The sequence below is a fragment of the Equus przewalskii genome, chromosome 8 (assembly GCF_037783145.1).
Source record: "Equus przewalskii isolate Varuska chromosome 8, EquPr2, whole genome shotgun sequence".
NCBI lineage: Eukaryota > Metazoa > Chordata > Mammalia > Perissodactyla > Equidae > Equus > Equus przewalskii.
Genome location: NC_091838.1, coordinates 7,708,644 through 7,780,732, shown reverse-complemented (window position 1 = coordinate 7,780,732; position 72,089 = coordinate 7,708,644). Strand labels below are relative to the sequence as shown.

The following is a 72,089-nucleotide window of genomic DNA, read 5'->3' as shown; positions in this document are numbered from 1 at the left end:
GGCCTGGGGTAGCCGGGTGCTACGTGAAGTCCCACGAAACCCCAAGAAAAGAGTTTTTAAAAAAAAAAAAAAAAAGCCAAGTGTATATCTCGCACTGATTCGTGATTCGAGGATTCGTGGATGCAGCCGGACTGGTGGTTTTGCATTTGGAAGTGCAGCTTTTGCTGTCCCTTCCGGAGGAGCAGAGCAATTCGTGCTCCTCCGAGGCCCCCCTCGTGGCTGCCCATCTTGCCGCCCTGTGAGAGAGGGAACGCTTGATAAGTCGATCTGGTTGAGGATAACACAGATTTTCTCGCCTTTGCAAATAGCTTCGCCGTTTATATCCCTCCCTCATTATTGATCTCAGTGCCATCTTAACACCTTTTGGACGTCACACACTCTGAGTGGCCTCGGCCTAATATGTACGTTCTTTCTCAGCCCATCATACCGTCCCCCGTCCTCCCCCCCAACGTGTTATGCCACGTCCTGGCTCCTGGAGACCTCTTACTCCACTTCACCATCACCTCCTGCCCCTTGCTCTTCCTTCAGCTCTCCTCTGCATCTTGTCTAGGCTGGGCACTTCCATCAACCAACTCGGATTTGTCCTTGCGGGGACACCAGGCGCCCTTGCTCCCTGATCTGCCACCGCGTACCACTTTTCAGTGTCCATCCAAGATCAGTCCCGCTGTTTTCTCTGCTCCTGCTCGCCGGTAGCAGAGCTCTCTGGGGGTTCCTATAATCGGAGAACTACAAGTTCAGCGTCCCGTGCTCCTTGCCACCCACCACAGTCTTCAGTCAAGCCCGTCATTGCCACCTGCCTCTTCCGTCCCAGCACCTGACGTCCAGGCATAGGAAACCACCCACCCGCTCCCCTCTGCCTTCCAGAAGTCCCTCTGACCTTCAGTTTCTTCCCCCAAAGTGACAGGCCACCCTGCCCCAAAAATCAGTGTGTCCACTATCCCACTGTGGTTCTGTAAATTTTCCCAGCCTCTGGAATCATCGGCCCATTTCTGCTGCCTTGCCGAGGCGTGGACAAGCTGCAGACAGGTGGGTGCAGGAAAAGACAAAGCGGGGTTGAGGATTCCTGCCCCCACATGCTACCTAAACAAAATATTTCTCTCACGTTCCATATTACTTTTCTGTCAAAAATGGGGGTCTACATTAAAATTTTACATTTCCTGTGTTGCTTGACTTTGACTGTCTCACGTTCGCCCATCCAACAAATACGTACGACTGTCTGCTGTGTGCCTGGCCCTGTGCCACAGCCTGAGGATGCAATGGTGACCCAAGGTTGTGGGGCCCCTGCCCTCTTAGAACTCACATTCAAGGGGGGAGCTGGACAATACACAAGTGAAACAGTAGAGGCGCGTCCTTGTTTGAAAGCACCTTTCGATCAGGAAATACAAGCAGGTGAGGAGACCTTACGAGGACAGGTCAGGCCTTTGCTGAGTTTGCAGGGGACTTGAGAACCAGGTGGTCAGTTAGGGCCAGGGGAGACGTGGTCGAGGGCCCTCCCTTGGGTGGTGGAATCAGAGGAGGGGGTGGGAGTGAGCGCGAGGCCCTGTGTCCCCCACTGGCTGTGTAGGGGGATCCATCCCTGGGGGCTCAGAGGAAAGAACTGCTGTCAACTTCTTAGCTATCCCCTGAGCAAGGCACAGCCTGCCCACTGGACTCCCCTGCAGCCTGAACAGGGCTGCCCAGGCCCAGCCCCTCACGAATGGGCCTTTTTCCAGCAGAGGGGCTGGGGGAGTGTTGTTTTTCATAACTCATCTGTCCTGAGGTACTAGCCTTTTCAAATTCCACGCAGGCCCATTTCCTTGCCTGGTCTGTGGAGTCTGGATTTAATAATTTAAGTCCAGCAGGTTTCCTTTCTGCGTGTCCTCATGCAGAAGAGATGCTCCAGTCGCCCCGGAAGAGACAGATGCTCCAGATGCAGGAAATCACTCACAGGGCCAGCCCAGGCAAGGCCTCCCCGGAGCAAGAGAGCTCCTCTTCAAGCCTCGGCTCCAGCACTTCTCTGCGGAAGAGGCTTACGGGTGGCACACTGGCTGGAAGGGACACCAGCAGGACCGGGTAGGGGACCGCCCAGGAAACAGCCCTGAATCTCCAGTCGTCCACTCAGCAGAGCCTTCTTGGCCTCTGTGCAGCGCCCTACTTTGGTGTCTGGACGCAGCCCCTTCCCTGTCGGATTGCTAGTGAGTGCCGGCATTGCAAATGGTGTGCAGAGGCGGCCAGGGATGACACCAGCAGCCCCCAAAAGGAGAGGGGCTGCCTCACTCTGGACTTTTAGACTAGTTGCTTTATCCATTCTGAGGCAAAACGCCTTTGTTAAAACAACTTTTAGGTGAAGCCAGGCAGTGTTTGAACGTGCAGGTCTTGCTTGTTTATATATTCACTCAACAAACTAGTATAAAGGCCCTAATATGTGCTGGGCGCTAAGCCAGGCCTGGAGCAATGAGTTGAGAAGCCACAATCTCTTCAGCTGCTCTCAAGTGTGTGGTAAAAACACGGTCAGATCAGCTGCTTAACTGCACCACAGGCCAGTTACAGCCTAAGTTCTGCTCTCTGTAAAATGGGGATATTAATAATAATTATTCTCCAGTCACAGATTAAATAAGATTATGTAAAGCATCTTATATGTCACTTGGACCTTAGTAAACACTAAACAGCAGCTGTTATTAGCTATTCATGTACCTGATTTACCAGTGAGTAAACCCACTGAGCACTGGGCTACCCCTCCATTTTCTGCTGATGCTCTGTTACACATCTGATGAGGCTGAAAGGAGGAATAGAAAATTATCTAGTAATTGGATATGTTAACAACAGTGTCTCTAGAAAGTAATATCCTTTTAAGTTGATGAGAAAGAACCAGTGCGCCTTATTCAGAGCACTAGATTATTTCAAGGAGAGCTAAAAAAGAAGCATCTGCTGTTCATTATTAGTGAAAGTTGTGCTTTTTGAGTCTCGCACTAAGGCACATCCCCTGAGCACGCAGGGCTATAAATATGTGTATCAATAAGTTGTGTGCTTACAGAGTTCCGAGAGGGCTTCCTTATGAGAATATTCCAAATCAGAAACCACAAGATAGCGTCACCCCAAACTGTCAACCAGAATTTTGCTTAAGTGCCAGTCGTCCTGGGTTCCTCGTGCCTGCTGCTTTCCCTAGACGCTGTTTCAAGCGCCGGATTGCCTCGTGGCACGTTGTGCCATGCCAAAGTGCGCTTGCACTATCAGCTCCCCTAATTCAGGTCAGATGTCAGACTCCTTCGCGTCCGCCCTGGGGGAACCGCTTCACTGGAAACCCAGCAGGCGCAGTGTGGGATGGTGGGAGAAGGCGAGGGCTCCCGGTTGCCTGCTGGGGTTCGAGTCAGCCTTTCCTAGCTGTGTGACCTTGAGCCCATGACCAGACCTCTCTCCTCTGAGCCTCAGTTTCCTCATCTGTAAAATAAGAATAATCCTTCAGGGTTCGTTTTGTTTTGTTGAAAGGTAAGAGGAGACAAAGGGTTTTATAAAATACCATACAGATGTTGTGCCTTGTGCTTATGAGCTACGATGATGATGACGATGGTAACGGGGGCTGCTTCATCCTTGGCTTTGCTGGGCTGCCTGTGAGGGTGCTCCTGTAGGTTTCCAGGCTCCTGCCAGTGAAGTCCTTCAGAATGGGCCACTCTGTCTTTTCAGAAAAAAGATATTTAAAATGCCAAAGTGCATTTCACAGAACATTAATCTCTCCAGATTCTCTGTAAATAAAAGAATCTGTTTTCAAATGTGTTTGGGAAACTCTTGGAGACCTCGGGACACGTGGGAGCGTGAAGGGCTCTGAGAAGTCCCTCCTAAAGAATTCTCCTTTATGTGTGTCTGCCTCAGCACGTTCCAAACTCAGCAACCATAGAACCCTTTTTTCCAATAACGTCTGCTAATATTCCACGGAAACAGCATCCCCAAGGAACAGATTTAGGAAAAGCCTGTCCCACCATAAAGGTGGATGCATTTTGCTTTTGATGGAAGACCCCTGACCCACAAGAAAAATTAAATGAAGCATAAGTGAAAAGAAACAATATAAAATATTATTGCATCCTGGATGTATCATTTGCTTTGAAAGTTCTTTGCAGACTAATCTGAGATCAATTCCTTCAAAAACTGTTAAATAGTTTTTGATAGCAAACATTTCTATGGCACTTACCAGATGTCAGGCACCGTTTCAAGAACTTTACATATAATTACTTAAATCCTCACAGTAATGCAGAAAGGAAGAATTTTAGAATTTCCTGGTTTTAGAAGAGGAAGCCAGGCACAGAGAAGTAGATTTGCCCAAAGTCGTATCCGAAACCCTGCTACTGGCTTGATTCCGTGACATCCTCTTTTCCTTGAAGAGTGGTGTACAGTGTATTCTTTTCTCAATTAAAATGATGTGAATAGTAATTTACAACATATTATTTTCTCAATTAAAATAGTTCAGATACTAATTTTCAGTGTATTCTTTTCTCAATTTAAATAATTCAACTTTTTTTTATTTTAAGACACTGACTTCACTTTCAAGACAACTCTGGATATAAATGAGATAAATCTCGGAGTGTCACAAAAGGAAGTTTGTGAATCATTAGTCCTTGGAATTTGTGCCAAGCTGTATTCAGCGGAAGTGAAGGCCTATTTTCTCAGGTTGCCTGATGCCCGTAAAATACTGTGACAGCTGTGTCTTACAACTTCCTTAGATCCCGTTTCTAAGATTTCATAATTTAGTACTTTTGTGTTCACAGATATTTATTATAGAACTTTAAATGATTAAAATTGGAAGTATAGCGGGAGGTTCCAGGTGAGCCCCACACTGGAACTCACAGAGTGTGTCCTTGGAACCAGTGGGCTGTCACCTCTAAGCTGTCTGTTTGCATGAATTGACACACCCTGAAGCTTTGGTTTCAGGTTGAAAGGAACGTTGTTGTTGTTGTTTCATTTTGTTTTTTTACCTTTTCATTCAGGGGCCCAGGACAGAGATGAGGAAGAGGGAATTGAGGGGACAGGTTTTGAGTCTCAGTAGAGAGAAAAGTTTGGAAGACACCAGAAGCTGAAGGAGCCGTTGGTATGATAGGTTATGCTGGTGCAAAAAACAACACTGATGGGCACCCAGGGGACAACATGCTACAGAGGTGGGCCAGGGTCATAATGCAGCCCCCACCTCACCCATACATGCATACTTACCACCCAGTGGTGCCCTGAGGGTGCAGGGTAATGCTCTGGTGGAAGACAGGCATGGGGGGGGGGGGGGGGCCTGGTGAATTGGATCCTGTGCATCAATGAGGCACTGTCCAGGTGGGGCTGAGAACTTAGACAGAGGCCTAAGTCCAACAGTCAGGCAGGAAGGGTTCAGAGTCACTGTAATTTGGGCGTTAACATGAACTCATTTGTACTCAAAGGCTAGTGGGGCCAGCCAACATTCCAATTACAAGAGGAAAAGAAAACAAAGGTGTTTGCATATTCCTGCTATGGACTGAATTGTGTCCCCCCAAAATTCATATGTTGAAGCCCTAACCCCCAGGGTTATGGGATTTGGAGAGGTTTAGGAAGTAATTAGGTTTAGATGAGGTCATGAGGTCATGATGGTGGGGCCTCATGATGGGGTTAGTGCCCTTATAGGAAGAGACGCCAGAGGGCTTTCTCTCTCCTTCTCTCTCCTCTGCCATGTGAGGACACAATGAGAAGGCAGCAGTCTACAAGCCAGGAAGAGAGCTCTCACCAGAACCTGACCATGCTGCCACTCTGATCTCTGACTTCACCCTCCAGAACTATGAAGAAATAAATTTGTGTTGTTTAAGCCACCCAGTGTATGGCATTTTGTTATGGCCGCCCAAGCTAAGACAATGCCTATTTCAAAACTTATAGAATGTTAATGGATCTTTGTAACTAGGCATTTCTGTTATAGATGTGTTCTATTTCACAGCTTTTAAAATATATTTTACGTGTTAGTAATTGAAAGAGCTAATCAAAAGATTTTTACAAATTTTTCCCACTTAAGAGGCCTCATTTTTACAGCATCAAAGATATTTTCCTATTTTTCAATGACTTTTCTTTTTCAAATCCCTTACAATTATAAATTAATGAAACAGGGTAAGCTTCTTTTCAAATAAACAGCAAAGGGCTTGGTATTTCTGGTTAGTATCACCATTTAACAGGAGTTTGGGTTTTCCATCTGGAATCTTCCTGTCCCTTTCCTTTTTGAGCTACTCGTCAGATGACAATGAAATGAAGAGATGATTTCTCTCTCCTGAAAATCCGCATTGTAGAGAACGGGCCCTGTTGACCTCTTTCTGGCAGATGAGACAAATGAACCCAGGGCCCCTCTCTTTAGGCCTTCTGCCCATCTACTTGTCACCATACCAAATCTCCAGAATTCACTGTTACTAAGGTTTCCTTTTGCCAGTCTTGCAACTGTGGCCACCCCTCTGTGAACAACCTTCCCAGCACAGCGGGCAGATGGCTCCCCCTCCCTAAAAGTGGGCGCTGGAGAACACAACGGGCTTCCTCAGATCTCAATAGAATATTTAATTGAATAAACTTTTCTCTGACCATCGAAAAATGCTATAAAATATTTAGCTAGTTTGACTGTTTGGCTTTTATGTTTGTTATATTGTATTCAGTAATTATAATCCATGTTATATAGAATAAAATTAGTGTATTTTTCCACTGGAAAAAAAAGTAAGAGAAACAGAAATTTGGGTTGGCAGAATTTTTCATAGAGTTTAAACCCAGACCATAATTTTTGAACAGCAGAATGTATTCAGCTTTGAAGACACTTGATTCGTCCTGGCTTGTGTGTGCCGTCACATGTCATTGCTTCAGTCCTTATGCAATCATCATACTAAATATCTGAAGCACTTTTTAAAACTTTTTATCAAAAGTGCCTGACCTCCAAGTGTCATTTTCTGAGAATCCACAGCTCTGAGTTCAAAGTTTTTATTCTCTGTAAAATATGCCTCTTAGTGAATTCCCACACCCAGTTTTAAGAGTTCGTTTAATATTTTGTTAGTGTTAAGCAAGCCTAAAATGTTAAGGAATTTAAGTTCTCCTCAAACTGGTGACCCTAATCAAAATTTCACTCTGCTGTTGGCCCATGTTAAAACTTTTTAGTACTTAATTCCAACCGCCTTTGTTTCTAAAATTTCCCTTCAAAACACAGACTTCTGTTACTCTGCTAGTACCATTTATTGCCAGTTTGCAACATTTATTGATTTTTTCCTTGAAATTTGACTAGAAGAATCAATTTTTAAATAAATGTTATCTAATTTATAAAGCTTACCTTCTTTTATTCTTTCCCAAAAACTCAAGCCTTTCTGACAAGCTCCAAAGCACTTTTCTGGTCCAGCACATCTCTGCTAGATTTCACAGTGTGCCTGCTGAGAATTACTGCTGGTCAGTGCATAGTAGACATACATGCTTATTAAGCTGAGGTATAGAGAAAGGGAATAGAGTATCTTGAAAGAGAAGTTTCATTAAGAATTCTTTGGATTTTATCATTGTGAACTTAGATCCCCTTAAAATACACACACACACAAGATCTTGCTTTAAAATTGTTAAGTGTTAAGAGTTTTCGACACAAGACACCATATTACAGACTATAAACAGTCTTCCTTCTTGAATTGGACACTCTTAGGCCCATGACAGTAAACTGTGTGGATGCACCGAAAACCTTAGAGAAGACTGAACAAGAGCACATCATAGTGGCATCTTTGTCAGCATTTTCTCTCTGCTTTGCTTTTGTAACAAGACCCATGGGTAGGAACCCACGAGGCCATCCATATTGATTTCTAGCAGGAATTTTCATACTGCTTCATATTGCTTCTGGTCTCTAGGATGCACGTTTTTAAGTGCAAGCCAGAGAGTAAGAATATATCCAAGGATGGTGAGTAAAGAAAGAATTGGGCAGGATTAGACACGTCAATGCAATGGGTCAAGAGCAATTTGCTGCCCCTGTTCCCTCTACCTGCATTTGTGGCATTCATAGAGTTAGAGAAAACAGGAGAGGGTGTGGTGATCTGCACCATAGTGGGGAGAAGAGTACGTCAAGTGTAAGGAAACAGCAGGAGAGGAAGGCACCAGTGAAAAGAGATTACCATGCCCAGGAGGACAGAGAAAGCAAAACAGGATAAGATAGTCTAGATAGGTTCAGAAACAGAAGCGGGAGATTTTGAATCCCCATCAGAGAAAGTTGAGGTGGTACAAAAAGAATACACATATAGAAGAAGGAAGTCCTGGAGCTGGAATCTTCTAGGAATGAACCTGGATTAAGGCTATGGTTTCAGGGCTGGAAATAAAAAGGGAAAGGAATTCTGAAAGAACATTGAGCAATATTTGCCACGTCATTGGATGGAGGTGATACTGCCCTGCCAGGTGGTGAGTCAAGAATCACTCCCAGATTTCTTGATCTAAAATGGTGGTTGTCAACTTTTAGCATGCATCTGAGTTACCTGGAGGGCAAGGTGATGCTGCTGCTGATGATCCAAGGACTACAGTTTGGGAACCACTCTTCTAGAAGACCATTTGTCCTTGCTAACAGAGAAACTTGGCTCTCATCGAGGATAGTTGAGGAGAAAACAAGTTGCTTGGCTTCAAGTCTATCAAAAGATCATGATTCGAACCAGCCGTCCCACTACTGGGTATCTATCCAAAGAACCTAAAATCAGCAATTCCAAAAGTCCCATGCACTCCTATGTTCATTGCAGCATTATTTACAATAGCCAAGATGTGGAAGCAACCTAAGTGCCCATCAACTGATGATTGGATAAAGAAGATATGGTGTATATACACAATGGAATAGTACTCAGCCATAAAAAAGGATAAAATCATCCCATTCACAACAACATGGATGGACCTTGAGGGTATTATGTTAAGTGAAATAAGCCAGATAGAGAAAGACAATCTCTGTATGACTCCACTCATTAGAGGAATTTAAAAATGTGGACAAAGAGAACAGATTAGTGGCTACCAGGGGAAGGGTGGGGTGGGGGGTGGGCACAAAGGGTGAAGTGGTTCCCCTACAACACGACTGGCAAACAATAATGTACCACTGAAATTTTACAAGGTTGTAAGCTATCATAATCTCAATAAAAAGTTAAAAAAAAAAGATCATGACTCCATACACAGTAGTCAGCTGTGTATCTGTGAAGTCAGCCAGGCTCTTTCAAATGATAAGAACTTTGTACTTTTCTAATTAACTCAGAATATATGTTAAATTCCTAAATTGAGCTATTTGAATTTGGGGATGGCTTTTTTGTTGGTAATAATGGTTTGATGTTTGTTTTAAGGAAATCACTACCTACTTGAGAAACCATGGGCTCTCCGAGTGAGTTTCCCATGGGAAGGGCTCCATAGAGAAGAAAGGAAGTGTTTGTTTCCCCTCTGTCAAATGAAGTGTTCAGGCCTCTGACACCCAAATAAATGAGCAAATAAAAGATAAAAGAAGAAAGGAGACCATCTTCGAATCTACAAAGGCAAAATAATTAAAAACTAGGAGAACATTGCAATGATAATAATAGAACTTAATATTACGTGTTAATTATATAAACAGAGAAACCGTGTTCCTCCAGGGCCTACTCCATCAGTTTGTATTGAACTATGATTCACTCAAAATATATACATATTCCAACTTCAGACCCTAGAACTGTGCTGTTTAGACCGGTGGTTCTCAAACGTTAGCAAGCATCAGAATCACATGGAGGGCCTCAGCAAATACAGATTCTTGGGTCCCACCCACAGTGTCTTATTCAGTAGATGTAGAGTGAGGTCAGGAATTTGTATTTCTAACAAATTCCCGAGAGATGCTGATGCCTCTCATTCAAGACCATACTTTAGGAACTGCTGGTTTAGATCTATAGTTCACAATTTAGCTAAATACTAGAATCATCTGTGGAGCCTTTTTTTAATGCAATTCTTATACCACGCCTCAAAACAATTAAACTCGGAATCGCTGGGGCTGGAACCCAGGCATCAGTATTTTTCTGAAATTCTCAGGTGATTCCAGGGTGTAGTGAAGTGGAGAATTTCTAGTTAGAGCAGTCGTTCTCCAACTTTAGTGCATATCAGAATCACCTGGAGGACTCGTTCAAACACAGATTGCCGGCCCCTCTTCTGGAGTTTCAGATTCTGTAAGTCTGCGTTGGGCCCGAGAATAAGCATTTCAATCAAGTTCCCAGGTGATGATGCTGTCGGTCCCGGAACCACACTTTGAGAACCATGGGTTAGACCAGCTTCAGTCCTGGCTGCACTTGGAATCTACTGGGGGATCTGGTATAAAATGCTGAAGTTAGCTGCTCCCACCCAAAAAAAAACCAATAAAAACTGAGCATTGGGATTTAATTGGTCTGGGATGGTGTCTGGCATAAGTGTGCTTGTCAAGCTCCCCAGGTGATGCTAATGTGCAGCCCGGACTGAGAATCGCGGCCAGGCCAAGCAAAGGTGGGCATGCAACGGACCCTCACCTGCACGGTTTGCTGCTGCTCGGGTTAAATACGACCTCTTCCAACTAAAACATCTTCCTGTTTTAATTATGATATGCAATCTATATCTTTGCTTAAGAAAAATACCACATTGAAATAAATGGAAGATTATGACAGTCATTTCTGAATTTGAGAAATAACTAGGTTAAGCCGGGAGGGGATTCTCCCCCCCTTTCCTTGCTATAAATACAACTTACAGACTGAATTTTTTTTTATTGTGACATGGTAACCCACCCCTTTGGTGATCTGCAGCTAGGCATGTAAACAGAAACATTATAACTGTTATTATAAAAGCAGTTTCCTATAAATGAGAATTTATGCTTATATCTAAATAAACTTGAAACCTGATCAAACACCGTGGCTCCAGGAAAATAACTTTGGGTTTGGACAATACAAACCAGGGTAACGTTTTACTGCCAGTTCAAGTTTTTGAATATACAGGGTCATTTTAATCACATAGCATGAGAATAACTTGTCCGCTACAGACAGTAGAAGCTGAGATTTGGGAATGGGCTGGGGTTGTGGATGGGGGAAGCAGCAGATAGACGTGCCACTTAACTGGAGCTCTCCTGGCCAGCTCTCATTATCAGACAGATACTGTTTGTAAATAATTACAAACAGCATTTCAGTTTTCACTGGAAACAGTGATACTATTGTGTTTTAGCAGCTGATTTAATAAGTTACCATTCATGACTCTTCTAAAATATACTATGCAAGGTCCAGTTCCTACACCCAGAAAGGCTTTAGAAATTTAGCATTGGCAAAGCTGAGGAACCAGTCACGCCCACCAGAGCGGCTGTAACAAAAAAGACAAACAATAGCAAATATTGGTGAGGATGTGCGGAACCTGAAACCCTCCTGCTTTGCTGGTTGGGAACTTATCACCCTTATGGAGACAGTTTGTCAATTTCCCCAAAAGTTAAACATAAATTGACCACACAACCGAGCAATTCTGCTCCTAGGTGCTTACCCAAGAGAAGTGAAAACATGTCCACACAAAACCTTGTGTGTGAATGTATATAGCAGCATCATTCACAATGGCCAAACAGCGGAAACAACTCGAATGTCCATCAACTGAGGAACGGATATACAAAACGTGTCTATTGCCCACGCAATGGAATATTATTCAGCAAGGAAAAGGAAGTACTGACGTACGCTACAAACTGCATGAACCTTGAAAACGTGCTAAAAGAAAGAAACCAGCCACAAACGCTGACATAATAATATGATTCCATTAGATGAAACGTCTAGAATAGGCAAACCTAAGACATAAAGTACATTAGCGGTTGCCTAGAGCTGGGGAGTGGGAGAGGAAGGTAGGGATACAGAGGAAGTGAAAGCTAAAGGGTACAGGGGTATTTGTTTTGAGAAATTGACTGGCGATGCTTTCATTTACCTGTGAATATATTAGAAACCACTGAATCGTCCGCTTGTAAGGAGTGAATTGTACGGTATGTGAATTATATCTCAATAAGGTTATTATATATGAAATGCAACGCCCTGGAAAACGTCAGAAGCAAATTTCCATCAGCCTGTGTCAGAAGTCACCTTGGACGAGACCTCTCGGCGCCTGCGCCCGGAGCAGCTGCCGGCCGGGGAAGGGGAGCCGGCTCGGAGGCGCCGGTCCCGGCGGCCTCGCCTGCTGTCGCTGCGCTCAGGCCCCGCAGCATCCTCTCGCAGCAGCACGCGGAAGGGGCGGGGACTGCTTCTCCCACGCGGAATAAAACCGGAGAGCGGTCCCGGCGCCCCGGCAGCTCGTTGCAGATGGCGGGCGGGTCCTTAAGCTGTCGCAAGGAGGCTATCTGATGACCGTCTTTCTTCCTTCTCTCTTCCCCAACAAAGGGTCACTGACCTCCCGCGTGACCTGGCAAGAGCTGCGGTTCCCTAAACACGTTTTCCCCCTATTGTGTGCTGAGGCTCACCGAGCGCAGCGGGGCGGCCGGACCCACCGGGGGGACGCGGGACAAGGCGGCCCCCGGCGCCCCGGACCCGCTGGCCCCCTCCCCGGGCGGGTGGCGCGTCGCCCGCCGCCGATGTGGGTGGGGGGGGCCGGCGGGGAGGGGGGGCCGGTGGGGGAGGGGCGCTGTAATTGCCGCGCAACCCTGGTTCCCACGCTCCTATTGTTGGCGACTTTGTTTCCAATTCCCATCACGTGTGCTAATTAGTTAGAGCCGCTGGCTGGCTGGGAGGCGTGTGGCTGGCCTAAAAGCAGAAAGATCACTTCCTGTAGGGAGCCGGGCAGGCTGAATATTACTCGGGGCTTCTTTCTCTTTCCTTCTCCCCTTCTGCCTCCTTCTCTGCCTCCCAGGAGGGTGGGAGTGGGAAGGGAAGGCAAGAAACTCTGATTATGGAGCAAATGCTACAGGATTGCAATGGCAACCAAGCCGGGGGGGGCGGGGGGCTGGGGGGAGTGGGATGGGGAGAGTAAGGGCCGCAATAGTGGAAGGGGAAAAAAAGGAGGAACTCTCATTAGACTTCGAACCTAAGAATGCTTTACAGAATTCCTTTCACAATTTTGTTCAATGAGTCTTTTGCAGAATGGGATAATGGAGGAAAGGTGTTGTAGTATGTTCATTTAAAAAGAAAATCTGCTTTGACACTGAATAAAACTGGCACATGCGTCAGTGTGCAACAGGAAAGGAGGAGAGTGAAATGTAGGGAGTGTGACTCGTGAGTCACTGACTTGTCCGTGGACTCAAGCTTCCGAGTTTTGTGCATTTTAATGCTAAGCTTTTAGAAGGGAGAGAGGGAGGTGCTGGGGACCACTGACAAAGGACAGTAGTAAGCCTAACAAAATACATGGGCCCAATTGAGAGAAAACCAGCTTTCTATGTTTCTTGGCTTTTCATTGGGTTACAAGATTTAGGAACGCTTCAGTTCTCACAATGGAAGTCCCCACTTTGAAGATACAGTATTACCCATACTTCCTCCCTATAAAGAGGAAAAACTTGCTTCCGTTAGGACTCATAACCCTACATGCTGGAGCAGCTAGGAAGAGGTTCTGCCCTTTCCTTGGGAAGCGGCAGAGCGGTGGAGGAATAATATCAAAGGTAACTTCATTCACTGTGCATCCAGCAACGATGTTTTAAGCATCTTCTATGTGCCAGGCGCTTGGCTAGGGCTGGAGATGGAGAGATGAAACATCCACAGCCTGTCTTTAAGTAGCTATAAATCTAGTTGAGGAGACAGACAAGTATGTAAACCAATAATTAAGGATGCCTCAGCAGTGGAGGTCTGTATTGGGGACTCTGCAGGCCAGAGGAGGGGCACCAGATCCAGGCAGGGGAATTTGGGAAGGCTTCCTGGAGAAAGGATGATTCATCTGACACTTAAATGACAAATAACAATCGGCCAATAGAAGGAGAGAAAAGGACATTCTGAAAAGAGGTAACCGGACATGCGAAGGGCCTGCAGGTCTTGACTGAGAATGAGCTGCTCTGCAAACAGAGTGCACAGCTGCAGCCGAGGGCTGGAGGGGTAGGCAGGGAAACGCTGGAGGGACGGGGATCGTGAAAAGTCTTGTTGAAGACTTTTAACTTTATATTAAGCGCCATGAAAGATTTTAAGAAAAGCAGTAAGAGCATCAGATTTTTCCTTTAGAAAGAAAACTTGGATGGTAGTTCAGAGGATTGAAGGGACTCAGGCTAGAGGCAGGGAGAAGAGACCGGGGACTAACCCACTAAGACTGAACTGAGGAGTGGGATGGAGAAGGTGGGCCAGGTTCAGGAGATATTTAGAAGGTGGAGCTGACAGAACATGGGGACCAAACTTACTTCGGCAATAAGCAACTAGGAGCGTCTGGGACAACTTCAAGTGTCTGTCTTGTACACCTGGATGAATGGTGGTGGGATTCACCAGGATAGGCAACTTGGAGGACAAAGAACAGACCTGAAATGGAGTGAGATGATGAGTTTAGTTTGGGCCATGTTGTGTTAGAAATGATTGTGGGGCGTCCAAGTAGGGACATCCAAGTGGCAGATGGATGTATGAAGAGGGAGCTTAAACTGGGTGGAGTGAGGCTGGGATGGGAGAGGTAGCCATAAGGGACAGGAAAACAGCTCTCTCACTCACAGAGGTCACTCTTTGTGCAAGGAGTTTCTAGATATTCTGCTCCAGAAGGGCCTCAGGGGGACTGTATGATCCCATTTATATGAGATATCTCAAGTAGTCACATTCATAGACACAGGAAGTAGATGATGGTTGCCAGAACTTGACGGGGTCAGGGGGAGAAAAGGGGAGTTGTGTTTTAAGGGGTATAGAGTTTCAGATTTTCAAGATGAAAAAGTTCTAGAGATCCACTGTACAACAATGTGAATATACTTACCACTACTGCACTACACTTAAAATTTACCATCTTAACCATTTTTATGTTTTTATCTCAATAATAAAAAGGGGGATCGAGGCGGGAAGAAGATAACTCTACCACCTTCCTCTGGACAGCACTGGGATGACATCTTTTTACCTTCTGTTAATGCACACTCGCCCATTCTTGGTGGGAAGGTTAAATTGGAACAGATATTTTAGAATAGTCAGTATGAATCAAGAGCCTTCAAAATGTTTATACTCTTTGACATGCATATTCCACTGCCTGAAATCAATCCTAAATAAGAAACCAAAAACAACGGGGGAAAAAATGATTGAAAATACTAGATGTCATTTTAAAACTGTGTTCAGTAATAGAAAAGCAAATAATTAACTATAGTAAAATACCAGACGACTATTATAAATTTTACAAAGAGTTAAAACAACATGGGAAATACTTATCAACTTAAGTGAAACAAAATTCAGGACACAAAATTGTATTTATACTTTAGTCACAACTATGTGAAACACAATCTATACACAATAAAAGTATAGAAGAAAATCTACTAAAATGTTTATAGTAGATATTTCTGGTTGGGGCCGTATGTGAGTTTTTCCCATTTACTTTTCTATATTTTCCAACTTTCTATATCAAGCATATATTATTCTATAATGAGAAAAGCAGCCTATATAAATTCTTCCTCCTCAGTTTTTCTACAGAATTTTCTGATTCCTTTGACTTCAAGCCAGGTGATTTGCATTTAGTTCAAAGCTGCAACAGATTAGTACATGTGATTTGTAAATGTGTCAAAAGCCAAAGGAAAGGAGAGACCATCTTCCAGTAAAAATTCAGGAAGACTTTGCAAATCCCTCCGTTTGAATATCCGTTTCTTTTTGCTGTTCTTGTGTGGGAAAGAGGAAGCAGGAGATCTTTGCATCAGGAAGTGATGTCAAACATTTTAGCTGTTATGAATGCTGGAAAGGCAAATTGAGACCTTCCCTTTAATTGGACGTAATGGGTTAAACAAGGTAACAGACCACCTGTGGCTGAGATGGAGCTCCTGAGACAGCAGCTTCGGGGTTGAGTGGCCCCGAGGTCAGCTGGGGTGGGCTTTTGATTCCATATCAAGTTACACAGGCTGTGTCACAGAGAAACATTCCATCAAAACCTGAGTGTACAATTGGGCTTCGAATGTTTGGATAAAAGGCAGAAAGGTATAGGGTTTTAAAATAATTTATTTCTTTAAAAATACTCAACAACCAAGTAAGTAAAGAGCACTTCCTATGTGCCAGGTACTTTTCTAAGCATCTCGTCTATAACTGACTTGCTAGCGAGCCTGAGGGAGATTCTGTTAGTAGGCTCATAATCATGCCCACTTTGCAGATGAGGAAACTGAGGCACCGAGTAAGATTGACTCAAGGTCACACAGCTTGTAGTGGCAGACCCAGACAGTTTGACTCCATCATCAGTGTTCCTTCTATGCTACTTCTCAAGATCTGGCTCAAGTTATGCTTTACTAGTTAACTGTGAATTCCAAACGCACCATAGGCTAGACCTTGCATTTGGAGCAAATGTCTGCGGTGTCCTCCTACCTCCTCGTGATAGCATAATTATTGCAAAAGCAGCATTTGTAAGGTGGAAAAGCCCACTAAAGATGGAATCAACAAACCTAAAATTAGCAAGTGAAAACAAATGTCACAAATGCTCTACTCATAGCCCATCTCATTTGAGCTTAGAGCAAACCGCTGAGATGATTGAGTCAGGAGCAATTAGTTGAGCACTCCATTGGAAGCAGAAAAATGTTCACACATGGTTTTGCCAGTGTGGTGGGACCGTCATTATCACAGCTAGGATAGAATCTGGGTTGGCAATGGAGGAAGGCTCCTCAAAGAGTGTCTAGCTTCTTGAGCCCATACTCTTCTTAGCTATGGATGTGTTCCCAGAAATTCTCCAGGGATCTAAGTATCCTTTTGGACTCTTCTACAAAATGAAAACAAACATCAGGATGCAAGTCTGAAAATAAACTCATCGTTCTCTCCCAAACCAACTCTTCCTCACAGATTCCTTAATCAGTAAATGGCGCTACTATTACCCAGTTGCCTAAGCTAGTGGGCCCTGTGGTTGGCTCCGCAATATCCATTCCACCTGACCTTCCCACCGCACCCGCCATGCTTGTAAGTCCACCGTGGTGATCTCCTCTCCCGGGCTAGGGAGTGACTGGTTCAGGGGTGGACAGGTCTAACTCAATCAAGGGCAAAGACACAGGAGAAGAGGCTTGTTTCAGACTTCTCAAAAAGAGAAGCCAATTTCTCCCTCCCATCCCATGTGAACAAAAACACATCACTGGCGGTGGCCGTCTATAGATGTGATGGGAAACCAGCCTCAGGATGAAGCCCATGCCGTGGATGGCAGAGTGGAGAGACAAGAAATGTTGGGCTGCTGAACTCACAAACCCTAAAGCAGGTCCTGGCCTAAAGTCTTCTGTTATTTGAGAGAATATGTTTCTCTGTTTTTGCCAGCATGAGGAAGGGTGTCAATTACTTGCAATGGAATCATCCTCACTGGATATATTCTGCACATCCGAAGAATCATCAAGTCCAGTCTGTTCTCCTTCTTAAATATTTCAAAACCCATACACCTTTCTCCATCCCCACGACCAATAATGATCCCATTCAGGCCACCATTGAGGTTTTATCTGAATTACTGCAAAGCATCCTATTTCCAAAATCCCTTGGTTCATTTGAATAGGCCGGAAGACAAAGGAATAGAATGTGGGAGGATGAGGCTATGGCAGCAGGGCAGGAATTTCCTTGTCTAGTCACAGGGCAAACTTCAGCGCTGCCGCATCTCAGCCCATCCCAAAAAGCATAAAGGAAGCAACCCTCCGTTCTGAGCTTCTGTGACCTTGTGGGTCTCCCAGTGAGCGGGCTGTGGAGCCACCTCACTGTGGTCCTATCTCTTCACTCACATCCGTATCTGTGGTCTGTCCTTCCCATGGTTTATTTGCTGCCTCTGCAGCAACCCCAAATGATGGGACCTCAGCTAATGTAAATCATGGTTCCTGCCAGCCTTGGGACCTAGACCAGCCTTTATGGTCAGGCTTCGCTTGGGTACATCAGGGCCACCTAGCCAGGAAATGCAGTTATTTCTGTCAGTCCTGATTTCAGTCCAAATCTACAAACCCTTGTTGAGCGCCTTCTCTGTGCCGGGCACATGCCAGACCTTAAAAGGGCAAACAGTAGGGCATGTTCTCCTCCCTATACCCCAGTGTCTGACACACAGCGGTGCTCGAAAATATTTGTTAAGTGAATTGAAGAAAGATACCATGGTGAATGTGTTTTAGTCCGTAGCAGCTCACAATCTATTGAAAGTCAGTCTACCACAAGGCTCACAGGGATATAAATTCAAAAATAAAAATAACATATACTGATGCTTACTGGGCTCAAGGCAGTGTTTTAAGAGCTTTACATGCATGCATGCATTCATTTGTTTAATCTTCACCACGACTCTTCACCTATGCACTAGTGTTATCCACATTTTACAGAGGAGGAAACTGAAGCTCAGAGAGGTCAAGTAAGCTGCCCAGAATCACACAGCTGGTAATGCTGAGAAGAAGAAGAGTTGGAGAAAGGAGAAGGGAAATATTTATTTAGCTGGCGATCTGAAAAAGCATCATGGAAAAATGGGTTTTAAGCTAGATCTTCAAGGATGAGTAGGTATTCAACGTGCCGGTGGTAGTGTATGGGGGGGGCGGTGTATTCTAGATTAGAGAAGAGCATGAATAAAGACTTCGAGGTGGAGATTGCAGGTGCATGCAGAGAGCAACAAATAGTCCCACCTGGCTGAGAATAGGGGATGCAAAGGAGGGAGCTACGGAGGAAATTGAGGCTGGATTCGTGGTTGGTAGCTCAATTGTGGAGGGTCTCTAGTGGCCTACCCAGTTTTCAGTCCCTTCTGTATCCTCACATTTGTTCTGGACTCTCCCATCTCTATTCAGCCCAAGTACTTCAGCTAAAGTTGACCCTACACCCAGGTGCAGGGTAGTTCCTGGTCTACTCAAGCCAATTAACCCTTTCCCTTGGCCACAAAGATGGCTTCCGAATTGGGCCTGTGACGTAAGCCTCTCCAATCAAGTGAACCTCAGGATCCTTGCCAGCACTCTGCGACAGCACGCTCTCCATGTGAAAGTAGTCAGGGAAGGACGCAGTCCCACAAGCTGTTGGCATCTTCTTGCAAGCCCAGGACCAGCCAGCCTCAGTGCAGAAGGAAGCCAGCACCAAAGGAGGTGCAGCTGCGAGACACGAAGAATCTCCATCCTCGGTCATACCATTGAGCCATGGGATCAAACCATCCCAAGCCAGTCCTCCAACCTCTGGACCTTCCCGTTACATGGATCTAGAAAGTGAATTTTTTATTTAAGCAGCTTGAGTCAGGTTTTGTGCAGCCTGCAACGTAAAGACGGCTAACTGATGAAGCCTTCAATATTAGGTCACTTCATTTTGAAGTGTTATTCTGGGAAGCGGTTTAAAAAGATCACTTCGTGGCCATGTGGAAGATAAATTGGTTAGTGAATCTTGAGAAAGGAAGATAGTTCAAGGCCACTGTGACAGGCCCTTTGAGACTTCATGGGGCAAGAATTAAAGCATTGACAGCAGACACAAGGGGAGATTTGAAAGAAGAAGCATTAATGCAAAGTTTATATAAATGTGCTGGTAAATTCCTCTGGGATTGAAATTTTCATTTGTCCTATTTCATCCCACTGCAATGCGATGATTGTTTTGAAAGAATAACTTCTAAGATTATGTCTGATCCCTGAAGTCTATTTATTCTTCTGGTCCCTACAGAAACAAGAGAAAGGAAAAGCAAGTTATTTCATTAATTATTTTTCATTATCCAATTTATGTTTTGATTTCATATTGTTCACTCATCATATCCCATGCTAAAGAGTTCATCATTCCAGATGTTTCTATCCTACAAATATTTGTAGCCTGATATCATATCCCTCATCATCGTCAAGTAGCCCAGTTTCGTCTGTTTAGCTCCTTTAAAGCTTTCTTCACGTATCAGTTCCTTGAGCTCCTCTGCACATAAGCAGCTACCCTCGCCGTTCCCTCCGTTGCGTTTCGCAGCTCTTGAGTGGCAGCGGCCCAGTGTGTGCAGTCTGCTCAATGCGTGCGGTCTCCACAGGAAGCGGGAGCCGGGGAGTATGCAGTGCAATTCTGCCGGCCAAACAGAAGGCTTGCACGGATGCAGTTGTTGTCTTGGGTCTAGTTCTGCCCAGCTGTGTGATGCAGGACAAGCCACTTTACCTTCTGAGCCTCCGTATCTTCAACTATAATGTAGGAATGATTATTGTCCCTTGAGACGCTGGTCTACCTTATTCTCTTCCTTTATCCCCTCCCATCTATTCCCCAAGGAGGATGAGGGCTGATATGGATGAATCAAGGACTTGTTCCTGGGCCAAGTGATGAGTGATGTGGTCTCACTCTAAAGAATAGTGATCTGTTTGAGTTGCAAACCCCTCGGGGCCAGAGACTCAGAACAAGTCCCCGGCTCCTCCAGCCTGGGAGCTCTGCTGCGGTGAAATAAGCCAGGCCTGCTCGAGGCTCAAAAGGAATCTCCTTTTCCTTTCCTTTGCTTTTATCTCGGGTTTTCTCAGACCAGGCCCTCCTTGGACTTAGAGTAGGAAAACAGAGGGCTGAGAATTAAGTGTAGCTTGGTGGCAAGTGCCAAGAAAGGCATTTGGCCTACTTTTCATGTGACTGCCTTTGCCTGGTCACAAGGAGCCCTCCGGGCCATCCAGCCTGGCTCCCTGGGGAACACACTGGTGTTTAGGGGCAAAAGCCTTGTGCTAAAAAAAGCTTTGAATTAGCCTTGCCTTGGCCTCAGCACAGATAACTTGGAACAGAAGCAGAGAAATCCTGAGCTACTAGCTTCTCTCAACCCTTTTCTACCTCAGCAGAACTGATAACAATAGCATCATCTTATAGGATTGTCATTATGATTGAAGAAGATCGTGCAAGAGACAATGTTTTGAAGACGATCCAAAAATGTAAAGTAATCATCTTGAATTCTAAACTCTTCCTATTTTAGTTTCCTCATTCATTAAATGCAGTGAAAATACTAATCTCCTCGTGAAGCTATGAGGGGTGGCTAGATGAAAATGTTGGGTGAAAAAACGGCAGTCCATTGTCATGTGAAAACTTCATTTTAACTTTATTATTAACAGTTTGGCATTGAAATCCCCTATAAAGTTAATCCGCTGTTAAAACTCTTATAGGGCTGCTGCCTTATTACTGATTTCCTAAATCTGCAGCAAACAGGAATACTCATTTACTCTGTTCTCCCATTAAGATGATATAGTTGGTTTTGCCTAATATTGTACAACTGTTTCACTTTAGATTCCTTGTAATTTCATAATTTCTTGCAGTAAACGAGCTGCTTCTGATTCATAGCGACTCTACCCCATTAGCCTAATCTGTGAGTCTGTTCTTCTCTTCACATCTGTGTTGTTGAGCGCAGTTGCTAACCCTCGTGTGGTGCACAAGTAGAAAGCACGGCCCTGACCCCCAGGACCTTATACTTCAAGCTACTGTCATCGATCTGATAGACACAAGCATGCATAAATTTCAGCCAATCTCCTACATGTGTTCCAGACATCATGTCTTCATCAACATAAAGAGCTAGACATGTTGAGATTTTAAATAAAGTCTAATTTACTGAAAGCAAAGTCAGCATTTCGGGAAAAACAAAAACCCCTCAGGAATGGAGTTGTCCTACCTCTAGAGCAGTGGATGAATGGGTGCCTACAGACACTTACAGACCGGAAGGAAAAGTCAGCCAAATAACCACACAACTGTGAGCAGATCGCTTTGGGATTTCTCCAAAGCCTCATCATTCCTTCTGTCTCCCTCTTTGCTTCTGCAAGGGGTGAGCTCTGTGCTATCAGAGGGCTGAGTCCCTCCAGTCGGTTTTCTGTTGGAAGTCCCCGGGAGATTCCATACCAGAATCCATACCACAGTCTGGAAGAAAGGGATAGAGCACACAGTTGCCCTTTTCCCAGCCACCAGTCCCGGCAGCCCCCTGACCACCACATGGCACAGCAGTGCGTGCACAAAGCTGGTCACTGAGGAGCTGGTGCCATCCCCGCAAGAACCACACTGTAGGAGGACAGAGCAGACTTTGAGCTCTTGTCAACTGCCCTTGAACTATATAAAGGAGAACCTTCAAGGCATAAGCAGCCCAGGAAGGAGTCCACGCCAGCATGTCTCTTGTCCTTTGTGCCGCAACTACTTTTTAAAGTACCACAATAGGCCAGACCCTCGTAGGCACTAGATACACACGGGTGAACGAAAGGAGCTGGTGCCCGCCCCGGCCCCAGAGCCCAGGGGAGAAAAATGCCTCCACTCACATTTCAGCTTCCTCACCAGCGAGGGACCCAGACCTCCTGGCACCTCACTCGTGGACCTTACGCGCATCTCTTACTTCGTAACGCTAACGTCCAACACTAGAAGTGTTCATTTTTCTCGGCATAATACTGTCTAATAACATACTGACAGAGGAATATTTTTCTGATTAGCAGGACTCCTGGCCTGCCCTTCCTTGTGTGGAGGTGCAATGGGCTCCTTCCTGCTATCCTGAGGTCAAGAGTTCCCTTCCCAAATAACCAAGGCAATGGCCACGCCAATGAAATTCTTTCGGTTCAGATAATCTGCCTGCCAAAGGCGGCTGAGAGTAAGGTTCGGAGAGGCAGGACTCCATTTTCCCAATGCCCCAGCTCTATCAGCATCTTAAAGTACACGGAAGGATACCCACATTTTCTGGGGAGGACTCCAAAACATCACTTGACTGAATTCGCATTTCTCAAGACAAGCATTTGTAATAACCCCTAACTGAATGACAATAAATTCCATTCTGTCAGAGTCTGAATCAATGCACTTTGGCTGAATTTCTGTTTTGCGGGTGGAGATGCCAGGGGCTGGTTGAGCCTGACAGACTTGCAGGAGGCCTGCTCACCCAGTCGTGACTCCTTACACAGTGTGGTCCTGGAGCACTGGGTTGACGGGTGAACCTGCCTGGACCAGCACCAGCACAGGGCAGCAGCAGACTCCAGGCTGGAGGTGTTCCCGCACCCCCCGGTGCAGGAAACAGTCTGCACCCCAGCTGAACATACAAACCCATCAGTCTAAAACCACCCAGGGGCAGAGGTTTCAAAACTGATGGTCGCAGCCCACTCCACTTCATGGGTTATGACCACTATTGCAAAAGAGTGTAGTAGAAAATATCATCATGAATTGCACGTGGTGAAGTATTGTTTTCTGAACTTCCGTTTCAGGTGGGGGGGTCAGTAGGTGATGTGCCGTCATTGTGGGCGGGGTCAGAACGTAGCACGATTTCCACGGAGGATCGTGGTCAGAGCAGAGGAACGAACAGTGGGCAAGGTGTGCTCTCCTTAGGATGCGGCCCTCCCTTTTCCCACTTTGCTGCTTCTCAACTCTGCCTTTCCAGTGCTGCCGAACAAATCGTGTGCTTGACTTCGCAGTCTCTTGCGTTCATATTCCCCAAAGCTATCAGACCGCGTCTGCACACGCAGTCAGGATTTCACCGGCCTGTCAGAGGTGACTGTAGGACATATACTGCTTTTTAAGATGAGAGCAGCCTGGATAAATAAGTCATTCACAAAAATTCCAAACATTTTGCAGAATTTAAGCTGGTTACACACACACACACACACACATTTTCTTTTTCTGATCAAGGTAGCAAAAGGTAGAATGTTTTCAGGATTTGGCCTAAGATTCACCAGGGTCCCACGCATTTTGGCACCCTCCATTTATAGGCTTCTCAAACTCTGCGTATTTGCAAAGGCCCTCGGTGGCCAGTGAGCCAGCCTGCCGTCACGTCCTCCAGCACGTGTAGTGGCTGAAACAGACCCACTCCTGGTGACTGGGCTGCAGCCATTGGGGTAATTCTCCCTGAGCTGAAGCCTGACACAGTGCAACCGCAACCTCCCTCCCAGCTGTTTCCGCATTTCATAAGACTGACAAGAAGCATTTATGTCTGACCTAAACCTCACCTGTTGCAACGTGACTCCACTTTATTCATTCCCTCTGTCAGACAGTCAACAGATATTTTTCAAGCCTCTGCAATGGGTTTACCATTGCACAAGGCTCCTCAGAACCTGGGATGCAGACACAACACAGCCCCAGGGACCACACCCTCATAAATCTCAATGGCAGGCCATGTAGAGCTAAGCTCACTTGTGTGATGAAGACAATGGGCCTCTAGGTGAACAGTGAGGGGACCAAAAGGGTTGGCCTTGGGAGGTCTGGTTTGGCTCATGGTGGCGCTAGTTATGACTTGAACCTGTCAGATGAAGATGGAGATGGAGGTGAAGATGGAGATAGAGATGGATGTGAAGATGGAGATAGAGATGGAGGTGAAGATGGAGGTGAAGATGGAGATGGAGATGGAGGTGAAGATGGAGATGGAGATAGAGGACAGCTGGTATCTTCCTCCTAAGAGTAACTTTCCCTAAACTTCTCTTTTAAGTTGCAATATTCTAAATTAATTTTTCCTTTTATATCCAACTTTGAGCCCTTTCATCAATTCCATGTTTGAAGTCTGTTTATTTCCTCTCTCTCCCTCTACAGTGTGACAAGCTCTCCAAAAGTAGGGGCTTTGTTTTGTTCCTGCTCTTCTTCAGCATCTAGTACCGTGCCTGACTGTAAATATTTGTTCCATAACTGTTTGGAGCCCAATTTCCCTGGGACTTATTAGGCGAAAGTGGGGTCCAGAGTTACTGTTTAAAATGAGTTTCTGTTACGAATAATGAAGCAGACACCTCAGTCCTCCCCACTGCTGTTGTAACTCCATCCCCACCAGGTCTTTCCTGCTTGTTCTGGGAGTTCCTGGAGGTGTCTTCACTGTGCTCAGGAACAACTTGTGTAGATGCGGCCACCACACTGGGGACCTCGACAGGCTGAAGAGGTTCTGGGTTCCTTGACACTCTCTATGCATCAAAGTCGTGGCTGTGAGCCATGAAGAAGGAAGAGAACCCCCCTTCCTCCCCTTGTGTAATCTCTTTTGCACAGGCACCAAAGCCTTATGGCTTTTTGCCTTATATTGGAGGATTTGTAATGAAAATACTTCTTCCCCTATTTTTTTTTATCTCTCCTTATTTCCCTTGGATCCAGACATGAGGAGCTCATCTGGAGACAAGGAGCAGTATTCAGAATCTCTTCTCTCTGCGGATCATTGAGACATTAGTATTGGACTGAACCTATTGGCCCAACTCTTGCTTAGTGTGATAGATTCCCAAGAGGCTATTCAGCACCCCCTGCAAAGGGACCGCTCTGTTAGCCCACCAGCCGTTACCAGGCACATCTAGATTCTGGCAGTGACCATGTTCAATGTGAGCTAGAGAGCCACTGCGAGATCCATTCTTTGAAATGGAACCTTGGGTTGGCACACTGAAACTTCCATGAGCCCAGCCAAGCCTGTATATAGGTCATTTGATTTTACATAATATTCTAGAGCTTGTGTGTGGCCAGGAAGTGCCGTGAATTAGGTCATGAATCCCGATGGCAGGGCCAGTGGCTGAATCCTGCGGGAGGACACTTAGCTTCCCTCTAAAGCATGGACGTTCTGCCAGTTGAGCTGTCACAAAGGCAACTTTGAGAGAGGGTGTGGACCCAGCAGAAGGCACCGTCACTCCTTCAATACGACTGCAGTGAACAGACCCGCTATTATTCCTCAGAGCAGAAGGACAGCTCACTCAGCAGCGTCCCGACGGCACGCCAGTCAATTTGCATTGGATGCTCACAATTAAGCTCTGATTATCTAGTGCTTCGTGAGTGCCCCGTGTATAATAGAAGTCCATTTGGATATGGAGGCAAATTTTATTTATTTTTTGTTTGTTCAACGATCAACCAAGAGTTATTGAATGCCTACTATGTGCTAAGGACTCTTCTAGTTGCAGTCATAAACAAAAGAGCTAAGGCCATTATTCTTGTGTAGCTCACCATAAATAAGAGCATATGATATGTAAGAAAACCGATAAATAGAAAGATAGTTTCATAAATACCATAGATTCTATAAAAACCATAAATTCTATGAAAAAAATAAACAGCAATATGACATAAAAGGTGACTGGGATTAGCTGCCCCAGATCATTGACACTCCGCTTCTCCCTTGCATTCTCTAGCGTGCACTCTGGAAAGATAAAATGCTGTGTCTCTACCATCCCTTACCGAGAGGGGAGGAAGTATGGCACAAATCCGTGCTGCCCGGTGAATACCCGGAGGAGGGCCAACCTGCCCAGGAAAATGCAGAGCCACCGAAAAGTCTTGGGTCCTTTGAACTTTCTCTTCCCCTTGTTTGGGACACAAACCTAATGCCTGGAGGCGCGGCATCTGTTTGTGACCTTGAAGTGATAATCACAACGAAGAAAATCAAGATGTCAAGGATGGCAGAGTAGGAAGTGAGAAAGAGCCTGCGTCCCCGATGGCATCGCTGAGGCTTGCACAGCTGTGACTTAACTACCCTGGATGTCTTCAGATGTGAGACCAATCAAGCTCTGTTGGTTTAGGCCTGTGTTAGATTTATTCTTATACGCAGCCAAATGCTTTCCATGTCCCTAACAGAAGGATTTGGAGTTGTGGGTGGGAAGCTACTTTAATCAACATGCTCGTGGAAATCTTCTCGGAGGAGGTGACATTTTAATTGGACCTAAATGATAAGAGGGAGACAACCAATGTGAAGATCTGGGACAAAGAATTCCAGGCAGAATGAATAGCAAGTACAAAGGCCCTGAGACAGAAATAAGTCCACCATGCTCAAGGAATAGAGTCCAGTGTGCCTAAAGCATCATGAACAAGGGGGGCTGTGGCCATCCTGGAGGTCCTAGAGGCAGGCAGGGCCTAGGCCCACAGAGCCTTGTAAGCCGTGTCAGAAACTCTGGATTTTATTTTAATTCCAAGGGGAGATTTGAGACAGATGAATTTGAGCTACGCTTTGGAGATAAAGCCCTCAACAGGACTTGCTGATGGGTTGAATGTAAGATAAGGGAAAATAAGGAATTAAGGATGACTCTGAGATTTTTATCTTGAACAACTGATGGAGCCATTACTTGAGGCGGGGAGAGGATGAAAGGTCTGGGGAGGGAAAGGGGAGGGAATGCAGAATCAAAAGTCGTGTTTGATGTTAAGTTAGAGACGCCCAGTAGAATTGCAAGTGCCAGTGTCATATGGGAAGCTGGGAACATGAATCGGAAACTCCAGGGAGGAGGAAGGCTGGAGACAGAAATTTGGAACCATCCACCTACAGATGGCATTTCAGCCCTGGCTCTGGATGTGATCTCCTGGCCAGAGAAAGTAGATAAACAAGTTTAGGCCCGGGACGCTTCAACATTTAGACACAGAATGGAGGTGGGGGAACCACCAGAGGGGACTAAGGAGAAGCATCCAGGGAAGTGAAACAAAACCCAGGAAGCTTCGAGGAAACCATGTTTTAAGAAGGAGAGTCATTACTCTGCTGAAGGATGCTAAGAGGCTGGGGAAAACGAGACGGAGAAGTTGCGGCATTTCACTCATTGGATGCATCTGGTTATCTCGCCAAGAGCAGAGTCAGAAGAGAGGAGGGCAGAAGCCTGATCTGAGTGGGTTCGAGACAAAATGAGCAGCGAGAAAATGAAGTAGAGACGTGACTTGAGTCCAGAGTAGTTCTGCTATGAAGGGAAGCAGGAAATGGGGCAGTGGCGGCAGGCTGTTTGGGTTAAGGGAGGATGTGGGAAGAGTTTTTAGTTAGAAGGTGGATCCAGAGCCCGTGTCTGCACAGTCCGGTAAGTGGTGTGTGGAGCGATGGGGCTGGAGTGGATATTGATCAAGCTCCCACTACATATCAGGCACTTCACAAATTCCCATCTAATCCTCTCAACCAGCGTGTGAAGTCAGAGTTTTCACCCTCTTTATGGACATGAGGGAGGCAATATAACATGTTGGCTGGTACTTTCTGAGTCTAACAGCATCTGAGCCCTGCCCCTTGTTAGCTGTGTGACCTTGACCAGTTACCTAACTCTCTATGCCTCAGTTTCCTCATCTGAAAAATGCAGAGTAAGACCAGTACTTACCTCAAATGAATGGTGTGAGGATGAAAATGGAATAACCCATGTAAAACACGTGCACAGGGCCTCACACATTGTAAGTGCTCAATAAATTCTAGTTCTTTTCAGAGATGAGAAAAGACAGTCTCAGAGATTAAGTATCTTTATTTATTGAACAAATATATTGAGCTTCTGCTTTTTACTAAGCACCATATGAGGCCAGGGTGTCTGCGATGAACAAGATGTGAAGTGTCCCTGTCCTCATGGAGCTTAGAGTGGATAACGATGATGATGACGATAAAACCAACAACAGCAACATGTATGTACTACGCACCAGGCCCTGAAGGCCCTGTAGTAGGGAGTAACAGAAGCAGAGCCTGTCTTGCTCCATTTTGTCTTTCTATTATGTCATCCTTCCCAGGGGTATCATTTTGCAAGAAGAATGAAACCCAACTCTGATGAAATAATCCTGTTGTGTGAGGACGTGTTATTGAAAGGAAAGCATGAGAGGTGGTGACTAACCTTCCTTGCTTTCTCTATGATTTCCTAAAGATCCTATCAGAAACAGGGTTGAAGGATTGTTTTTCTCTGCATCCTGCCTTGCTTGTTTCCCTGTCGCTGGTTTCTTCCCAAGTTGCTTAATTTATTAATGACACAAAGTGACAGGCGCCATATTAGATCCTGTGGAGTGTCAATGCTAAGTGTTATGAGCTGAAGTGCGGCCCCTCAAAATTCATCTGTTGACATCCTAACCACTCAGGACCTTAGAATGTGACTGTATTTGGAGACAGGGCCTTTAAAGAGGTGATTCAGTTAAAATGAGGTCCTATGGGTGGGCCCTAATTCAATATGACTCGTGTCCTTATAAGAAGAGGAAATTAGGACACACAGACTTGTACAGAGGAAAGACCCTGTGAAGACACAGCAAGGAGACAGACATCTGCCAGCCAAGGAGTGGCCTCAGAAAAAAACAACCCTGCTGACACCTTGATGTCCAACTTCCAGCCTCCAGAACTATAAGAAAATAATTTTCTGTTGTCCAAGCACATTAGTCTGTGGTGCTTTGTTATGGCAGCCCAAGCAAACGAATACAGTAAGGAAGATAGACCCCCCAGCCTGCAAGACTTTGCAGCGTTGTAAAGGAGATGGGCGTGCTCATAACCAACTGCCAAGCAAAGTAAGGCGAGGCTGGAACCATGGGAGAAGCTCTCAGGCTAAATTCCTGGGCACTGAGGATAGAGAAGCCATTTCCAGCATGAGAGGGGACAGTCGGGGAAAGATCTAAGGAAGAAACAGATGGGGAACTGGGACTGGAATGACTCATAGGGACCTACTGGGTATCTGATGGGAGACGAAGCCATCCTAGGTTGATGGCTCAGCATGCATCATGTTTCTTCTACCATGAGGTCACTTTCTCTGTCCCCCTTACGTCTTATTCTGGCCAGCCTCTGTAATTGAACTCTTTGATCATTTTTGCATTACTATGCTTATCAAGGAGAAAAGTATTATTGTCCCCATTTTTCAGGTGAGCAAGCTAAGGCACAGAAAGGTGGAATAACTTGTCCAAGGCCACAGAGCTAGTAAGAGGTCAAGCGAGATTCACAGCCAGCAGTCTCCCGCTTCACTGGTCACGGAACTGAGACCAAGTTTGGTCCAGCAGTGGGTGGGTGCAGACTGAGTCCTCTCTGGAGACACGTAGGTGGAACTGGAAGGACAGAGCCCAGCTGTAGCCTGAGAAGGAAGGAAAGGCAAAGAAAGTTGTTTTTATTTTTGAGGAGAGGGAAGATTAGAAACTGTGGGTAAGCACAACCAGAGGCACTCACAACTAGAATATACAACTATGTACTGGGGGGCTTTGGGAAGAAGAAGGGAAAAAAAAAAAAAGAAACTGTGGGTTAAGAGGAAGGAAATATTAAAGATAGGAAGGGAGATTGTTGTTATAGAAAGTCCCTTTCTTTGGAGGGCAGAAGCCTAAGATAAAGTGCATGCGCATGGCAGGGGAGTTGGGGGTGGCGAGGACAGCCCTGGAAAGAAATAGGGGACACAGTTTGCTCTGAAGTGAAAGTGAGGAAGAGCTAAAGGGAGGAGATTAGGAGACGGGGTGCACAGGATCGATGGCCCCGGGCCCTGCTGTTTTGTTTCCTTCCATTCTCCCTTCCCTCCTCCCTTCCTTCCCTTCTTTCTTTTTCTTTCTTTTATTGCATATTTTTATTGTTTTCCTGTGAGGTGCACGGCAAGGAAAGGGAATGGGGAGGAGGACCCGAGGGGAGTTGTGAAGTTTGAGGACAGACTCTGTGGGGAACTGGAGACATATGAGGATGAGAAAAAGGGCAGCACGGCGGTCCACCAGTCCAGGAAGGTGAGCCCGTCCAGGAGGGCGACACAGCCAGCCAGGTGCAGGCATGGGGAAAGCAGGAGGTGGGAGGGGTCAGAGTGGGGTCGGTGAGAGGCAAAGTCAAGGGGACCAGAGAACTGAGAGTAAGGAGAGAAGCTGAAGGGATTGAGCAGGGGACCCAGGCTACAGGAGCAAGGAGAGTAGGGAAGTGAAGGCGTGAGAGAAACGGGGACAGTTTCTGGGACTAAGAAACATCCCATTCCAATATCCCCTCTCCATTACCTACTTGATATTTATCTCTCTCTTTTTGATGCAGATATTGAAAATTGAGACTTCTAAGCCAATGAAGCATGAACAGGATTGTGCTCTGGTGCAGCGCTTACAATCACGCTATGAGAATACAAGGTGGACACTGACGCTACAAGGTGTTTCTGGGGGGAATGCACCATTTTTCACAAACATCCGATCTTACATCGTCAATACAGGCTTCTTGGAAGCCAAGTTTATTCCAGGGATGCTGCTGTTAGCCACAGCCTTTTTTATCTTCTCTCGGCACTTTCCTCCACGTCTCCTCAGTCGTAGCGTGTCATCATTCTCTCCACGCGGACTTGATTTTGGTGGATTTGTTTTTTTAGAAAGAACCAAAAATCATTAAAGCATTGTTTGATGCATGAGATAGTTGACCAAACTGAGTCTCATACTTTGGGTCAAAAACAAAGTGACAATAAAATAATGAGACCAAATTTCTTGGGAGGACTCAACGACTAGCCTGAAGACAAACGCTAGAGGAATTCTGAACTAGTTCTGAGCAGTACTATGTAGAAAAGGAGTACATTCTCCCATGGGGAGCATACAAAAGGACAATAATTTAAATGAATTAATTGATGTGTTTAAAATCTAGTCTCCTTTCTTCAAAGTGACACCTGACACGTTGCATTGACAATTTTATGTATTAGTACATTAGTACAAAATGCACTAACAGTGATAACAAATGAAAATATGTACCAGATGTCAACAATGAATGGAAATATGACCTCAATTTAATAAATTGAAAAATACACCTACCAAGAGAAAACAAAAACCTTAAAAATACATCTTTACTATTGGGTTAGAGGAGAAATAAAACTTTCTTATATTCAACACATTTTCACGCAACATACTATTTTAATAAGTTTCTTCAAGTGTAGGGAAGGGGGTAAGAAGTGCCAGTAGGTAATAAATCTAAGATAAATTTACAAAACTCTTCTAAAAGGAAGTTCCTCCTTAGGACAGCTCCAGTATGGAGCGTCCCATTCAAGGAGCCAGGAATCCTGACAGATCCAGGATTTTGGTCTGGCTCTGTCATCAGGTCACTGTGTGTTCCTGGGCAGACACCCACACTCCACCCAGCCCTTCAAAGGCCCTCAGCTCGCAACACATTATGATATTTTCCTACCTCTCTCTTATCTGTGCTGCAAAATTCCTTTGTCTAAGCTTTTAGGAAGAAATGAGCACCTTTAGCCCCTAATGACATGAAAGTATGCCATTTCCTTCTGCATAAACAAACACCTTAAAAGGTATATACCTTAGTTATCCTTTATGTATTAAGTCACGAGAAAAGATAAAATCGGTTCACTGTTATAAAATAAATTCCCTTCCTAGCTATTTTGTCTATTTGCTCGACAAAATTTGAACAGTATAATCAGTATGTATTTTTGGTATTCACACAAAATTAATACTTCATAAATATGAATCCTGCTATTACCTGTGTGCATTGTGATGTCCAATTATTGTCATTTGCATAGTACACAATTCTTATCTTGAATAGTCAAAAGATTAAAAGATATTTTGGAAAGTGCGCTGCCCATTTCTGTCTGTAAAGTGTAACATACTATAACTTGAACTTGATCTTTAAACCCATGAAAGAGAGACTTTCTACTAAGTATGCAGGAAGTCATTCCCACCTCTGTCAAGTCAACAAAATCCAGGAGAAACTCATAAACAGCCCCATGCGATAGGAAGAAGATTATGAACTTGCTTGATTTCAGACAGATTGAGGACATTTTTAAAACATTTTTAAATTTGGAAGTCTTTTTTTCACATTAACTGGATGAAATTTTTTTCGGTTAAGAATAAAGGGGAAACAATGATAGTAACGTTTCATTTAAATATGCAAAAGCAAAAAGATCATGGAATGAGGGTTATAACTTCTGTTTATATAATATCTGAGAGAGTGAATGATGTGAATGTCTTAGAAAAGCAAAAAAAAATGCATCATTTTGCAAAGTAGCTGTGGTCAGTGTTTTTACTACTTAGATTCTAAGGAGGGTTGGCTGTGACAGTGGTCATCCAACACATTAAGCTCCATAACACCAATCCCATAACAGACCTTACCTCCTGGTGGGGACACAGCTATTTAAGAAATATGCTTTCCATGGATGGGATCAATGGAACCTGCCTTTTGAAATGATACCCAGCTTTAACTGTAGTAGTTTCTTCTGGAGACACCAGACCATTATTTTCTTCTTTCACAATAATTTATTCTAAACCAAGAAGCCATTTGGGAATAGAACAAACCAAGAATGTTTGTTGTTCTACTCAGATGGAGACTCATCAGTAAGGAAAACAAAGGAAGTTAACCACACACTCCACACACTCACATTTAGTCCTTCTCGAGTGGACTTCCCTGGACAGTCTGATTCCACAGGACTTCCCCAAGTAAATGCTTGAGTTATGTGCATGCTGGTCTGTCTACAGTAGTTCTCAAAGTGTGACCTCCCAGACCAAGAGCGTCAGCATCACCAGGGAACTTGCTAGAAATGCCACTTGTCACACTTCACACCAGACCTCCTAAGTCAGAAACTGGTGTGCAGCCCATGGACGTGTATGTTAACAAGGCTTCCAGATGATTCTGGTGCACACTGAGGTTTGAGAGCCACTAGTCTTCGGCACATGGCCTGCCGGGTTCTCACTCCATTCATTTTTCCTTCCTATTAATGCCCTTCCTTCTTCCCTACGCATCTAACTAAATCCCATTCTGCCTCAAGTCTGGCCCAGCATTTCACCAAACTCTGCCAACTTCTTACTTGAAATAGCATTTATCATGGACGTATCATGGTTAAGTATTACCTATATCTGAAGGATTTAAGCACACTGTGACTTACATAATCCTCTAAATTATTTCTTACTTGTGTTTGTTTTATCACTTCAACTGAATCGAAAGCCTCTTGAAGGCAGGAACTATGCCTTATGTACTGTCTTACTTCCCATCGCATCTATCAGTGCTTAAGCCCTTGTTCTCTCTTCCCACCAACTTCCAAATATCCAAATTCCACCTATTTCTCAAGATTTAGCTCAAATGGCATCTGCTGTGATCTGGCTTCTTCTCTATAGAAGTATTTTTCTTCCTTGGAAAAATCATAACTTTATATCTTTTTAGTTCTCTTCTTCATATCACACTCATTTGTTCGTGTCTTATCTCTCTCATCATTGAAGACTGAGATCATTGTTCTAAACCACTCTTATAAAAAAAAAGAAAAGGAAGAAAATGATTTAGGATGCCTCAGGGTGCGCCTGTATAATTAGCTTATTTTCCCTCAATATTTATAACTCCGATTTTTGGTAATCTGACTATTTACATAGGAAGTAAGTCTCACGTTTCGGAGACTCAGTATTTCTCCTAGGCGCTTTGGGGGTCTGATCAGGGTCTGCGCGCTGGAGACGATCGTTGCAATTTGTGTGGTCTAATAAGAGGTCTCAAAAGATTAGACATGAAGTAACAGGAATCTGCAGGAAATCAAGCCATAAGGAAACCGGGGCGACTTGAAGTCACATCGGTAAGGAAGAAAAGAGCCTCACCCCGGGGTGAGGACCAGTAGCAGAAGGCTTAATTGTTACCAGGTCGTGGTGTGAACCCATGTGCCTGCCGATGCCCCAGCTAATGGGAACCTGATGCAGCCAGCTTCCTGAAGCCCGCCCGTCTGGACTTCAAACACAGCAGCCTATCCCACAGGATCAGGCGGGCTGGAGTCACAGGTTTATTTCCTCTCCAACAAAGGAGTCCCTCCTCCCCCACCCCCACCCCATCAGCTAAAATGGGCTGCAGTGGGACCCCGCCAGGGCTCTGGGACCACCTCTCCTGTTTTCCCCATCTAACTTTTCACCCTAACCCCTCCCTCCCTGAAAGTGGCAGACTCATCTCAGTAGCCCCCAAGAGCCTCTGGCTTTCTGTGCTTGCAGACCCCAGAGTGAGCGAGAGCTCACAGGTCATTTGCCGGCAAATCCCACTGGGCCAGCTGGGAGCGAGTAGCAAGTCTACACGAGTGTGTGGTGAAATCGGGTACTGAGAACTGATGGTTGATGGGAATGGGCGATGCCAGGAAAGAGTCCACGGGTGAGCTAAACCTTCGAGGTCTGATTCTCGTGTTCCTACCTGCATCTTCACTTCTGTTTTGCCGACAGCTCCCGACAAGAAAATGCCAAAGTAGAAGGCAAAGAATTCTCCCGTTTCTGTGACTGGAAAAGTGTTTACAGTCCCTGCTGTTTGGGGTCAGCCCAAAACCCCCAGGCGGGCAAGCATTAGCCCCTCTGAGGAGGAGGAGCGTTCTGGAACTTAATGCTTCCTGGGCTCTTTCTCGGACCTCAATTCCCACAGGCGGCCTTAGCGTTTTTCCTTTGCCGAGATTTCTGAAGTTCTCTTTTTTACATCCCTTATCGACATGTAAACTCCACACTAGGGTGAAGAGGTAGGTGTTTAAGATAGACGGCAACAGCTGGGATAAACTGTCTCTTAAAAGGCTGTCTGAATGAAATGCATCACTTTATATGTGGGGCATTTGTAAGGAGGACGGGAGTGAAACTCGAGAAGATTATGTGATAACCAGACTATATCCTGTCGAGAGAGAGAGTGTTTCTCTAATAACGCCAAGATGAGCTTCTCGATAGCCTACCAGATAGCCATCTTACGCCCAGCGTCTCCCTTCATAAATCTTCCTTCTTACTCAGGTTTTCTGTAGATTTTTGAGGATAGAGCTCATTTCCCTGGAGAGACAGCCCTAAGGAAAGATCTGGAATTCCTCCAGTTAAAAAAAAAGCCACTATTCTGCTTAATCAACATTTGCTCCAACAGAATCAATATCCTGCAGAGGGTGGTTCTCATTGTTCTAAAGTCTGTGTGCAGGTGGCAGAGCAAAGATACGGTTCCTGAGAAAGATTTGCTGAAAAGGAAAAGAAAATATCCCACAGAAGAGCAAAAAAGCCTCCCAAACTCTCCTTTTGCAAATAAGACTCCTTTTGTGAGATTCTGCCTGGTTTTGCGTTCTCAAGAAATTTCAGTAACCTGACAATTAGGCAACACCCCTCTTCCCAGAGTTGTCTATTATTTCTCACTGAAAGGGCTCAGCCACTCACTAAGCATCTAATAACTTACTGGTCCCCTTTGAACCTTCATTTTCTTTATCTTTGGTAATAGTTCCCCCCCCTGCAAGTTGTAAATGAGATAGTGTGCATGAAATTAGCTAGCCCACTGTGGACACCCCATAGAAAGCTCCCCACTTTACTTGGTTTACCCCAGACTAGATAGGACAGGGATAAGCTTTAGAATCTGAACTGGGTTCAAGTTCTGGCTTCTTTATTTTCCATGAGGTGTCCTTTGACAAATCCCTTAGCCTGGTGTCTTCCCTGAACTTTAGTCTCCTCATCTGTCAAAAGTGGATAAAAATGGGATAGGACAGGATAGGACAAAGATAGGATGAAGTTACCTCTCCTCATTTCAGATAAGAACCTAGTGAACAAATATAAATCTTGTAATAGACATCTGTATATTTGTAAATTGTAACGCACATAAATCTTATTAGTTATAATTGTCAATAGTCTTCACAATTGAATAAAATACATAGAATACTATTGAAACCACAAATATACTTAAGAAATCAAAGGAAAATTTTTATTTCTTAGAAAACTATTATTATCTTGTTCTAGTTTTGACTAGTTTTCTTAACCTGTTGACTCTTTTTGAGGAAGGCCTTTATAAGAAGCTGTGCCGACTGAGAGAATTAAAACACGTGCTCTTGAGCTACAAGGAAGAAACCCAGAAAATGAAGGTCTCTTGAAGTTCAAAATATATGGAATACCAAAGAATTCAGGAAACTCCATTTGAGCCGAAGATTATTTGTGTTCATGGCACTCACTCATCTTTCTCTGTTTGGGCTCCGCTTCCTGAAAGGGCTCATGGAGCTCTGTGATGCAGCGTAGGTGGAACAGCTGGACATCTTCCTAGCCTCCTGGTGTCACAGCTTATCAGTGTTGATGGACAGAGTACATAAGGCCTTGCCTGCCTTGCTGACCAAACAGAAAACACACTCCTCGATTTCTACTGTGCTCTTTTCTTCTTGCAAAGGAAAAAGAAACTTTATTTATGACACTGAACCATGTAGGAAGCAACGAATGCGTTAATGTCACCGGGCAAATTCCATCCCTGGACCTCATTGTACTCACCTGAGTCTTGAGTCCAACACAGTGAAATTTTGATCACCCTCAAAAGAAATAGCATAGATATTATGAAAATCCTGGGCACACAGGAGCGTCCTTTTGATTTAACCGGACAAGGAGTGGGGAGTTTGAAGAATCTGAGAATTGAAGAATGCACACATTAGATAAAGCAAATGTATATGGTACAAAGAGAACACATACCCCCACACCCCACCATCCACTGATGAGTCATTTCAGAAGAATTAATCTCCACAAATTTTGACTTGGGGTTGAATGTTTCAGATTTCCAAATATATATGATATGTGGCAAGGTTTTAGTGAAATGCATTGCTTTTGTTAAGTTAATTTACATCTCAAATGAGAAAATAAGGGTAACTCTGAATTCACTTCCTTATAATAATAAGGTTAATAGGTAAAAATCAATGAATTCCTTTATTGTTTATTCCATAAATATTCAGTGAGTACCTACTGTGTCCCAGGTGCTGTGCTTGGTACTGAATATACACTGATGAATAAAACAGATATGGTCCCTACCCTTAGGGCTGACATTCTGATATTAAAACAGTGCAGCTTCCCTGCCTTTGGGCTAAGGAAGGGGAGACTGGTACAAGAAAACCATCTCCATCCACATGGTAACTTCCACTATAAACTGGACCCTTGGGTAGGAAAGAGTCTACTTTGTCACTCAAGGCAAACCTGAGGCCATCAGAGCAGCAGCCTGGCGTAGCCATTAAGAGCACATTCTTGGAGTCATACTGTCTGGGTGGAACCCTGGCTTCTCCACTCTCTAGCTATGTGCCCTTGGGCAAGATACTTGATCTCCCTGTGAATCTGTAAAATAGGGGTCATATTAATACCCACTTCATAGGGCTGTTGTAACAATTAACTCAAAACATACAAAGCTGTTAGAATAGTGCCTGGAAAACAGCAGGTGCTCAATAAATGTTAGCAATTCTTATTCCTATCTGACCTCATCTCCCATCACAGCTCCATACACAGCCTGGGGTCCAGGCAGGATTACTTCCATTCCCAACGTCCATCACAATTTCCCTCACCTGCCCTCTCCCCCCAGCCCCGCCATGCTTTTACCCATGGTGTTCCATCAGCTTGGAGAGCCTTCCCATGTCTTTTGTTCCCAGCAGACTTTCCTTGCATCCTTCAAGCCTCAGCTCAAGCTTACTTCCCCTGGGAAAATCTCCTTACACCTGACTGCCAGTGGTTGGGTGCCCCTCCACTCCGTTCAGCTAACAGCTGTGGATCATTCTAACACGCTAATGCACACTGGACTCGAAGTGCTTGCCTGTGTGTTCCATCTCACCAGATGGGGGCTGCTATGAAGCCTTAGGAGAGGTTCAGTGAATGGTTGTTAACTGAACAAATGAATTAGAGAGTAAATTGATGGAAGGAAGGAAGGAAGGAAAGAAGGAAGGAAGGAAGGAAGGCAAGCTGGAACAACCCCATTGGGATACTTAATTGTACCATGTGGAGTAGACAGTGAGATAATAAATCCCCTTGAAGAGCTCTGAGCCCGGGGGCTATTGCCTCCTCCAGATTCTCCAGTGCTCTTCCATTGGCCTAAAGACATAAGGGCAACCAGAGATTGAGCTAGAAACAGGGAGCAGAGAACCTTTCATACGACTTTACCATCCATGAACTCTGACCACATCAGAGACCCACAAGCAGTCAAAGATGGCATGTGCACCAAGCCTCTGTCCTTAAGCGCAGGAACCCGAATGTTTCTCAAGAAGGATGGTTGTCCATAGCTTTAAGGGCAGATCAAATCGGGAAAGTGCACAGTTCCCCCTTGGCAGCAGTTGCATCAGAATACTTCTCAACAGAAAGGACCTTAAGCTGCAATTCAAGCCCGTGATTGTTGCCCTCAAAATTGGCTCATTCTTTCAGTCTCTGGTTCACCAACAGCATTACATTTTGATTAACTATTTGCAATCCCAACTGAAAAATGAAATGTTGGCTTCCCAACACCAAAGACCCCAGGCACGTCAGCATTTTCCAAACACACGCTGAGAAAGGGGAGAGGGGACATATTATGTTAGAATATCATAGAGACCCAAGTGTTACAATAAAAAAAAAAATCACAGAAGGACTTATTCACCGAGACGTCTGAAAAGGGTAGGTATTGTGTTCATCAGCGCAGAAGTTTCAACTAACAAGAGCTTTTAATTCCCCCAATCTGAATAGAAACAATTAAATGTTTGAAAAACAAAGTCTAGTTTTTCAAGTGTCAAAATTGAGATCTCCATATCCTGTTCTTATTTTCTCTCTCACCTTTCTTAGTCTTCTGCGTATGAACTCACTTTTGGTGCCTAATGAGCTATCCCCATATCTTGATGTCTGGTGGCCAAGGTGAGCTCCTTCCATTTTAAGGAATAAGACTTTCTGATTGCTGTCCTCAGAACAGGGTCATTGCTGTGCTTGCTCACTCACTGATTATTTATTGACCTGGGGCAGATATTCTAGTAGGCAAAGGAGATGAAACAGTGAGCACAATCCACCCTCTGCCCTGAGAAGTTGTGATTAGTTTGTGATTTGCTGGTGAGAGACGATTCGCCTGTGTGTGCCTAACGTTGACAAATGTATTTTGAAAATATCCCACAAGAACTGAAGATTTTGTAAAAGTTAGTTTTTGACAAAATGAAACACTTGTGTCCTCTGGCACAGTATCTGGGATATAGTAGGCACATGGTTGACATCCATTTCTTGATTTCCTACCTTTGAAAATCAAGTGGTGTTTAAGATCAATTTGGGGTCTTGACATTTCCGGCAAAGCATGGAATTCTCCAGCCCTGAGATGCTGTGTAGTAGAGAGGACAAGGGCTTGGTCTTTGGCGATGCCTCATCTGGCTTTCAACCCTGGTTCTCTCTGCCTCTCGGTACAGCAGTAACGGCGAGGAAGTTGCTTAAGCTTTCTAAGCCTTAAGTTCCTCATCTGAAAAATGGGAGAAATGGTACCTGTCTCACCAAGTTGTAAGACTACTTGAGATCAAGTAGGTAAAGCTTTGTTCATGTGAGTCTGGCATCAACAGCAGCTACTATTTAATGTAAATAATCATCATCCTCAATTTATTTGCTTTGGGAGATCAGCTTATTTATAAAAACATGATTTTCTCAAGGCAAAACATGCCTATAATTTGCAATGAAACATCAACTCCAGAATGGAGGACTGCGGGATTCTGGCATCTTTGTCGTCTTTCAAGATGTATTGTGACAACCACCTCTCCCCCAAGAATCCTTCCCTGCCCTAGCAGAAGGGAGTTTGGACCACAGCAGCCCGGGGCACTCTCTTTCAACGTGATGGATCCGAATCTTGCTCTGTATTCACCTAACTTCCTTATCCAAGAGGTGTATCAAGTCTGAACTAGATTGGACGTTCTTTCAGGTTCTCATTGATGCTTTCCCTCTTTGTTAATATGTCCTCCCAGAACACTGCCTTCGGGCTACATTTTCTGGGACCAGGGTACCAACTGGATCTCCCCATCCCAGGGAGAGCCAGACTCCACTGTCAGTGTACCCACATCGAGCAGCCACTCTGTGGGCACCCTCTGCCTGCCTCTGTTGGTCCTCTCTGGGTTATTGTTTTCACTCAGTTCCATGAGTTCCTTGCAGCTCCGTACACAGTAGGCAGTGCATTCTTCTTTGCACAGCCTGTGATTGCGGGAAGCCAATGGCCTCCCTGAAATTACCCTTGGAAAATCTTTAATATAAAACAGTAGTTCTTGACTCTAGGGAAGTCTCGGACTCTTGAAACTCCGTTGAATACGTAAGAGCTCTCTCTCTCTCTGGGGCCGAGAGGAATATATAACATTTTTACATATGAATTTTTAATGCAATTTCAAATGATTCACAGACCCCCTGCAGCCTTTCCATGTACTGTCTTGGGTATCCACCTAATCTAGAAGAATCCAAAACAACTCCTGAGTTCTCGCCGGGATTCTCATTGTCTCTTTTTGTGAATCTCGAGAAACCCAGCAAAGCGGCGAGCTCTGCAGAATTCAGACGTGGAATTGGCTCACGCACGGTGGACCCTGGCTCTGCTCTGAGTGTCCCTCTCTTTTACAGAGAGGTGATAATTCATCCTCCTGGGGACATCCTGGCCAGTTTCCTCAGGCCCAGACATTGTGCAAACTCCAGAAGCTTCTCAGTCTAAGAAAAGGAGCATTCTGCAGAAAGCACACTGCATCATAATAAACACGGATCTTTAGTGAGCAGTTGTTTGAGGTCATTTTCTCAGCAGCAGCAGCGGGCTCAAAATTGATGTGCAAACCAGAAGATTAGGGAGCGCCGGGCAGCCCCAGGGGCTGTTTTCTGCCCGGTTCAAGGGAAGCTGCTGTAGGAATTTTTGCCTCCAGCCTCTCGTTGAGTGACAGGAAAAGAAAAAAGGATCATTTGAAGGCTCCTCAATTCAAACGGCTGTACAGAATGCCAGGCCCTCGCTGCCCTAGAGAAAGCCACTCTGGTGCCAGCTTAAGAACAAATGCGTTCCCACTGTCTCCTGGAAAGGCTGTCCCCACCCCTGCTGAGGGGGTGGATTTCAAAGCAGCTGACTTCTTGCCCTTTTTAATAGGACTGCAAGTGTTCCTGTTTTAATGCTAAAACTTTCCCCCAATTTTCCACTCCTCCAAGGCCTTCCCAAGAAAAGCTGGTATTCTGGGTCACTGAAATGGCGTCAGATTATTAAGCAGAGAAAAGAGATTAGAGGGACGGTTCACAGCAGCAAACACAGTTAGGGGATTGCAAGCTCATGCTGCATGGTAACGAAATGCTGTAAAACATCAAACCCTAAAGGTACTACTTAAAGCCACCAGAATCCCTTCGGGAGTGTGCCTTCTGCAGCCATGGATCTAAAAGTCCCACATCTTTCCCATACTTTCATAATCATGCCTCCCTCTTTTAAAGATACACACAGACTCCTCCCAAACCAGGGTGTGTTTTGAATGCTGACCGCCCCATCTCTCCCTGACACCGCAGAGCCTTTCCTTCTAAAATCCCCGAGTCTGCGAAGTCTGGCCAGCACGCTGGGGAGAGGTAGACAGTCATTAAGTCAGCCGTTAGCTGCTGTGAGCTGACTTGGGTGTTTCATCGCAGCTGCCTGCCTCCGTCTCCCCAGCCGCCCTCCCACGTCTTCCTATGAGACCGGCTGTGTGTGTGTGTGAAGGAGGTGCTGTTTCCCACAGCTCTGATCTAATTCAGCTGAAACTCAATCTCCGTGTGACCAACCTCAGCCAGCGCTCTCCCACCCGCCGCCGGGCTCCCCTCTCCAGGATGTGTGTGCTGCCCATTGACACTGTCAGTCCCACAGCCTCCCCTCCAGCAGCCCCTGGGTGTAGACTTACGGTGTCAGTGGGCCAGCCTTGGGGGCTTGCCTGCTGCCCGGACCCTCACCCCTCATCCCCCATGCTCTGAGGGGAGACACCCTATACCTGCCACTCAGCGGTATGAATGGGGCTTGTGAGTTATCGCCGGGGAAAGGCAGCCGAGCCAGATGAGGCTGAGAACCCGAAACAGATGGAAAAGACATCAGGCTGAGTTTTCCGTGGATCTTCAATGCCCAGAAAGATTTATGACCCCTTTTAACCCCCTTTTAACATAGGTTGCCCTGGGCTTGTTTTATAGCAAGGAAACAAGCCTGGCAGTCATACAGAAAACCACCAGGCGTCAGAGCCTGCCCCAGGGTCTGCAGACCTTGCTTCCTCTCTTTGTCCTCTCTCCCTTAAGATCCATGCCTCAGCCTCTGCATTTGGTGGGGACATTGCATCACAACCTCTTTTTAACTCTCCATTCCCGGATAGCCCAAAGTGACCAGTCGCTTTGACCCTAAATGGTGTTCAATTTGGGTGTGCATCTTTATACTGAACAAGGAAGTGATAAATATCTCTTAGAAAGATGGAGATTGCAAGGGTCCAGCACTGGCCAGCAACACAGTGGCCTTGGCTTTTTTTTTTTTTTTTTGGCCTAATTGTCACGTAATCACGTTATACTGGATCAGGCGCACTTTCTTTTGATGGAGAAAGCTTTGAACTATGCTTTGCACTTCCTGCAAGAAGAGGATTTCTACCTCGGGGCAGGGAGGCACAGGAAGGCAGACGCTTGTGGGTGCCTTTTACAAGCCCTGTGAAGGGAAAGGAAAGGGGTTTACAAGGACGTCATAATTAGGAGTGATGTGTCAAGGCAAGCAAGCGCCTCCTGAACCTGACCCTGCTCATCTCCTCAGTGGGGCAGGCGGCCTCGGAACGCAGGAAATTCAGCCCGCTGCAGCACTGGGCACCCAAGCCGTTTTGCAATGCAAAGAAGGCCAGTGATCTCCCCGGCTTCCATACACTTACACAGCGGGAAGGTGGCGTGCAAGGTCACACGTTTATTTTTACTGTTGTTTTTTTTTAAAGAGCGATACAATTTGCATGAAAAGATTCCTTTTGGCTACCAACCAACTAGCTTGCTTATCTTGATATATGGATGAGAACAGGCAGGGGGAGCTGGAAAGCGTTTTCCTCACCTCCTCCAGACTCCCAGGGCCTGGGTGGTGCCATCCTGAACATCAAAACTGTCCAATGTGGTGAAGAGAAACGCTCCATTTGAATTCAGTCTCAGAGAGAGTTTACAGACTGCTGTGTCTTTATATATTTTTTTGGACAGTGAGTAATTACGATCAGAAGTAAGAAGAAGTCTTAAGCACTTAAAAAAAATTTTCTGAGTTATTCTGGTCACAGTGAGGCTGCATCATGCAGGGAGGTGTCATGAACTAAAGAAACACGGCTTTGAGCGAGGAGCCTCTCCCCTGCCTGGGGAAGACGGAGATTCCTGCAGCCAAGCTCAGAAATAATGGTCTCCATGAGTCCTGAGAAAACTGCCCAAAACATTAGCACGTCAATCTTAAGGAAACAAGCCTGCCTTTTACAGACTTAATTTCATATAATTATTTCAGAGTTTGAGTCTTCACAAGAAAGAGGGAGTGGAGGGAAAAGATCAGAAAATTGAAGGGGATGAAGAGAAGAGGGATGAGATTGTCTTTGTTTTGAAGATTCCCACTCTCCCCCTGTGCCCTGGGCTCCGTCTGTGCTTTCATCTTCTGGGAGCAAATGCACCGCACACGCAATAGCATGCGGAGTGGCTCGGAAGGTACGGATTTCTGCTCATGTCTCTCTTTAAGGGACACTTTACTAAAGCTTTCTCTTATGTTTTGGGTCCTAGAATACCAAATGTGCGGCAAAATGAGGCGAGAAGACCTGCGTGCCAGTCTTCAGTCCTGCCTACTAAGTCGCAGTGTAGTTGGCCCAAGTCCTTAGCGCAGGGGAATCAAGTACGTCTCTAAAGTGGAAGTAATAATACGCCCCTGCCCACCTCTGAGGGCTACAGATGGGAAAACACTTTGGAAGGTTAAAAACGCTGCTCTACAAATTAAAGGTATCATTCTTACAATAATAAAGTTTAACTGTGATTAGTATTCTGTAAGTATCTAAGTTTAACTCTTACTAGTATTCACAGAAGAATCGGATGCATAGAATTTGGTAAGTAAACAAAAAACTTAGACATCATCTAGTTGATATAAAATGCAAATTACAAACCCCCATCCTCCAGGAATCTTGATTCAGTAGCTGGAGAGTCCAGCCCGGGAATCTGTATTTTAAACAGACACCTTGGGAGAGTCGGAGGCAGACAGTTGGCAACCAAACATAGAGAAGGACTTGGTTTTGCAAAATGAGGACATTTCTCATCCTCCCGCTCCCTGACTGTGCCCAGGCTCCCGTTGGGGCTGGGTGTGAGAAGAGAGCCCATTTCTTGCACATCCCTTCATTAATTTTCAGAATCTACAACATGAAGGACGGGAAAGAAACAAAGCAGAATGGGGGATTATGTGGATGGGTTTGGTTTCCCTTTAATGATGAGAAAAATGCATGTCTGCTCTGAGTGGATGATAAGTTGATCCAGAAAATGTTGCACAAGTGTTCTCTGCTAAGCTGCAGGGTCAAAGTTAACGATATAAAAGAAAATATACCTCCGTTTAGTTGAAAAGGACTTACGTTCAAGGCATTGCACAATGGGGCTGGTATGGGTTACACTCTGTCAAATGGCCCTGTTCATTTATTCAGCTTTCCACAGAACTCTGCCAAAGAGGACAATAAGGGAGAGAGGGAGAATTAGCTCTGTGGTCACAGTTTGTTTTTGCACCTGTGGTTTTTTGTGTGTTTTTTTTTAATGACAATAGTTTGAGAATATCATGATGATATTTTTAACAACAGTCAGTGAAATAGTTTGTATGTGAAGTTGGGATAACGAAATGAAGGACCTCTCCTAAAAGGAATCTCTTTTTTAGTAACCATTGCCTACTCTAGAATTAAGTGAAAACAAAGAACGAAGCTGAGGAAGAAGTTTCTAGAAAGATAGATGAATCCTAGAAATCTGGGAGTGACTTTTCACCAATGGTAAACTCATTGGTCTTGCGACTTTCTATTTACTAAAACTTTCACTTGTGAAAATGAGCAAAAACATTAACAAAAATGGCCTCTGGGAAATCAAAATAGAGAACTCACAGCCTCTTCAGTTTCTCATAGAAAACCCTCAGGTCATTCTTCACAATCCTTCACACACAGTTCTAAGACACACATACACAAGTGCTCAAGTGTGCATGTGTGTGTGTATATTGGTCTTCTATGCCCATAGTAAGCAATGAAAATTAGAAAATTCGGGTGGAAGAATTTCTGAAGATAGGTACATTGATAACCAGGAGTGATAGGTACTGGTCTGATAAAAAGCAAGGAGACAGAGAGTATATTTAAAAGTATACACGGGCCGGCCCAGTGGCACAGAGGTTAAGCGCACACGTTCTGCTTCAGTGGCCCGCTGGTTCAGATCCTGGGTGTGGACATGGCACCACTTGGCAAGCCATGCTGTGGTAGGCATCCCACATAGAAAGTAGAGGAAGATGTTACCTCAGGGCCAGTCTTCCTCAGCAAAAAGAGGAGGATTGACGGCAGATGTTAGCTCAGGGCTAATCTTCCTCCAAAAAAAAAAAGTGTACAAAATAACTTCAGAATCGCAGAAATCTAGGACCATTTATACCCACAAAAGACCCCCAGGGCCCTCCTGGAGTGCAGCAGGGTACCAGACCTTTGTTCACTGTCACAATCCCAAGACATCAAGAAAAAGTTAAATTATATTCTATTTCCTCTGTTTAAGAAGATACTAAACTGTGTATTTTAGAAAGATTTCCATTAAAGCGGTTAAAGTTAAAGACGTTTCCACACTGCAAGTGGCCAATCCTTATCTTTCCAGAACTCTCCCTTATTCAAAAACACTTTCTTTCCAAAGGTTCCGCTTATGCAAGGTTCGTCTAAGGAGGAAAGATTGGGGCTGGGGGCGGCGGAGGAACAGCTGTTTTGAGTTAAACAAGAAGCATGTTAATGACAGCACAGGAGTCAGAAAGAGCGTCGGGTTTAGCCTGCCGGTCCAAGGAGTAAAGCACTAAACGGCGGAATGAAAACAATTATTCAAGGTCTGTGATAATGGACGTGAGGAGGGAGATTCCGCGGACAGCGTTGATGAATGAGGTATCCAGGGCATAGCACCATCCCCCAGCCTCGGAGGCTGGAGGCGGAAGCGGGCAGCACACGCGCTGGGCGAGGAGGAGCTGTGGGAACGGCCCAGCCCCGGCGAACTTGCCAAAGTCTAGGCTCTCCAGAGAGCGTTTTCTGAGAAAGGTGATAACCTGAACCACAGGTGGGCCGTGGCAGGGGCAAGAGGGGAGAAAAGAGGATGCTTTCAGCTGGAATATTAATGATCAACATAAATGTCATGATTACTAGGAAAGTTACAGGCACAGAGACACTAAGGGGAAAAAAAAACCTGGTCTGTTATTTTATCTTTACAGTGGTTCCTACGAGAGGGTCAGCGGGTCGGGGGCGGAAACTCCCAGTTAATTATCTCCGCGTGTCTCTAAATCAGCAGGATGCCTGTAGTAAGTGAGCTCCAGCCTCTTTGCAAGGAGACCCTGGGCTTACTGGTGCCGACTGGGGAAGGCCAGGAATGTGGAGGAGGACGCCCAGCCCTAACTTCCCGAGGAGAGGAGAGAAATTGGCACCAGGTGCCCCCACCCCCACATCCTGCTTGCCTCCCCTTCTTGCACCTACAGCCCACAGACTCTGAAAACTCCCCCCAAATCTCTTACTGACTGGGGAGCTCTGTCTCAAAGGAAACGGGACTGAAACTAAACTGTCCCTATTTTAGAAGTGGAGGAGTGTACACGGAACATACTCAGGATGAAAAACTGCTGTCACGGACACTAACCCTAATTTCAGCCTTAACCCTTCCCCAAGCCACGTGACAAGAAGTAGCCACGTTTAGGACTTTGAAACATATAAACCCTTCAAAAAACTTTTTCTAATTCTGTGTCACATCATCTAATTTATGTTGTAGATTATAGGAAATGCAAATACACGATATGTTTTTTTTAAAAAGTTGGGAGGTCATGGCCACCAACAAACCGCTATATAAATAACTCCTAAATCCAGCTTTCTCCTCAGCCCTGGACCCCTATTTCCAATTGCCTACTGGACATCTCTACCTGGATGTCCCATAACTTCTCAACTTTTGTACTTGAATTTGCTTTCCACCCAACGCAGGTCTGTGGTCACCTTTTCAGCCTGGTAAGTTCTTGAGATGAGGTGAAACTAAACAGGCTGGATAATCATAAACATATTGTGTCACCACACTAAAGAGAGAGATTGGCAGTGGCTGATTTTCAAGGATATTTATAGGATTTAGAACTCCGAGAGCAGTGTAGACCTACTCAAGGATGTGTGTGCCGTGGTCCCTCACATCAGCAACCCTCCTGAATCTTGAGTGCTTGAGGAGAAGGGTAACAAGACCGCAGGAGCACAGAACAGGCACTAACAATAGTTTTTAGGACTGTCAGAGTCATTTAAATCATGGCCCTGGGGGTTTTCCATGATGGAAATATGGTATAAGAAAACTTCGGCATTGAGCGTTGGCCTCTCCATTCTGGGCCCTTTGCCCTGAGGATAGAAACCTGTTCACTCACCATTCTAAAAATGATCCTGCCCACACAGTCTTTCCTCATAAACTCATAGAAAGCAGAACCTAAAAGGAACATTAGAGATCTTCCAGCTCAGCCCATTTGGTACAGACCAGGCCATGGAAATTCAGAGGCGCTATGCTCACGGTCACAGAAATCCAGGGGCAGAGCTGTAACCAGAACCACGGTCATCTGTGGTGTTCTGCTTTCCTTTCTGCTTTCACAATCACCCAATGATGAAGAAAAGTTAATACCCTCACAGGGATATTTACACTTTAACAGGGTTGAAAGAATCAAGCTAACCTGCCTAAGGGTGGAACAGCAGGGCTCAACCACAAAGCAGAGCAGGTGTTTATAGGCTAGCTATCATGCAGCTCCACATTCTAGAATGCAGCTCTTTCAACATCACAGAGGTCTAGCATTTATACAAAGCTTCGCTGTCTCTTGAACTCCATTCAATATTAACGCCTTCACAGCTGGAGAAGAAAACACCCAAAGGGACGACACCGTACTACTGCGCAGCCTACACGCTGGAATGGGATCCAGCACGTAACCTGAGTGTTCCTCTCATCACGTGCAGTAATCTACATTCTTTCCCCCCGAAGAAAATTGAGGCTAATAAGAAACTCTCATTTCCTTTTCTAGTTGTTCTTGGTGTTTTGTTGCCAATTTGCTGATTGCTTAGCTACAAATTGGAGCAGGAGGAGGGACTAAGGCTGTGGGGTGAGGTCACGGATGTGCACTTGGACCCAGGAGACGTCTCTGTTTACTCACCTTGGTGATTGCCAAGTCATCTCCCCTGGGCGGCCTCATGAGATGGCCAGAGAGCCAGCACGCCTAGTAGCAACCATTGCTTGTTGAACATAATCTCACTCTCTTCTCACATCCCCATCCTTTCTTCCTTAAAGATTGGAAATAGCTTTGCCATTTCCACTTACCTACATCCCTATCTTCCCCACTTCCTTGCCACTTATCTTAGCAAGGTAAATGCAAAAGAAGCTGTACTCAGAAGACGTGTGTCTAGTATATCATGGGTACGAAATAAGCACCCTGACGTTAATCGCTAGATTACCGTCCTTTCCTGGTGCCTATGAATCAAGAAGCCCTGGAGAAATCTAGATGATATCAAATGACAGACATTCACGTAGATTATACACGATAAAGATGGAAATACTACTTAAATGCTAACAAGAGTGAGGATTAGGATTCTAGATTGGATTCGTGACTCACAGAGTTTTCCACAGCTCCTAATACGGAACCCACAGGATATTTTTCAGGAAGGACCCATCCACCAGCATGAAATTCAAGTTCTGCTCCATGTCTTTAAAAGTCTTGACTGTTTTGCAGTCTACTCCGTCATAACTTCTTGTTTGTTTTAATACAAAATCTTCCCAAAACTTCTAATAAAATGCATGCTTCGAGAAGATGCACCATGTTTATTCTGTGACATTCAATGGCCCTGTCACTCTCCAACATGAGAAATCAAGCTCAGTCAGCGAGGGAACCATTGAAAGAGCAACCTGTGCTCTTTGCAGGCTTGGGTTACCATTTTGTTCTAAGCCTTTTTTTCTCCATCAACTCTAAAATCTGACAAGTGTTCCTGTTGTATACGTGCACTAGGACTTTTGGAGTGCCATCCAGTCTGTGCCATTTTTTCTAAACTGTTTTTATCCACAGTCTTGCTAATAAAAATATATATGTATATATAGGAGTATGTATATGTATATACATATATATGTCACATCTGTGAAATAAGAATGGAATGATTCTTTTAAACGTTCAAAAAAACAAAAATTTTAAGAAAAATTCTGTAGAAAGTTTAGGAAATAAAGTTGTGGAGCTCTCTCAGACAGTGGTGCAAAAATATAAAGAAATGGAAAATAAGGGGTGAAAAGAGAAGACAACTAGAAGATCAGCCTAGGAGGTACAATATGTGAAAAATAAAAGTTCTAGAATAAGAGAACAGCAGAAACAGAGGAGAGAAAGTAATCAAAGAAAGAAATCAAAAAAAGTTACCTGAGTTTCTAGATGGAAAGGGTCTGCTACCTGCTTAGCACAATGAATGAAAATAAACCCACACAAAGGCATATCACGGTTAAATTTAGACTGAGGACAAAGATTTTACAAGGGAGAGAGAGAGAGAGGCAGAGAAGGAGAGAAGAGTTCATGTGCTAGTGATCACAGACCATGTGACCTCAGACTTCTCTACAGCAACAGTGCCCATGACCCAAGACAGTGGAAGGATGACTTCTAAATTATTTCCCACCTTGCAAAATAAGAACCAGATGTGAAAATACAATAAAGATTTTTTAAATACACCTGTTATGGACAATACTTGTGTGCCCCTAAAAGTCACGTGTTAAAGTTCTAACCCCGAATGGGGCTGTATTTGGAGATGGGACCTCTAAGCAAGGAATTAAGGTGAAGTGAGGTCATAAGGGTGGGGTCCTGATCAGATAGGATTAGCGTCCTTGTAAGAAGAGACACCAGAGAGCTCGCTCGCACTCTTGCTGTGCACCAGCACAGAGGAAAGGCCACATGAGGACACAGCAAGAAGGCAACCGTCTACCAGCCGAGATGAGAGCCCTCACCAGGAACAGAATTGACCAGCACTTTGATATGGGACTTGCAGTCCCCCAAACTGTGAGAAACTAAATTTCTGTTGCTTAAGCCCCCTAGTTTGTGGCATTTTGTTATGGCGGCCCCAGCTGACTAATACCATTTACCTCCCACTCATCCTTTCTCAGAAAGCTGCTAGAAAACAGGCAATGGCAATGCAAGGGAGCAAAACGAGAAAGAGGAGGAGACGGGCAATGGGAAACAGGAGCCCGGACACAGAGGGGCGATGGGGCTTCTGGGTGAAGGGAGAGCTAGGATGATCCCTGAGCTCTAGCCACAGCGGGCCCCGTCCAGATGGGAGCAGGTCAGGCTCCAGGAGAAATGCTCGATAGAAGACCCAATGTCAATGAGCATTCTGAGAGGCAATCAGACAAATCGTGGAGATTCTGGGTTGAATTGCTAAATCCATTTTTTTTTAAAGTAAGAAAAGGAGAAAAAGACAAGACTTGTTAACCAGGGAAAATAAGAAATTGTGTAGAAAAGTAATCACAGTTGTCTTAAATGGCTCCACTATCAACAGCACACATGTTGGTTATATTGCAATAGAACCATTTGCAAGGATAGGCATGGAGCACGGGAAATGGATGTGGGGGGCATGGGCGGGGGAGAAAAGAGAGCCAGATGCTCATCTTCTGTAATAGGAAGTCAACATGTAATACCTAAAACTGAAGCGGACATCAAGGGGTAGCTGAGCCCTCACGTTATTCGAAGACATGGAGGCAAATACAGAGTCAGCTGGGAGAGGAGAGGGCGTGCCCCTGGGGAAGGGGGAGGGGACCAGAGGTCGGAAGGTGCTGTTTCTCTTGACAAACCTTACAGAACTAGTGACTTTTTAATTAAGAGTATATGTAACTTGGATAAAAATCAAAGCTTAATGTTTGTGCTTTCAAAACCAAGCATCTGAGCCTCTCGCTCCTACATTACAAGTTCATTTCCTAATGCCATGCACAAAGCCCAGGGTTATATCATGGCTTGTCAAAATCTTGGTTTGGTGCCAGGGTGATTTCTAGTAAAAGATGGCAGATTGCAAAATGAGGATAAGGACGAGGACAAAGTAAGTCAGAATTCCTTTCCCTTACTGTATCTGAAAATGTCCAAATTGACTTAAAACAGAAATGACAGAAGGATAGGTAGGAATAAATGCCAAGGTGTCAGTAATTGTGCTAAATCAGAATAGGTTACTAATTTCACAGAATAAAGGCAGATTCTCAGCTTGAGTTAAAACCAAACTGAAAAAATCCAGCAGCTAGAACAGCACCACAACTACACACACACACACACACACACACACCCCTCTTGTGACCTTTACACTAACGTTTCCTCTGTCTCGGATGCTGTTATTCCACCTCTGTCCCCATCACCCGAGGACCTCCCTGGAGAGCCTCTCTCTTCCTTCAAGCTCAGCTTAGGCATGGCCTCCTCTTTGAAGCCTTTTTGGAGCCTGCTGGCTGAGCTGGTTGTCTTTCTCTGTGTTCCCATAACCCTGTGTGTTTATGCCCATATCCGCAGCAACTGGGTTTTTTGACTTCTTTTTTGCTTTTTGATGAGCAAGATTGGCCCTGAGCTATCATCTGTTGCCAAGCTTTCTCCTTTTTTTTTCTTCCCAAAGCCCCAGTACATAGTTGTATATCCTAGTTGTAAGTCCTTCTAGTTCTTCTATGTGGGATGCTGTCATAACATGGCTTGATGAGTGGTGTGTAGGTCTGTGCCCAAGATCCAAACTGGCGAACCCTGGGCCACCGAGGGGGAGCACATGAACTTAATCACTATGCCACCGGGCAGCCCTCCCACAGCAATTGTTTTGACGACAGTCCCCTCTAATTGACAGCCTGGGAGCTCCTGCAGGGTGTTACCCTGGGTGCCTCTCACTCAGACAGATCTTGGCGTGCTGGATGCCCAGCCCCTCAGCCACAGTGGACAGGACCGCAGAAGCATCGGATCAAGGAAAGACAATCCACACATGGTCTATAAGGGGGCTGGGATAAGAACCTTGCCCCACAGAGACAAGGTGGTTTGGTTAGACTATAGGATCATCTCATTTGGAACACACAATTGGACACTTGGGATCAGAGAAGAAGCCGAAAGAGGCAAGGGAGTGTTCCGGTCTCCTGAGGCAGGCAGTAGGTCAGGAAATCATCAGTAAGCAGCCATGAAGAGTAAGCAGGAGCCCGAGGTAGAGAAAAGGTACACGGAGTAGAGTGAGATTGTGGAGCAGAAGCGGGAGAAGCAGAGAACTGAGTCGCCCCCCTTGGTGTGCGGAGTGATGAGCAGTTACCAAAGCTGCCCGGGGTCCTGTACCTCTTCCCTGGTTTTCACAGGGCATTCCAGCTTCCCAGAGGCCTGCAGGCCAAGCTGTTCCTGGTCCCACGGGATCCCTGCAGTCCTTGTACGAGATACTGGAGGGGCACGCTGTGTCTTGCTACCAAAAACAAGAGACACAGCCTCAGCGTTTACCATCTCGCATTGTCACTCCCTGCTTGCCCATCTCCCCCTCTAGACCGGAAGCTCGCTGAGGGCACTGTTTTCTGTGATAATTCTGTGTGCCTGGTGCTAAGCACAGTGCCTGGGCCACAGCAGGGATTAAGATTGCTCCAAGTGAGTTAAAGGATGCATGATCAATGAAATGTCTTCTAAGCGTGTCGGGGTCCATGCTCACACAAAAACTTCCCAAAGAGCGTGAATCGACTTTAGTTCACCCCTCAGGAGCGTGTCTGGTGGGTCCCGACACCAGAGGCACATGGGCGGAGGAGAAACACTTACTGGCGTGGATAGTGCTCCAAAATACCTGCTAAGTATGCAGAAGGATTAGGAAGCTGATATCAGCGCTGAGGGCAAAATCTCCCTGCCCAGTTGTGTACCTCTGCACATAATTAAAGGTTAAGGCGGTGTCGTGTGGGTTTTTATAGAAATCAGAAGTACGTACAATTCTTCTGAAGGCTTGCTGATTACTGTTAGTGCATTGTGTTTGAATTTTGATCTCTGGAAAACATCAGGAACAAGGAAAAAAACTTTCCACCCCCACCCCTCCCCCAACCCCGGCTCCATAGGAAAAACAGTATTGAAATGAGACAAACATTTTGGATCAACCCTCTTTTGAAAGTAAGAAACTCGCCTCACCCTCCCAACAGGGCCCGAAGTCTGCACAGTTTGTCCGCCAAGAGAGTGGGGTTTGGCAGTGCTCCTGGTAAACTTCAACCGCAGGAGGCCTCTGATTGAATGGAAATTCTTTCCTCCGGTCACATTTTTGCTGGTGGTACACCCCCCTCAGGATGTGAATTCATCATGTTTGCTGTGGGGTGAGACTGGGACGGTGGTAAGGGCACATGAGAGTGAACACGAGTGTCGAGTGTGTGTGTGTGTGAGTGTGTGCACGTGTGCGTGCATCCGTCTATTCCCTCACATCCCTGATAAGGGCGTTGACCCCACCCAGAAGAATCTTGGAAGATTATATTCTTTCTCATTCATCCTCAATATCTTTTCAAGTGATTGGAATTTAATCAACAAAAATAAGGAAATTGGAAAATGGAAATGGCGAGATGCAAAAGCAAAATTGGCAGCAAATTTTCCACAAGTCGTTAACCCAGCCTCCTTTGACAGCGCGCATATATTTCCTCACCTTCGAAAAGCCGGCAGTATGCAAAGGGATGAGGACCACGTCTTCTGGCTTCATGGGGATGGAGAGCCGGGAGGAAAGCAAGTCTGGGCTGTGAGAAAATTCCACCTTGATGTCTGGCGGGCCGGTCTCTCTGCTCGTTCTTCACAGGAAACCCTACCATCTAAACAAGGGCATTCTATTTTTTTATTGTGGTAAAAAAACATATAACTTAAATTTACCTTCTTAACCATTTTTAAGTGTACAGTTCAGCATCACTAAGTATATTCACATTGTTGTGCAGCAGATCTCTAGACAACACCGAAACTCTGTACCCACTAAACACTAGTTCCTCTTCCCCTCCCGCCAGCCCTTGGTAACCAGCTTTCTGCTGTCTGTTCCTATGATTTTGTCTTCTTTAGATGCTTTATGTGAGTGGAATCATATAGTATTTGTCCTTTCATGACTGGCTAAATTCAATTAGCATAATATCCTTGAGGTTCGTGCATGCTGTAGCATGTGACAGGATTTCCATCTTTTTTAAGGCTACATAATATTCCACTGTATGTATATACTACAATTTCTTTATCCATTCATATGTCAATGGACATTTGGGTTGTTTCTACCTCTTGGCTATTGTGAATAATGCTGTGATGAACAAAGGTGTACAAATATCTCTTTGAGATCCTGCTTTGGATTCTTTTGGATAGACACCCAGAGGTGGAATTGCTGAATCTTCTGGTACTTCTATTTTTAATTTTTTGAGGAACCTCCATACCGTTTTCCGTAACGGTTGCACCATTTTACATTCCCGCCAACAGTGCACAAGGGTTCCAACTTCTCCACATCCTCACCAACACTTGCTATTTTCTGTTCTTTTGACAGTGGCCATCCTGATGGGTGTGAGGTGGTACCTCATTGCAGTTTGGATTAGAACACTATGTTACGAGAGGAACTGAAGCCCTCATTGAGGGTGGAGGGGATTTTCTTTCCGGTCATTAGGTCTCGGACTTGAACTCCTACACTGGAAAGTCTGGCAGCCTAAGTGAATCCTCATGGGGTTCCCATCCCGGGCTTCTAACAAATATTCCCCTGGGTGTGAGCAGCATGCCAGGGAGTAATTGAAGCCACAGGATAAATGTGGTATATCTTCCAGTTCATCGGTTTTAGTCAATGGTAAGTAATTTAAAGCATTGTTTTTATATTAAAAGAAACACAAATAGATTATGAAATAGAATACAAAATTTACATGCATTTTTTTAGTTACAAAACACAGGACCCTATGGAACTTTCCAACCCACAGTGCAATGCTTGAAACCATACCCATGACGTGGGACGTGCCGGCTCTCTCTTCTCTGTCCATAGAAAACCGTGGTGGAAAGACTTGAAAAGTACTATTATGGTCCACAGAGCACCACAAACAGGTTTTTCTTTTCTTATTTAGTTACAGAATTTGGGGTGGAAAAAACATTTGAGAACACCTTAACCTCCGCTGTCATTTTACGAACAAGGAAACAGAGAGGTGCGGGGCCACGCTCACATCACCCCAGCAGTGCTTTGTCCCCCAACCAAAGCACATGGGCCTGTCCACGGCTTAGAGGACTGAAGTCACTGAGAGAAAACAGTCACAAGCGGGGAGGGACCACAAACGTACTCATGCCGCAACTCGGATATGCAGAGAAGATTAGTTTACTTTTTTGCTCTGCCTTTGATTTGATTTGACCCCATCAGCTTGGAAGTGAGAAAACAATGACTAAATCTCCATCTTAAACTTTAATCCAAGGCAATGCACTTAAATAGTTGGTCGGGGGATGCTCAGTCCCTCCTTTATCCTTCTCCTCGCTCAGTCCTCTCCCGAAGGCTGGCTAGGTGTTCCGAGCAGCCCGGTGACCTCATGGTGGCGAGGTGACTGGGTCTTAGGACTGGCCTGCTGTGCTCTGGACCAGCTGCAGACTGGCTCTTCTCAACTCCACCGGGGAATCTTTGGCTTGAGTGGTTCCTGAGCATTCAGCTGGTGTCTGTTGCTAACATCCTGCAGCTGATAAACTTACAGGCTATTCTTTGTCAGCCCAGTCAGCCATGGGGCCCCCTCCCTGCTGACTTGGCTGCCCCTTGGCTTTCACTGGCGACCGACTCCTCTGAGTTCCTGCCGCATCCTCCATCTGGTCTTCCAGCCCTGCAGTCCCTGGCCCCACCCAGTCTTTGCTGCAAGGCCACCTCACGCTCCCACAGCAGGTCCCGTGTAGACTCACTGATTCCCAACATCCGTGTCGTGTCCAAGCCAAGAGCAGCTCCAGAGTGGACCATAGACCCTCTCTCCACCTAACCACACTGCCTGATCGTTTCTGTTTCTCTGGAGAACCCTGACTCTTACAGAAGCCTACTAAATTCTTACTTGATCTGTAGAAACAGAAAAGTTCTAGGTCAAGTAAACAAAAGTCTGACTTGAGTCATAAAAACAGAGAGTCACAGCCTCTCGATCAATCACCAGACCTGGGCCACTATAGAGACCCAGAACCCCATGAATGCGGGAGAGGCCAGGACCCCTTAAGAAAGGACCCCAGGACAGTGCCAAAAATGCATACTGTTAATCTTTCTCCCAGCCTCCCCCAAAGGGACCTGCAGCCTTCTCCCAGGGTCACTGTGCATTGAGGAAAAGGAAATAGTCAGAACTGTCGAGGATTACTGGACACTGGCTCTGAACTGACTCTCATTCCAAGAGACCCAAAATGTCACGGTGGTCCATCAGTCGGAATGGGAGCTCATGGCGGTCAGGTTACAGATGGAGTTCTAACTCAGGTCTGTCTCACAGTGGCCCCAGTGGGTCCCTGAGCCCATCCTGTGGTTATTTCCTGAGTTCCAGCATGTATAATGGGAATAGACACAGTTAGCAGCTAGCGGAATCCTTGCATTGGCTCCCTGATGTGTGGAGTGAGGGCTATGATAGTGAGAAATGCCAAGTGGAAGCCACTGGAACTGCCTCTACCTAGGAAAATAGTAAACCAAAAGCAAAAGCAATACCACATTCCTGGAAGGATTGCAGAGATGACTGCTACCCTCAAGGACTTGAAAGCTACAGGGGTAGGGATTCCCACCACATCCCCATCAACCCACCTCTGTGACCTGTGCGGAAGACAGGTGGATCGTGGACAACAACAGTTGGTTATCCTAAACTTAACCAGGTGCTGACTCCAAGTGCAGTTTTCACAACAGATGTGGTTTCATTGCTTGAGCAAATTAACCCATCCCCTGGTATCTAGTAAGCACCTATTGATCTGGCAAATCCCTTTTTCTCTGTATCTGTCCATAAGGCCCACCAGAAGCAGTTTGCTTTCAGCTGGCAAGGCCAGCAACATGTCTTCACTGTCCTACCTTGAGGGTCTGTCAACTCTCCAGCCATACGCCATTACTCAGTTCACGGGGATCTTGATTGTCTTTTCCTTCCACAAGATATCACGCTGGCTCGTCACATGGATGACATTATGCTGATTGGACCCAGTGAGAAAGAACTAGCAAGTACTCTAGACCTATTGGTAAAACATTTGTGTGTCAGGGGGTGGGAAGTAAATTAGACAGAAGCTTCCACCTCGGTGAAATTCCTAGGGGTCCACTGGTGTAGGGTATGTCAAGATATGCCTTCTAAGGTGAAGGATAAGTTTTTGCATCTGATCCCTTTTACAACCAAAAAAGAGGCACAAGGCCTAGTGGCCCTTTTTGGATTTTTGAGGCTACATATTCCTCACTTGGGTGTGTTACTCGGGCCCATTTAACCAGTGACTGAAAAGGTTCTCTTTTTGAGTGGGGCCCAGAACAAAAGAAGGTTCTACAAAAGGTCCAGGATGTTGTGCAAGCTGCTCTGCCACTGGGGCCACGTGATCCAGTAGAACCAATGGTACTTGAAGAGTCAGGGGTAGGCAGAGAGGTTGTTTAGGGCCTTTGGCAGGCCCCCATAGGTTAATCTCAGCACAGTCGCTTAGGATTTTGGAGCAATGCCCTGCCATCCTCTGCAGATAACTATTCTCCTTTCGAGAAACAACTTTTGGCCTGCTACCAAGCCTACATAGAGACTGAATACTCAACCACGGGCCCCCAGGTTACCTGAGCTGCCCATCATGAACTGAGCCCTATCTGACCCAATAAGCCATAAAGTTGGGCGTGCCCAGCAGCACTCCATCATCAAATGGAAGTGCTGCATACATGACAGGCCCTGAGCAGGCCCTGAAGGCACAAGTTACATGAAGAAGTGGCCCAAATGCCCGTGTCCCCACTCCTGCTACACTACCTTCTCTCTCCCAACCCGCACCTGTGGCCTCAACGAGAGTTCTGTTCATAGGGAGCTGACAGAAGAAAAGAAGACTCAGGCCCAATTTACAGACAGTTCTGCATGATATGCAGGCACCCCCCAAAAGTGGACAGCCATGCCACTACAGCCTTTTTCTGGGACATCCTTGAAGGACAGCAATGAAGGGGAATTCTCCCAGCAGGCAGAACTTCGAGCAGGGTACCTGGCTGTTCACTTTTCTTGGAAGGCGAAATGGCCAGACATGCAATCACAGGCTGATTCATGGGCTGTGGCCAATGGTTTGGCTGGATGGTCAGGGACTTAGAAGAAACATGAGTGGGAAACCAGTGGCAAGGAAATTTGGGGAAGAGGTGTGTAGACAGACCTCTCTGAGGGCAAAAGCATGAAGCTATTTGTGTCCCATGGAATATTCACTAATGGGTGACCTCAGTGAGGGAATTTTAATAATAAAGTGGACAGGATGACCCATTCTGTGTAGACCAGTCAGCCTCTTTCCCCAACCACCCTGTCATTGCCCCACGGGCTCATGATAGAGTTACCACAGTGGCAAGGATGGAGGTCATTCTTGGGCTCAGCAGCACCAAGGCTGGTCTGGCTCTGGCTACTGCTGAATGGCCAACCTGCTGGCAGCAGAGACCAACACTGAGTCCTTGAGATGGTACCATTCCCTGGGGGGCTCAGCCAGACACCTGGTTACAGGTCTATTACATTGGACCACTTCCATCACGGAAGGGGCAGCATTTTGTTCTCACTGAAATAGCCATTCTGGATATGGATTTGCCTTCCCCGCACAATACTTCTGCCAGACTACCATCTATGGAGTTACAAAATGGTTTACCCACCATCCCAGTATTCCACACAGCATTGCTTCTAATCAAGGAACTCACTGCACAGCAAATGCATTGAGGCAATCGGTCCATGCTCATGGAATTCACTGATCTCATCGTGGTCCCCACCATCCTGAAGCATCTAGCCTGACACAACAGTGGAATGGCCTTTGGAAGACTCAGTTACAGCACCAACTAGGTGGCAATAACTTGCAGGCCAGGGACAAGGTTCTCCAGAAAGCTGGGTATGCTCAGAACCGGCATCCAATATATCGTCCTGTCCCGTAGCCAGGATTCCTGAGTCCAAGATCAAGAAGTGGAAATGGGGAGTAGCACCACTCACTGTTGCCTCCAGTGACCCACTGGCACAATGTCGGCTTCCTCTTCCCATGACCTTATGCTCTGCTGGCCCACGGGTTTTAGTTCTAAAGGAAAGAATGGTTCCACCGGGAGACACAACAATGATTTTGTTGAACTGGAAGTTAAGATGGCTGCCTCACCACTTCGGGCTCCTCGTGCCTCTGAATCAACAGGCAAAGAAAGGAGTTACTGTGCTGGCTGGGGTGATGGATCCTGACCCCAAGTGGAAATGGGACTACCCCTCCACAATGGAGGTAAGGAAGAGCATGTCTGGAATACGGGAGATTCCCTAGGATACATCTCAGTATTATTATGCCTAGTGATTAAGGTCAATGGAAAACCACAACGACCCCATTCAGGCAGGACTTCTAATGGCCCCTAACCTTCAGGAACAAAGGTTTTGTCACTCCACCTCGTAAGGAACTACAGCTACTGAGGGCAAAGAGCATACAGAATGGGTAGCAGGAGAAGGTGGTTACATCAGCTATGACCATGTGACCAATGACAGAAATGACAACTGTAATTTTCATGAGTATTTCCTTCTTGTTTTGTTACAAATATATATATATCTCTTTGGGTTTTTTTTTTCTGTCTTTTATCCCCTTATCATGTAACATAGGCTGTATTGACTTTATATTAATTATTTAATTATTGTGAACTTTCCATCATAGCATTTAAGTTAGGGATGTCAAGGAGAGGAGTAAACATCCCTCAAGGATTTTACCGCCTCTTAGTACGTTTTTGGTTGTACACAGGATAGTTGCCTCATATTAGGCAGAATTATGACCTTGTTATTGTCTTTATTTGGAGATGAAGTATGGTTTAAAAAGGAGATGCGTATGGATGCCAAGTTCACAAGGGGTGCACTTGTGACTGGGCCACAGAGCACTCAAATAGTTGATCAAACTTTATTCTGGGTGTGTGTGTGAGGGTGCTTTTGGATGAGATTAATATTTAAATCAGTAGCCTGAGTACAGCAGATGGCTCTTCCTAATGTGGGTGGGCCTCATCTAATCAGTTGAAGACCTGAATAGAACAAAAAGGCCAACTTTCCCCTGAACAAGAGAGAATTCTTCCTGCCCGATAGCCTTTGGATTGAGACATCAGCACTTTTCCTGCCTTTCAACTTGAACTGAAACCTTGGCTCTTCCTGGGTCTTGAGCCTGCAGGACTTTGCACTGGAGCCACACCATCTGCTCTCCGGTTCTCAGTCCTTTGGACTCAGACTGGAGCAAAACCATTGCCTCTCCTGGGTCTTCAGCTTGCTGACTCACCCTACAGATCTTGGGACTTGACAAACCTCCATAATTGTGTGAGCCACTTCCTTATATTCAATAAATAAATATCCTATTAGTTCTGTTTCTCTGGAGAACCTTGACTAATACAGGAACCTGGAACAATCCTCCTTTCGTGTTGGTTGTAAAGCCTGTTGTTGCGGACTCACCCTATTCTGCCCTCCTGGCTTGGTTTCTTAAGAATGGGAACCTATCGGATATCTGGAAATGAAAGAGGGAAACTAAAATGCTTCAAGTTAATATTTGCAAAAACAGTATCCCTTGTACATAGATGGGTTCGTGGAGTTGAATGGCCAAGGTATAAATGTCGTACATAAATCTCTACTAGAAAACACTTTCTGCTTCAAAATGCTTCCCAATTTTTGAAATTATTCAGTATTTCGGGAAGCTATCTCCTCCCTGCACCTGGCTTCTGTCTGTGCAAGCCCGTACCATCTAAAGCAAAGGCTGGAGTATCTGGTGTGTCAAAGGATGTTTTTTAAATTGAGGTCATAATAGTTTATAACTGCGAAATTTCAGTTTTACATTATTGTTTGTCAGTCACCATATAAATGTGCCCCTTCGCCCCTTATGACCATCCCCCAACCCCCTTCCCTTCTGGTAATCCCTAATCTGTTCTCTTTGTCCATGTGTTTGTTTATCTTCCACATATGAGTGAAATCATATGGTGTTTGTCTTTCTCTGTCTGGCTTATTTCACTTAACATCATATCCTCAAGTTCCATCTATGTTGTTGCAAATAGGATGGTTTTGTCCTTTTTTATGGCTGAGTAGTATTCCACTGTGTGTGTGTGTGTGTGTGTGTGTGTGTGTGTGTATACACACACCACATCTTCTTTATCCAGTCATCAGTTGATAGGCATTTGGGTTGCTTCCACGTCTTGGCTATTGTGAACAATGCTGCAATGAACATAGGGGTGCATAAGTCTCTTTGGATTGTTCAGGTTCTTTAGATGGATACCCAGTAGTGGGATAGCTGAGTTGTATGAAATTTCTATCTTTAATCTTTTAGAAATCTCCATACTGTTTCCCATAGTGGCTGCACCAGTTTGCATTCCCACCGGCAGTGTAGGAGAGTTTCCTTTTCTCCACAGCCTCTCCAACATTTGTTATTTTTTGTCTTGGTAATTATAGCCATTCTAACTGGTATAAGGTGATATCTCCCTGTAGCTTTGATTTGCATTCCCCTAATGATTAGTGATATTGAACATCTTTTCATGTGCCTCTTGGCCACCTGTATATCTTCTTTGGGAAAATGTCTGTTCATAGCCTCTGCCCATTTTTTGATGAGATTGCTTGTTTTTTGTTGTTGAGTTGGATGAGTTCTTTATATATTTTGGAGATTAACCCTTTGTGGGATATATGCTTTGCAAATATTTTCTCCCAGTTGATGGGCTGTCTTTTTGCTTTGTTGCTGGTTTCCTTTGCTGTGCAGAAGCTCTTTAGCCTGATGTAGTACCATTTGTTTATTTTTTCTTTTGTTTCCCTTGCCCGAGTAGACATGGTATTCGAAAAGATGCTCTTAAGAGTAATGTCAAAGAGTGTACTGCCTATATTTTCTTCTAGGAGTTTTATGATTTCAGGTCTTACTTTCAAGTCTTTAATCCATTTTGAGTTTGTGTGTATGGTGAAAGATAATGGTCTACTTACACTCTTTTGCATGTGGTTGTCCAGTTTTCCCAACACCATTTATTGAAGAGACTTTCCTTTCTCCACTGTATGTTCTTGGCTCCTTTGTTGAAGACTAGCTGTCTGTAGACGTGTGGTTTTCTTTCTGGGCTCTCGATTCTGTTCCATTGATCTGTGTGCCTGTTTTTGTACCAGTACCATGCAGTTTTGATTACTATAGCTTTATACCACAGTTTGAAGTCAGGGATTGCAATGACTCCAGTTTTGTTCTTTTTTCCCAGGATTGCTTTAGCTATTCGGGGTCTTTTGTTGCCCCATATGAATTCTAGGATTCTTTGTTCTATTTCCATGAAGGATGTCATTGGGATTCTGATTGGAACTGCATTGAATCTGTAGATTGCTTTAGCTAATATGGACATTTTAACTATATTTGTTCTTCCAATCCATGTGCATGGACTATCTTTCCATTTCTTTATGTCACCATCGATTTCTTTCAATAAAGTCTTATAGTTTTTATTCTATAGGCCTTTCACCTCCTTAGTTAAATTCATTCCTGGTTATTTTATTCTTTTTTGTTGTGATTGTAAATGGGGTTGTATTCTTGAGTTCTCTTTCTGTTAGTTCATTATTAGAGTATAGAAATGCAACTGATTTTTGTAAGTTGTTTGTGTACCCTGCAACTTTGCTGTGGTTGTTGATTATTTCTAATAGTTTTCTGATGGATTCTTTAGGGTTTTCCATATATGGAATCATGTTGCCTGCAAATAGTGAGAGTTTCACTTCTTCCTTGCCAATTTGGATTCCTTTTATTTCTTCTTTCTTGTCTAATTGCTCTGGCCAAAACCTCCAGTACAACACTGAATAAGAGTGGTGAAAGTGCGTACCCTATGTTAAAGGATTTTTTAAAATGTGTGAATGAGAGTTAATTTCTCCTTTTTCCTTATTGGAAGAATAGCTCTGAAGGTAAATGACAGCTCTTGATTCCGGAAAAGGGGGTCGAAGTGGGGGATGGAAATGTCCTCCAGTATCACCCCATCATTTGAAATTCAGAGTAGAAGTTGTTCAATGAGCAGCTTGTGGACCCTGGGCCCACCTTGAACAGCGCCCCTAGGAGGCAGCAGGACCTCTGAAGGAGTAGACGAGTGTTTGGGACCCCAACACTGAGCTCCGCAGCTTTGGGGGTGGTGGTTAGTGTCTGAGACTCTCACTTGGCCCCACACTGCAGGAGTCACCTTCCTTTGAGAGGGTGAAGCAGCTTCAATAATGAGCTTCTATTCAGCAAACACGTAAAGCTGAAGACCAGAGGTCCTTCCCCATTTCTCCCCTGGATTGCAGAAGCCCCCAGAACCTGGCATGATCTCAACGGGGAGGAATTGAGAACCCTAAAACAATAACTGAAACTGGAGGTACCTCCAACTAGAGTGTTGGTGGCTAAACTGGATTTAAAATTATTTCTAAAAACCAGAGTGACATTTCTTGAGTCCCAGGGTCATGCAGCAATTTGTACCCATTACACTTGTATGAAAAGTCTCACAAAATCATAGAAACAAATCATAATTAATTATACAATTGATGGTATAACTTTATTATTATTGTTTTTTTTAATCACTACATCTGGATGGATCTTTCCAAGCCAGACTTAAGTTCAGTATCTAATGGCAGTGCTAGGATTACAAAGACCATTAAGAAACTCAGTTTTGACGATGACTTGGTCTACCCATTATTGCAACATGCCAGGATTCTTGAGCAAGTTGCTTTTGCCTTTTGATGTCATTTTGTCTTCTCTCTCCATTCTTCCCTCCCTCCTTTTTTCTTCACTTTACCGAACATTTATTGATAGCCTTCTATGTGCTAGATGTTGAAGATAAAAATAAAATAGGGAATCCCCACTCTTGGGGACCTTACAGCCCAGAGGCATAGCGGAAAATGAATTTAGAATGTGAGAAATGCTCTTATAGATGTGTCAGGACACTACAACAACAGAGAAGAGCAGCCCTTAGCCCAGCCTTACAACTCCAATTTTCAAAATGGGGAAAACAATATTTTCCAGCCGACAAAATCAGGAAATAAACTTGGTGAATGTTCTAAAAGCAAAAATTCAGTTAGTGAGTCACATTACGGAACTACTATATCCCAATGAATAGGGAACCGCTTCATGCGAGAAATAAGGCAGAATAATTTGGTCGTGGCTCTTAAAACACAAGTATTGACGTCATTTTAAATTTCAGTTACCAGGGATGGAAGATGCCGTAGAGGTTAATCAGGACATCGCACAACAGGACTGTGGTCACAAACCCTTCATTGTGGAATTTAGGATCCTTTAACATCGTCACAGGTGTGGTGGAAAAGGAGTCACCTGTCAGCCCTCCCGCCCCGGTTCCACGCACGGAACAGGAGAGAGGATCCCTGACTCCTGACTCCACCTCCCCTGTCCCCACCTCCAGCATTCCTCGAGGCCAAAGAGCAGGGAACCACTCACCGTAACGAGGAGAAAGGCGAGTCCGCCCATGATCACATTTCTTTGATTACAGGAGCTATGGCAGGTGGATCTCAGACTTGTATTTCTCATCCTAATTATTACATTTCCAAGAGACCTTTCAGGCCTAGTATCTGAAACTTGTCACCTAAGGTGTACGGACCTCTTTCATTGCAACATCCCCCATGTTTTTTTTTGACATTCCTGACCCACGCTTGTTTAACCACGCTAATTTTGAACTGAGAAATGGTAATCAAAGACCGTTTCAATTATATAGCTAAACTCCCTCTAAGATCCACAGACGTTTTACACAGAAAACAAAGAGAGAAAGAGGGGGAGAAACAAAGGATTCAGTCTGAATGTTAGTTTCCTAAAAGAAAAGCAATAAAAGAGAAATCAAAGAAGTTAAGACAATGTTTTTATGTATAAATATTTTAATTGTTTTATAGTGTGGCACTAGTTTTCACATCAGTCTTTCAGTGTGCTTGTCTTGTTTTAATGCCTTTTAACGGAAAGTTGACAAGTTAAATGCATCTTTCAAAAACCAAAATTTCTCTGCAATGTTTATATCACCGGCAAACGGATTTTGGCACATTATCTAACATGGATTCTTTGCTTTTGAATGGTCGGTCATCCTCTTAAAACATTGTTGGATTATTTCTTGAAATTAACTTGCATAGTAAAAGACCATAGGCAGAAGAAAAAAGATAAGGCACAGTTTTCCAGCATTCAAATGGTCACTCTTGCTCCAAATTTCAGCTGAAGGCATAGACCATAGTGGGTAATTGAAAGCAAAACATCTTTATGCCGATTTTATTATTATCGTGAAGCAGAAAACCTCAGGCGCAGAGGAGGGGGCCAGACTTTCCAGATGCAATCCCCAAATGCATCCTACGTTGACTGAAGACCAAAATGTTCTGAAACGTTAGAAGTGACAATAAAATCCAGGTGGCACTGGCACAGGTCCCGTCATGAGTTATATGTGGTCACCTTAACTGAACCAAAGTGATAGGAAGGACAACCCTCAAAGTGAAAAATTGTTAAATTTAAGACATTGCACAAATTACATCCAACTGTGGCTATTAGACTATAATAACACCAGGCCATCTTCGTTTTTTGTTTTCCCCCTGAGTTGAGACCCATAAAGAAAGTGGATTCAGACTGTTCAGTGTCTGTGCTTTCATTTGGACAGCAAGATGTTGGGATAAACCAGTAGTGAGGGCAGGCACAAAACTGGGAGACCGCGAGGACGGGGGGAGGTAGGAAGGCCGCCCCTGCCAAGTCCTGTCAATAATGTATGGGCTGTCGGCGGCTGCTCGCTGCGCGTGGCCCCTCGCTCCCTCTGCAGGCCCCTTTCCCAGTGGACAGTCAGGCCAGCTGTCTGGGCCGCAGGACTAGCCCTCCTTTTCCAAGCCCAGACCTGTGGGAAAATCTTCATTGGCCAGTAATTGATTCCACCCTGCCAGCTCCATCACTCTAGGCTCCAGTCAAACTGGCAGCAAGCTGGGGAAGGGAGCCCGCTGAAGGGGTGAGGGGGTGGGAGCAAAGGCCACCAGGCCCCCCTGCAATTAACACTAATCTGAAAATTGGCCTCTGACAGCAAAGCCCAGCACCTGACAGCTAATTACTTATGTCAGACTGATGTGCACTTCATACGGAAAGGTTATTTATCAGAGACCAGGGTTTTCTCCCCCACCCCCCCCCCCCTTTTTTTTCTGTTTGTCTTGGTTGAAAACAGTGGGAAATTGTTCCTGGTTGCTCAGATCCCGGAAACCCTGAATGTTCTCATCCTTCATTGAACTGGGAGGGTCCCAAACATCCTTTTCTAAGACCTGACGCACATGTGCTGTGCTGTTCACCTGTGCTGGACACCAGAGAAAGACATAGATAACCCAGAGGGTGGGCTCATTTCCTTTCATAAATGGAGCCCAAGTGGTGGAGACCCAGGGAATCCAAATCACCAATGTAGGGGCAATAAGAGGGCAAACTGACTTCGTTCATCCCATTTTCAAAACCCAGTCCTCAGTGGGCAAGATCAGTAAATGGCTTATTTTGCATATATAGTCAAGAGCCTACTGTCTTAAATTATTTTAAAATATTTTTTCTAGTCTTCGTATATCTACGTAGTGAGTGTCTGGGGACCCACGGCGGTATGCCGTCTTTAAGTTGCTGATTTGATCTGCTTTGCCAATAATAAACGTGGTTATCAGTGGGGGAGAGGGAGTTATACGGGACTTTCCCTTTCCACTTTATACTTTCAGTCAACAAATATTTTTTGAGCGCTTATTTTATGCTAGGCACTGTGCTGGGTTCTGGGCATACGAAATAGACACATTTCTTGCTCTTAGGAAGCTTAAGTTTTAGAGAATAACACAGATAAGTAAGGAAACTACAAAATAGCATGAGACACTCTAAGAAGGCTGAAATATGAGATTTGGGGGAGGCACCCAAAACAGGACCTAACTCAGATTTGTGTGGCACAGCGGTGGCCTCTAGGCTGAGATGTGAATCGCACAGGAGTTCAGCGGGCAAAGGAGGGAGTGTGGAGCAGTGGAGGATAGAAAAGATAAAGGAAATGTCATGTCCACAGAACCTGACATGAGAGAGAATTCGGCAGGGTTGAAGCCTTGAGCAGACACCACCCAGCCGAGGCTGATATTTAAGGCTTGTGGGTAATTTGTCCCAAGGTCTTCCAAGTAGAAATTACAAGGCTTCTAGTCACTACTCATCCTTGCTACCCTCCAGCATCCAACCCGACCCCTGCTTCAGGTATCTGAGTACTGGACAAGGCCATGCCAGGGAAATCCCAGCCCTACTGAAGAGCAATAGGGTTACTGGGTGAGGATTAGAGCTGGGATCAGAAGACCTGGGTGAATACACAGCTACAATTTTTTGCCGCCAACCACCTATCTTTCCAGTGGGACTCCGTCTCCCCTGTCACATGTAAGTCTGGGTTTTCATAAATTTCATTATTTATTTATCCAACAAATGTTGAGTTTGTCCTCTCTGCCGGGTGATGGGAGGCACAAAGGACACTGAACTGAACCAGGCAGGCATGACCTGTGTCTTTGAAGAGGTGGTATATGCTAAGGGGAAGACAGAGTTATATGAAAAATCAATTAATGGTCTGTGTGGTAAGTGCTCAAAATTAAGTACATTATCAAAAATCACCATCTGCATGAAACTGTTCTGAAAACTGTATTAATAGCTAAAATGAAAGATACTGTCATGAAGATATCTGTAATGTGAAATCCTGGAAAAAAGACAGAGGAAACAAAGGCACAAGAGCTGAGTCCTCGCCGTGTGTCTGGTACTGGGCTTTACAGGTTCTGTGTCATTGGTTTCTCGTAACGAACCTGCGAGGGTATTATTATTTCCCCTATTTTGCCAGTGAAGTTATTGAGATGCTGGAGAGTTCAAAGGAACTTATTCAAGGCCATCCAGCTAGTAAAGGAGGGGATGGTAAGGCCTGGGCTGAGCACCACAGCTTCCCTCCATCCGTAGCCACCAAGAATGCGACCCCGTCAGCACCTCAGCAGACTTCGTTCTTCAGGACTAGGGAACTGCAGTCATGTGTTGCTTAACGACTGCGGTACGTTCTGAGAATTGCGTCATTGGATGACTCGTTGCTGTATGCACATCATAGCGTGTGCTTACATAAACCTGGATGGTAGAGCCTAGCATACGCCTAGGCTGTATGGCACTAGTTTTATAGGACCATTGATGTATATGCGGTCTGTTGTTGACCAAAATGTCATCCTATGGCATACGACTGTGGTTCCAAGGCCTAGGACCACATCTAGTGGCCAGAGCAAACCTGAGTGGAATATTCTACGGCTCCTGCAAGCCACTTTTTCCCTTAGTAAAAGTCACCGGTTTGCATCATCTTGGGAAGAATATTTATCCTTTCCCAGGCATGAGACCCTTTTCGTAAGACTTGGTAGACATTACGACGAAATGTAATTTCTATCCCAATCTTTCTGTTGCATTTACTACCAGGCCCTTTAAGAAGTGTGATATTGAATATAGAAAATCTCATCAAACTCATGGTCTTGAAAGATGGAGAAATAGCTATCAAAGTAGGAGCGAGGGCTAGTCATTGTTTCTGAAAACAGGAAATCAGAGGAATAGACCAAAGGGAAAAAAGACCTTGTAAACAGATGCACCATCACGCAAGTGTTAGTCATACCACAAGCAGCTCATAGCAGATGGGGCCCCAGTGGCAGAATTATTACTGGACAGTCGTGACACCTGGTTATTATTTAGGGAGCATTGCTGTTTCCACAACCACGACCAAGTCTCTGGGCACCAGCACAAAATGACTCTGCTCTCAGTAAGTAATGAACACAGAAGCACGAGTCCAGCTCAGAGGCAAAACCTGAGGACAGCAAGCGACCTAACGCTGTGCGTTGTGCCCAACAGTGTCCGGGCCTGAAGTTTTCTCAGGACACAAGACCCACAGCTCTAACTCAAGTGACCCCTGAGCTGGGGCTCTTGTCAAGACAATGTCAGCAGCAGCTTCTGGAAACCGCAGACACTGTGATCTCCGTCCATCACAGATCGTTATGTTTGGGCTTCCTAATCGCCCACTTGCAGGACAGAAAGAGAACACTAACCAGAGTGACCAGGCTGTGGCCTGCACTTGGCCCCCTGCTCCTGCCTGGAGGCCACTCCCCATGCAGGCTTTTTTTAGGCATTCCATGGAAACAGCTAGATAGTCTCTTGGCCCCAAGCGAGGGCTCTGTTCCACAGCTCCTGCTATCTGCTTAGCCAGAAACTCAGCCTGTGACACACTCACTCCACTTGTGCCTCCTAAATGCATTTTTTGGGCAGTGTTGAAAATGCTTAAATCTTATCAAAGTCTTATTTTCCCTTCATCTATCCTTCAAAATGTCTTTTTTTTTAATGAAACAAAACAAAAAACAAAACACCTCTGGTACCGAGTGAACATAATTTTTTTTAAAGCTTTGGCTTCTTTCTGTGAAGTGATCTTATACCGATTTGCTTATAAATGGTGAGAGGATATGGTTTCTGTTTAAAGAGCCTATACCATCCGTTTTGTAAATAAGGGGTTCATGTTTTGGTCTTCTCAGAAGTGGTTATTTTCCTTAAGAAATAGCATCTAACACTAGCTGCACTGCCAGCGCAGCATTTCTTACAAGCCAGCCCATGGAATGGCCAAGGGCAGGAATGCCAATATGGCCACCTGGCTCCCTACCAGTACGACCAATTTCCATTCCGCCCTCGTGTACCGCTTACCGCACATCACAAAACCATATGTATGCCCAGGACCCCCAAATATTTCTGCATGAGGGGCTCCCCATACAGCCCTCTGGATTGCTGGAAATTGGCCATCAATCTCAAAGCTTCTGAAGTCCCCGGACACCATCACAGTGCCCCTCTGAGCCGAGTGACACCTGCTCTCTGCCTGTCTGGATGGGTGGAAGCCTGCTGTGAGCTCACTGGCACAGTGGAAGACCCCTGGTGGACTCCCTCCGCCAAATGCTGGGCAGGTGGGCACTAAGGCCACCGTTCCAGGGGCTGACTTGGAGCTCTGTATTCAAAATCATCATCATTCAAAAAAAAAAAAGAGGATTTTGGCAGCCCAAAAGATAAACTCTCATCAAGTTTAATAGAGAATTATCACAGAGACAGGCTTTTCTTCAGTCCTCATTTGGCCATATTCTGAGCTCCTTGGGGCCTATTAGCATCCATTGACAGTGTGCATATTGTTTCACCTGGAATTGCTTTTTTTTTTTTTTAACTGGATTAATTAATGGCACCAAGAGGCCAATTTACAGATCAACATTTTCTTAAGCGTGATGATGGTTTTTAAAAAATAATAATAATCCCTATGGCTTTGGTTTATATGGTGCCTATTCCAACAAAGAGAAATGCACATCCTTCATCATCATTATCTGGCACTAACTGATATGCAAATCCCAAATCCCCACTCCGCCCCGGAGTGCGCCAAAGCGGTATGCTGCACAGCTGTGAGTCATCAGACATTAATGTGGACTTAATCTGAACCGGTGCTGGAGGCAGTGGGCACAACTCAAATTAGACATGTGGTGGGCGTTTAACCACAATATTACCAATTCCCATTCTGACATCTGACAGCCCTTAATAATTAACTGCATGTAAATGGTCAAACCCTCCCTCTCCGTTGGCCCGGTCTCCAGCTCTATCAGTCTCTGCATTGTAAGCGCAAGTTGGGGCTGTCAATTGCACTTGAGACAAATCATAGGCAAAAGATCAGACAGCATCAGGAGTCCTGCTTCTCTGATCTATCTGCCTTTTAATTGGACTGGAAGGCCTTCCCAGCAGCTCCCATATGCTGCCTCCTTAGAAAGACAGAATATTCTTTCTGGATAAGAGGGAAATTGTGCTTTGAGGCTTAAGCGGAAGGTATGGAGAAGCAGCTTTTGTGGTGAGGTTCGCAGGGTTCCCCTGGAACATACCAAGGCGGGCATGTTGCCCCAAACCCACAGGTTACTTCTCTTCTGAATCCACATCCTTGTCCGACTTTTCTCCCTTCTCCTTCTGAAATGTCTTATTAAGATCGGAGCCCCAGGGGCCGGCCCAGTGGCACAGTACTTAAGTTTGAAAGTTCCGTTTTGGCGGCCCAGGGTCTGCCGATTCCGATCCCACGTGCAGACATGGCACTGCTCACCAAGCCACGCTGTGGCAGGCGTCCCACATATAAAGTAGAGGAAGATAGGCACGATGTTAGCTCGGGGCCAGTCTTTGTCAGCAAAAAGAGGAGGATTGGCGGCAGACGTTAGCTCAAGGCTGGAGCCCCAGAGTGACAGGCTGAACTTCTTTTGGGGCCCCCACTGAACAATGACTGGGGCTCTCTGAAAACCTAAGGGAGATGTTACAGAGGCGATCAGACTCAGAACCATAAACCCACCATCTCTTGAATAACGTAATGTCGATGCAAACTTGGAGGCCCAGGAGCCAGACACTCTAACTGCTTCCGCTCAGCCAGGCTGAGGTCCTAAAGCTGCGCTTGTCTTCGTTGGATGACGCAAAGCTTCCTTTGACTGTTCGGGAGAGTATGATCATCCACAAAAGGATCCTTATAACTATTGGTGAAGGAAACTTTGATAGACGATGGGTGCAGCACGCATACAGGAACTAATGACAATTACCTTCATGATCAATTATGTATAATGTGGATAGAAGCAGAAAGGGATTTTCGTTATTATGGATGAAAAAGAATTCACTAAGCAAACGAATGATACAAAACTGATTGTAGGATCTGTAAC

At 45.1% G+C, this 72,089-nt stretch overlaps 1 long non-coding RNA gene across 4 annotated transcripts; it reads right to left on the bottom strand.

The window, feature by feature from the left end:
• Window positions 1-36,104: 36,104 nt before the first annotated feature.
• Window positions 36,105-48,105, bottom strand: LOC139085014 (uncharacterized). 4 transcript variants are annotated; one of them, XR_011542974.1, is made up of 6 exons: window positions 48,022-48,105; window positions 44,708-44,790; window positions 39,402-39,618; window positions 38,958-39,145; window positions 36,678-36,808; window positions 36,105-36,567 (listed from the first exon to the last, which is right to left on the bottom strand). It is a non-coding gene; the product is annotated as an uncharacterized lncRNA (long non-coding RNA). The 4 variants fall into 4 exon arrangements; XR_011542973.1 differs by lacking the exon at window positions 38,958-39,145 and having other exon boundaries at window positions 36,105-36,570; XR_011542972.1 differs by lacking the exon at window positions 38,958-39,145.
• Window positions 48,106-72,089: the final 23,984 nt, after the last annotated feature.